This window comes from Coptis chinensis, chromosome 1 (genome assembly GCF_015680905.1).
Source record: "Coptis chinensis isolate HL-2020 chromosome 1, ASM1568090v1, whole genome shotgun sequence".
NCBI classification, from domain to species: domain Eukaryota; kingdom Viridiplantae; phylum Streptophyta; class Magnoliopsida; order Ranunculales; family Ranunculaceae; genus Coptis; species Coptis chinensis.
Genome location: NC_141456.1, coordinates 57,605,957 through 57,678,045, shown reverse-complemented (window position 1 = coordinate 57,678,045; position 72,089 = coordinate 57,605,957). Strand labels below are relative to the sequence as shown.

At 37.3% G+C, this 72,089-nt stretch overlaps 1 protein-coding gene and 2 long non-coding RNA genes across 3 annotated transcripts; 1 reads left to right on the top strand and 2 right to left on the bottom strand.

Moving 5' to 3' along the window:
- Positions 1–31,089: 31,089 nt before the first annotated feature.
- On the bottom strand, positions 31,090–32,009 carry LOC147524673 (uncharacterized). The gene is made up of 2 exons (XR_015197071.1): positions 31,833–32,009; positions 31,090–31,748 (listed from the first exon to the last, which is right to left on the bottom strand). It is a non-coding gene; the product is annotated as an uncharacterized LOC147524673 (long non-coding RNA).
- Positions 32,010–41,246: 9,237 nt separating this feature from the next.
- LOC147524672 (uncharacterized) lies at positions 41,247–41,786 on the top strand. The gene has a single exon (XM_086575869.1). The coding sequence runs from the start codon at positions 41,247–41,249 to the stop codon at positions 41,784–41,786; it is 540 nt and encodes a 179-aa protein (XP_086431995.1).
- A 6,253-nt stretch (positions 41,787–48,039) lies between these two features.
- LOC147524671 (uncharacterized) lies at positions 48,040–49,328 on the bottom strand. Its single transcript, XR_015197070.1, has 2 exons — positions 48,717–49,328; positions 48,040–48,547 (listed from the first exon to the last, which is right to left on the bottom strand). It is a non-coding gene; the product is annotated as an uncharacterized LOC147524671 (long non-coding RNA).
- Between the last annotated feature and the right edge of the window lie 22,761 nt (positions 49,329–72,089).

Sequence of the window (72,089 nt, the reverse complement as noted above, 5' to 3'; positions counted from 1 at the left end):
TAAATAATTTACAATGTCAGCATACCATGGTGCTGAAAAAATCGCATACAGATGCTCATCAGGAAAAGAGTCCGGTATGGACTCAGAATCACTCTGATCGTCATTTATGAGTCTAGATAAGTGGTCGGCAACCACGTTTTCGACCCTCTTTTCCTTCCTTTATTTCTAATGTGAACTCTTGCGGGAGAAAGGATCCAACGGATTAATCTCGCTTAGCATCCTTCTTTGCAAGAAGGTACTTAAAATTGCATGGTCCGTGTAAACTAAAGTTTTAGAACCAACCAAATAAGGACAAAACTTATCTAAAGCATAAATGACAGCTAAGAATTCTTTTTCTGTAGTTGAATAATTCCGTTGAGCATCGTTTAAGGTTTTACTAGCATAATAAATAACAGTGGACTTATTATCTAGGTTTTGTCCCAAGACTGCACCAATTGCATAGTCACTAGCATCACACATGAGTTCGAAAGGTTTAGACCAATCGGGAGGCTGTATAATTGGTGTAGAGGTTAGGGCGGCTTTTAAAGTTTCAAAAGCCTGCGTACAGTTAAAATTAAAATCAAAGATTACATCTTTCAAAAGAAGATTAGTTAAAGGCCTAGCTATTTTCGAGAAGTCTTTAATAAACTACCTATAAAACCTACATGGCCTAGAAAGGCTCTAATATCACGGACAAAGTGGGTTTTAGGGTAGGGTTAAGCTATCTTATCTAGTTTGGCCTTATCTACTTGATGCCATCACTAGATACAATGTGACCTAGTACTATGCCTTTTTTTCACCATGAAATGACACTTTTCCCAAAGTTTAAAAACGAGGCTCTTTTCTTCACACCATGTCAAAACCTTAGGCGGGTTAGACAAAACAAATGCGTGAAGGAGTCTCCATAGATAGAAAAATCATCCATGAAAACTTCCATAAAGTACTCTACCATGTCACTAAATATATGAAGCATACACCGCTGGAAGGTTCTAGGAGCATTACAAAGGCCAAAAGGCATTCGTTTATAGGCATACGTTCCAAAGGGACATGTGAAGGTAGTCTTTTCTTGGTCATCAATATCAATAATAATCTGAAAATAGCCTGAGTAGCCATCCATAAAATATTAAAAAGCATGACCAGCTAGGCGTTCGAACATTTGATCTATAAAAGGTAAATGAAAGTGATCCTTTCGTGTCATAGCATTTAAACGTCTGTAATCAATACAGATCCTCCATTTCATAGGACCTTGTGTGACAACATAGTCACCCTTTCCGTTACGTACCATAGTAACTCCCGATTTCTTAGGAACTACATGAATGGGGCTTACCCATTCACTATCAGAGATTGGGTATATGATACCCGCATCGAGTAATCGTAAGACTTCTTCCCTAACCACCTCTTTCATGGCTGGGTTCAAGCGATCTTTGAGGTTTCGCGAAGTCTTCACGCTATTATCCTCCAAATGGATACGATGAGTGCAAATATTAGGGTCAATTCCCTTAATGTCGGCTAGGGACCAACCAATCGCAGACCGATGTTCCCCAATCCCCCGGATTAAATGTGTCTCTTCATTCTTAGATAACAGAGAAGATATAATTACCGGATGACTACCATCCGGATCAAGTTGAATATATTTTAACTCTGGGGGAAGAGGTTTAAGCACTGGGGTGGAAGGAAAATCAATAGATGTTTCGTCGGGGTCCTCATTTTGCATAATGAATACTTGCTTAGGTAGCAAGTCTTCATACTCAATATGTGGAGCAACCGAAGGGTCTATAATTGGTGTGGACACAAGGATGGTGTTGACTTCCTCTAAGTAGGAGTCATTTACAAAATCTGAAATTCCAAAAGAAAGGAATTTGTATATATTATTTTCGGGAAACGTGTTGTTAAAATAATCTTGAGCTAAACTCTCGATCATGCTAACCTCCCTATCTATAGACAAATCTGGTAATTGTTTCATCATTTTAAAAACATTTACCTCAACTGTAAGATGGCCAAAAGATAAGGACATCTTACCATCGCGGCAATTTATTAAAGTCGTTGGCGGTTACGCAAGAAGGGGACGCCCTAAGATAATCGGTACAGAGTCGTTGGCTACTTCTGTATCGAGGATAACAAAATCAGCAGGATAGTAAAAATCCTGAACCTTGACAAGCACGTTTTCCTCTACACCCTTGACACTGCCTCTTTTTGTGTGTGTAGATGTGGTATATGAATGATGTAGATAGATGATGGTCGTTAAACAAAAAGAAGCATATCAAAACCTAATTATCCCTCAATAAGTAAAGGATGAGTAGGGTATCGTTCCACTTTTAAGTGTATGTTTATATGAAAGACAAGATTGGAAAGGGGGTTTGAAGGATTAAAACTATTATTATAGATATTGTAGATTCTAATGTTAAACTAAACTAAACTAAACTAACTAACTAAACTTATACTAAAACTAAGAATTGGAAATAGGGAGAGAATATGAGAGAGATAGATTCAAGAGATTCAAATCCACCAATGCTTTTGATTCAATGACCTTTTGCTTCATGTTGTTCTCCAAGTAGACTACAATCGGGCAATCGAGCGAGTTCCAATGCCTTTTTGGGTGAAACATCGTTAAACAATTAACTCTACTTAAGGTTGTTCCTATATTCATGTTACTAGTATCTTCTTTCCTTTTATGTGAGCTTGGGCAGCTATTCAATGAATCACCATCTAAGGCAAACACAAGGAATACTTCCCTTACTCTAAAACACTACACAATTAGAAGAAAAGTAGAGAATAATAGTATAATATTCAATTACAATAAATAAAACTCTATTCTAGTATTATATTCAATTGCAATAAATAAAAGCATATTACTAGCAAATATTCAATTGCAATAAATAAAACCCTAAACTAGCATGATATTCAATTGTAATAAATAAAAACCTTAATCTATACTTCCATCCCCTGGTGTGGGCAATGGAACTAATAACTAAAAACATAAAGAACTAACCTGATTGAAGAACACCATAAACCAGAAGAATCATTAAACCTTAATCACTGGCTTCATCTCCTCCCTTGAAGGAGAAAATTAGCCTTCCATAAAGAAGGAAGAACACGAAGAACGAGAAGAAGAAGAGTTGAAGAACATAAGACTAGAAAGACTAATTTATTAAGACTTAGCTAGTTAAAACCGATCTTTTATTATTAATCTCTCTCTGCCTCAAGTTCTGGAGACAAGAATATAAGTGAATTGGCCAATTACATGAGGCACTTAGGTCCTCTATTTATAGGGGTTACAATGAGTTCTAGAAGCATTCCAAACCGTCATTTGTTTCCTAATACAAATAGGTTTCTTTCGAGTCCGACTTAGCCTTCAAAACTGAGAAGGAATTGGCTATGAAATAATTCGATTCATGCGTGCGGGCCGCATTATCCATGCGTCCCGGACTTAATCAATGCATCACGGGCCTCGATCTATCGTCCCGGATGCAATCAATCGTCTGGGCGCTTCGATCCATCGTCCCCGGCATTTAAGCCGATTTTCTCTCTTCTGCTCTATCCTTCTATCCTCTTTTGCGGGCTTTGGTCCAAGCAACGAATCCTTTGGCCTTGGGCTTCCAAATAGACTTTAAAATAGGTCCAAGTCGCATATTTAATAGCTCCAATTCCTTGGCCTTCTCCATGATTGTCCACGGACCTCCCATGTGATCATTGATGCTCCGAATTGTTTCGTTTTACCCCATTTTCTCTAATATTCTACAAAACTCTCTTTTTCACCTGTAGAATCTTAAAACACAACTTATAAACACTATTAGTCCACTAAGATGGCTAAACAAGAGGCATAATCGAGGGTTAAATAGCACTTTTTGAGCACTTATCACAACTCCCAACTAGCCTTTTGCTAGTCTCTTAGCAAATAAGATAAAAATAGATAAGTGATCAAAATCACATCCTAATAACAAAAATAAAATCCTAACTCATTTTTAGCGGGCATCGCGATTGCATTTTACCATATGCAACAAGGCTTTAAACCTTTAAGTTCCCCAAAAAGGACGAGTTATAGTCTCGTGAGGGTTTTCAGGTGATATACCCACAAAATCAATCAATAGCATGTTCAAGAATGATAGTATTTTTCAGAGAGAGAAATTCCTTACCTACTTAGTGCTTACCCCAATAGACAGTCTCCATTGCTAACTACATTTCTGCAAAGACTCATAGATTATGATGGGAGATAGTAAAAATTGACAAAATTCTCAATCAAGGCTTATGTGTGTACTTAGTCAATCTCCTATACTCTCCTATCCAAGAAACGGAATCCCTAGTTTACCATAGGTAGATAATCTCGACTTTCAATCCTCACCGGTCATACTCTCATAAAAGAATCTCTCAGAAGATGGTCTACTATTTTACCTCATGTATGTGGGGAAAAGAATAATGCATACGAACATCCCACATACTACCTTGAAAAACAGACTTCTGAATAAAATTAGTCTCATGGAAAGAATGTCAATCACATATGAAGTGTCGGGTCCTTCACTTTAGCATCCTCTCACCTATTCTAGACTTTGGTACATACCATACTGTAATGATAAGTCATGGGTTGTAACTTGGCTTGGGTATTGGTTTATGAAGGAAAGGTAAAAAGGATTCTAAGGTTGTTTCTGAAAACACTAAGGGTTTTGCTTCTTTCTTTGGAAGATTTCTTCAAATTCTGTATTGCATAGAAAATTCTTCCTTTATCTTAGCTTTTCCATCCATTATGTTCAACTTTTTTTTTTTTTTTTTTTTTTTTTTTTCGGTGGTATATCCTTGATTAGTCTTTGGATATGCTTGTTTTCCACTAGCTTCTTTCACTTTGAAACGGAATGATGGGATTCATTGTATCTCTCCGGTATTTCCTTGTAATCTTCCTTTTTTGTCTTTCTTCCTCCTTGTGCCCCTCGTATTCTCAAAACATATGGGTATGGTGATAAAGATTTTGGCTATACTTCTTTGTGCGGAGTTGGGTGAAGGGGTGAATGGTAGAGGGTTTTATGAAAGAAAATGGCTTATTGTAAGGCTCAATAGGGTTTAACATGATGGTCCTACTAGGTGGGATAAAAGGCTGAATGGGTTCACTACTTGACTTATCGATTATGATACTCCGTTTTTTGAATAGACTACAAGACCTAATGGCTATCTCTCCCGGTTGATGTCACTTAAGTGATTAACCAAATTAAATAATAATGAGACTATATTACAACGACATAAAGAACTGAAAGATGATGAGTCACTAAGATTCGGATTTTTCGTAAGAACTCTCCAAAAAATGAGTATAAAGCTCAAGTCTCACGGGCTAAGTCTAAAAATTCTACTTTCAGTTTACTAGGGGTTTAAATCTCTCTTCTAGCAAAAGTACACAAAGCCCGACCAAGTATTATGGTGGTGCCTTGATAAAGAATTCTATCAATAAGAACTATGTCCGAGCATAATAAATAGTCTAAGGTAATGAAATCAATAATATCAACTATCTATCAAACTCAACACTAAAGCGATTATAGAATATATATCCCGGACTCATCATTAAAATTCATTTTTTCTCATGCTACTGATATAGAAACAAAAATATTTTTGTTTTTGAAAACTAATTTTCGAAATTCATTTCTCAAGTACACCCTCCCCCTACTTATGCATGCATTGACCTCAATGTATAAAGAAGTTAATGAAATGAATGAGAAAAAGGGGGATATTACCATTGATGCGAATATCGAATTAGTTCAAGAAACAAATTTTTAGTTATTTTTTCACGTCGGATCCCCAAGGCGTAATGTGAGTCTTTAAAAGTCAGATTCTCAAGACTTTTGAGTCCTTTATAGTCAGATCCTCAAGACTAGTATATCATGCATTATCAATTTGGAGTGAGGAGATCAGATTTTCTTACCCAAATCTGACGAATGTTTGGAGGACAAGGAGGTCTCACCTTGTGGGTCATCAAAAATACTCCTTGATATGCTGGAAAGATTGTTGGGGAAGTTGCTTCTCTACCTTGAATTATTTTAGGTCTGACGATTGTGTGATAGGCCTTGTGGTTCCTCTGTGTAGAAGATTGATGAAAATATTTCTTTCTAACAGGATAATAGTATCTGATGTGTCCTTTACCACCACAGTAATGATAATGGATGTCTGGCTGACTACGCTCAAGGTGGGCGGTAGACTGGTTCACATACTTCTCTCGTTCCGACAATAATGGTGTTAGAAGAGGCTTCAACAGTGCAATTCTTCTTATCAATATGGTCCACTTTCTGCTTCAGAAGACTCATTTCAGTTTCTAGATTACGTTGTTTTTCCAAAACTTCTTTAAAAGGCGATTCTCTAGTAACTGATTTTTCTGGGTAGAAGTCTGTTGTTCATCTTGAAATGTAGAGTTCATCTTCTCAAGATATGATACTCTCTCTGCCAATTTTCCATTCTGCTCACTTAAATTCTGAATTTTCTGCATAGATTCTAAGAACATGGCTAGCAACGCCTCTGTTGTGGGTTTCTCAGGTTCATCATAGTTTTCTGTAGATTGAGCACTTTCAATTGTATCTTCGAATGGGACGAATTCTTGTATCATACTATCAAGGAAGTACACCTCTCCACCTTCGGCTTCATCACAATCCTTATCTGTGGGTGAAAGATATTTATGTCCATGGACATCTTACCAAAGTTGATCTTCATTTCACTGTTGTGACAATTTATCAAAGCTTTTGCGGTAGCGAGAAAAGGTCGGCCTAGAATAATTGGTATTTTATCAAAGGCTTCCTGGGTGTCTATCACAATGAAATCCACTGGATAGTAGAAATCGGCTACTTGAACAAGAACATCCTCAACTATGCCTCTTGGAATCTTGGTAGAGCGGTCATTAACTTCAATTTGACTTGTGTAGGCTTTAGGTTCTCCAGCCCAAACGCTTGGTACAAATGATATGGCAAGAGATTAACACTAGCACCAAGGTCTAAGAGAGCATTACCCGTGAATTTTTCTCCTATCTTGCATGATATTATAGGACTTCACGGATCTTTGAGCTTGACCGAGCTTGTTGATGGATAATAGATGTTGTTTGTCCAAATTAGAAATGCTCGCTTTGGAACATGAGTACTTCTCTTTATGTTGCATGCATCCTTCAAGAATTTGGCATATGATGGCAACCTGCTTGATCGCTTTGAAAGGGGATATTGATGTTATCTTTCTCAAATGCCTCCTTCATCTCTGAAAATTGCTTGTCCTTTTTGCTTTGAGCAAAAATATAGGAAAAGGTGCCTTCGGTACAAACACATCGTGTAATGCGCTCTTCTTTCTCTTTGGCATTCTTGCATATCTTGTCTTGGTTGTCTTGACAAATGGGAGTGGAAAGGATTTCCCCCACTTCCTTTTGAACTTCATTTGAAATCTTGACCAATTGCTTTGTAGCAATGTCATCATGAGAAGGTAAGTCAACCTTGTTGTCTATCTTCAATCCTAATCTAAGAGTAGTAACTGAGCTAACATGATTATGGAGGTGATCAGTACTAGAAGTTGTCCCAATGTGGCATACATCTTCACTCTTCAATATTGGTTCCAATAAGCTAGGTTGAGTGGCTTGTGTCTTTACAGACAAAGCAGTGGTGAGTTAGTCGACCTTAGCCTCTAGAGACTCCATTCTAGAACATTGACTTGCCTGAGATTGCTGGAGATTGAGCTGAGACTGTGCAAGAAGCTCTAGAACACTTTCAAACTTCTGATTTTTCTGTGATAGCAAAGTAATTGCATTCTCCAGGTTGGCAGGTGCGGCATAATTTCTCCTAGGATCAGGCACTAACTCTCCACTTGTATTGGAATTTTGCTGAGAGTATAACTGTTGTTGAGGAACCAACTGTGAAGCTTGACTTGTCTGTGGAATATAACTTTGATCTTGAGAACCTGGGGGTCCAGCGTTCTGTCTCCAATAATTACCTTGAAAGTTATTACCACCTTGGTTGGGCCTCTGAAATGAGTTCACATTGTACTCTCTAACTGATGCATGTTGATAGTAATCAGGACATTCTAGAGTTGCATGAGAAGTGTCACGAAACGAGACTTCGCAGATTGGCTAGCTTGCATGACTGGAAAAGATTTAGCTTGAGACTTGTTGATCTTGGAGGATTCATGGAGAACCGATTGAATTTCTTACTCAAAGTTTCAATCTTTGGTGGCCATCTTTGGCCAATGTAGACTTCAATTCTTGATCCGCTTGTTCATGTGCTTGGTAACCAAATTGCTTTGGCTCCCCCTCCATGCTAGCGACATCCACGTTGCTAGTAGTCCATTGTTGTGTTTCTTCTTGACTAAATTCTCTAGAAAGTTGTAAGCTTCCTCTCCATCTATTGATGTAAACTTGCCTTTGTGCATTGACTGTATCATCTGCTTGTTCATCATCGAGAGTCCTCGATAGAAAAAATGAGCAAGTGTGCTCTTATCATAACCATGATGTGGACATGAGACTAGCAGATTATTAAATTTCTCCCAAATTTTGATGATATTCTTCAGTCACTTTTCCTTTGAAATTGCTAATGGCTTGCTGCATGGCATCTGTCTTCTGGGGTGGGTAGAACTTGTTCATAAACTTTGTTCTCAACTTCTCCCAATTATCTATTGAATTGATCGGCTGTGCAGTTAACCATTCGGAGGCTTTACCCGAGTGAGAAGCGGAAAAAGAATCAACTTGATACTCTCATCTTTGATATTCGGTTCTTGAAAGTTCGAGGGATAGAAATCTGTTCATGTGAACATATGGTCAACATTATCCGAACCATTGAACTTTGGAAGCATTGAGATTACTGATGCTCTAAGCTCAAACTGGTTAGCTTCTGTTTCTGGAAAAACAATACTGCTGGGTGGGTCTCCAATGATTGGCGAATAAAAATCGCTCAGCTTCTTCCTCTGCTGTGCTTGCATGGGTGTGATAGCTTCAGGATTATTGGTGTCCATAACACCTCCATCATTGCGTGCGGCCATTATATCAATCCTGTCTAGTATTCTTGCTATGCGAAGATGATGAAAACTATCCTACTATGCTTGAATGCAATTAAACTAATATGCAACTATTCTAAATTATACTAATATGCAAAACTACTTTCCTTCAATTGGGTTGGGCTTTATAGCTAGTATCTACTTTGTTGTCTAAAAGTTTGTCTCTTCTAGGGTTATGGTGAATCACTTGGATTGCTTAAGTACCACGTCCCACGATCGATAGTCCGTTTGTCAAGATTCGGACAAAGAAACACTAGAGTTTGATGTTTATTTGTGTTGGCTTACAACTTCAATTGTTGAAAAGGTCCTAAATGCAATTATACTAGAAAGCAATAAAACTATGATGCAACTATACTAAGAAAGCAATAAAACTAAACTACGATGCAACTATACTAAGAAAAATAAATAGAATGAAGATTCGACTAACCTAGATGGTAGATCTTGTCATCGAGATGTCCTTCAAGCTTCTTTCTTTTTCAAAAGGATGGATGATGTGGCTAAAATTACCTCAAGATCCAAAATTCTAATCTTGAAAGAAAACGTTAAGCATAAACAACTTAAAAACAATTAATTATATCCCGGCGCATGTTTGACACTTCCCTTTTTGTGTGTGTGTAGATGTGGTATATGAATGATGTAGATAGATGATGGTCGATTGAACAAAAGAAGTATCAAAACCTAATTATCCCTCAATAAATAAAAAAGGATGAGTAGGGGTATCGTTCCACTTTTAAGTGTATGTTTATATGAAGGACGAGGATTGGAAAGGGGTTTGAGGGATTAAAACTATTATTATAGATATTGTAGATTCTAATGTTAAACTAAACTAAACTAAACTAACTAACTAAACTTATACTAAAACTAAGAATTGGAAATAGGGAGAGAATATGAGAGAGATAGATTCAAGAGATTCAAATCCACCAATGCTTTTGATTCAATGACATTTTGCTTCATGTTGTTCTCCAAGTAGACTACAATCGGGCAATCGAGCGAGTGCCAATGCCTTTTTGGGTGAAACATCGTTAAACAATTAACTCTACTTAAGGTTGTTCCTATATTCATGTTACTAGTATCTTCTTTCCTTTTATGTGAGCTTGGGCAGCTATTCAATGAATCACCATCTAAGGCAAACACAAGGAATACTTCCCTTACTCTAAAACACTACACAATTAGAAGAAAAGTAGAGAATAATAGTATAATATTCAATTACAATAAATAAAACTCTATTCTAGTATTATATTCAATTGCAATAAATAAAAGCATATTACTAGCAAATATTCAATTGCAATAAATAAAACCCTAAACTAGCATGATATTCAATTGTAATAAATAAAAACCTTAATCTATACTTCCATCCCCCTCGGTGTGGGCAATGGAACTAATAACTAAAAACATAAAGAACTAACTTTGATTGAAGAACACCATAAACCAGAAGAATCATTAAACCTTAAGCACCGGCTTCATCTCCTCCCTTGAAGGAGAAGATTAGCCTTCCATAAAGAAGGAAGAACACGAAGAACGAGAAGAAGAAGAGTTGAAGAACATAAGACTAGAAAGACTAATTTATTAAGACTCAGCTAGTTAAAACCGATCTTTTATTATTAATCTCTCTCTACCTCAAGTTCTGGAGACAAGAATATAAGTGAATTGGCCAATTACATGAGGCACTTAGGTCCTCTATTTATAGGGGCTATAATGAGTTCTAGAAGCATTCCAAACCATCATTTGTTTCCTAATACAAATAGGTTTCTTTCAGAGTCCGACTTCGTCTTCAAAACTGAGAAGGAATTGGCTACAATGTCGATTCATGCGTCTGGACGCATTATCCATGCGTCCGGACTTAATCAATGCATCACGGGCGCTTTCGATCTATCGTCCCGGATGCAATCAATGCGTCTGACGGGCCGATCCATCGTCCCCAGCGTAAGCCGATTTTCTCTCTCCGCTTCTATCCTTCTATCCTCTTTTGGGGCTTTGGTCCAAGCAACGAATCCTTTATCCTTGGGCTTCCAAATAGTCTTTAAAATAGGTCCAAGTCGCATATTTAATAGCTCCAATTCCTTGGCCTTTTCCATGATTGTCCACGGACCTCCCATGTGATCATTGATGCTCCGAATTGCTTCGTTTTACCCCATTTTCTCTAATATTCTACAAAACTCTCTTTTTCACCTGTAGAATCTTAAAACACAACTTATAAACACTATTAGTCCACTAAGATGGCTAAACAAGAGGCATAATCGAGGGTTAAATAGCACTTTTTGAGCACTTATCAACCCTTAGGATACTTAATTGACCTATCCGCTAATTGCAACGTTATTTTTGTTGGTTGCATTTCCTGTAGACCTATTTTTTTATACAAATAATATGGGAGTAAGTTAACACTCGCCCCCAGGTCTAATAACGCGGTCGTCGTGTGGGAATCTCCTAAGGTGCATTTTACAGTAGGACGACCAGGGTCCTTGTACTTAACAATTCCATTATTTTCGGATAAAGTTGGGAATTGTTCAGTTAGAAAGGCGTCTTTAGGTATGTTGGTCTTACGCCTAGTAGTGCACAACTCTTTAAGAAACTTAGCGTGGTTAGGGAGCTTTTTAATAGCTTCGAGAAAAGGAAGGTTTATCGTTAGATTCTTGAAAACGTTCCTAATCTCCTCAAAGTTTGTATTCTTGGTTAGCATGGCTAACCGAGGGAATGGTGGTTTTAAGCTCTATATTGGTATGGCTCGACTTGATGTGTTACCTTGGCTTTCTGTTTTCTTAGTTTGTTGTTTAACCGGGTACCTCTACGATGGTAGGCTCTTCAGTTTCTACTTCGGTATATAGTTCGATATCCTGTATAGGGAGTACTGATGGGGTAACTATAGGCATAGTTACTTTGTTATCAACCACTCTTCCAAAACGGAGAGTGGTGATGGCATTTAGGTCACCTACTATTGTCGTTTCCGTACTAGTATTACCGTTTACCTCAAAGGCTGTGTTTGTTGTTTTAGGGTTTGGTATAGCTTGTCCTGGAAACACGCCTTTTGGTTGGGCTTTCTCTTGGGCTAACTGTTGTATGCCCTGATTTATGGATTGTAAGATCTGTTGGTTTGATTGAGTCATTGATTGGAAAAGTTGTTGGGTAACCTGCATAAAGGCGTTTATACGATCCGGATGTGATTGTGTAGTAGTCACAGGTGGTGCGACTGGAACTATCTCACGTTGATTATTTATGGGTGGGTTGTGATAGTTACTATTGTTAACCGGAACGATACCTCTATTGGTATTATAACTATTATAATTACCCTGACCTTGTGCTAAACCTTGTCGTGGTTTTAGCTTGGTTGTTATAATTATTATAATTTCCCTGACTTAGTCCCCCGGCCTTGCCTAGGTGGAGCTTGATTATAGTTGTTAAACGCTTGCCTAACATTTTGGTTATTAGACCACGGAGGTGAAACTTGTTGATTGTTTAAGCCAACTAAAGTTGGGATGTTGTCTCAATGGGGCATTAGGAATAGGATAGTTATTAATGGAGTACACATTATCTTGCTCTAATTGTTGTTGTTCATAGGCTTAAAGGACAATAGGAGTCAGGGTGCTCAGGACTCAAACAGACATTACATGGGTTGGAGTTAACATTCATGATGGGGGTAGGCTTTTGTTGCACAGAAATAGCCTCAACCTTTTTAGTTAGAGATTTGATTAAATTTTTAAGTTCTAGATCGGGTTTCATCTCAAACATACCGGCGGCCTTTAATCTGTTGAAGAAGAACTAACGGTAGCGGGGGATATCATCACTACCCCCAATTGTTATTACGTTTAGTTTGATCTTCTAAAAATTTGTAAGCCTCAGGGGCTCCTTTACTTAGGAAACTACCCCATTCATTATGTCAAGGACTTCTTTATGGTGATGTTGAAGTCCTTTGAAAAAGGCACGAACTAACGTGTCTTTTGCTAGGTTATGGTGTGAACACTCAATAAGCGGTCGGTGAAAGCGATTCCAAGCCTCGAAAACGATTCATGAGGATTTTGTCGGAAAAAAATGAATCTTGGAAAGCATCTCATCCGTCTTTAGGGGTGGGTAAAAATGTTCCATAAACAGTTGAACAAGTTTAGCCCACGAGTCCACAAAGTTAAAGCTTGGGCGTTAACCAAGACGCCGCCTTATCGGGCTAAGGTGAAGGGAAATACCCTCGGTTTAATTTGTTCCGCACCAACCGTAGGATGATGGAATGTTGTAAGGACTTGTTCAATCCCTACGCGTGTGTTGGTAAGGTTTTTCATGGTCTAAACCATGGAAAATGGGTAACAAATTAAATATGTTTGGGGAATTCGAAAATCCCCACCGGGTCACTAGAACGATGCAAGATTTAGGGCTATCGCTCAAGGCTTTGTAAAAGTCGGAGAGAGGAGTCTCTTTTCTTCACCCATTATGTCCGGCATGGTTGGTGGAATAGTAGCTAGAGGTGTAGTGATTGGTATACTCGATAGATTTGTTTGTTGGCGTTGGCCGGTTAATTACGTTCGGTGTTTTTTCTCCACCGGACCTTAATCTCATGCAAGTCTAAGTCTAAACACGACGACAACAATCCAAACAATCTTGATATATTAGTATGAACCTCTAACGGAGATCGCGAGGTATGGAAGAAAGGAATACCTGATAAGCGTCCTTGCTTCGCTTATGAATAGCGTCTTGTTTACGTGTTCATGTAAATAACAAGTTAGAACACTGAAAAATTAAAAAATCGGGTTCAAAAACAAACTGTAGAAATCCGGAAAATTTGGCTTAGAGCGCTGGGCTTTCGCCAGCGATAGCGCTTGATCACGCTCCGTGTAACTTGAAATTCCAGTGTTTTAGGGGTCGGTCGCGGCTCCACATGGGGCGGGTTGCTTTCGAAGTTCCAGATAACTTAGGGCGGTCAGCTCCAGTATGGGGCGGTCGGCTCGTGTTCCAGTATAGAGGCGAGCGCTCCTTATAAAACACGATCGCTTCGGTGTAATTTTGTCGCGGAATTTTTCAACGCTAAAACGGATAACCACAATATGAATCAAACGAGGGTGGGTGGGTTTAATGGGACTATTTCTACTAAGATAACAATGCTAAAGTGCAACTAAGATGGCAGCGGCGCCATTTGATAAAACTAATGATTGAATAATTTACCTACGAAATGAACGATGAACTCAAAACGTAAGTAAACTAAAACTATCTTATGATCCTATATGTTTATCAAAGTTTCTACTCTCAATTCTATCGAAATAGAATGGAGTAACAAATTCGTTCCACTCCTAGTGCTCTAGCATGGAATGTTTTCGGTCTTAAGTCTAATGAGAGCTTTACGAAGGGTGTTATACTACGATACCTATATGAAATTGATTATGTTGAATTTAACTACGAATGCTATGGAAATATGATTGTTTTTGAATCTAGATAAAGGATTAGAGGGGGATTGAATCCACCTCGAATCCAACTTAATAACCTAGCATAGATTCTTGTATCTCGATTCTTACGTTCTTACGGCAAGAAATTCGAGTTCTAATCCCTAGTGTTCATGGCATTTCTACCGAATACTAACTAGGATGTGAGGTCGTCCACCTATTCTCATGGCGAATCACGACCTTCTAGAGTGGAATAGATTCTACAATGCTTCTACACTATACCACTAAGTTTTCATCAAGGCTTCATCAACCCCTCTAATGGAGGTTTTAGACTTGAGTCATCAAACCATCATTTCCCATTGAATTCTAACTACTCATCATATTAAAATTCTAACTTAACTAAATTAACTAACAATGTTTCAATCTACTTAAACTACGAAATGATAATCAACAAGAATTAAAACTAGATCTATAAATTGAGATGACAAAAGTTGAAATTGACAAAATAACTATTTTATTTATCTAATCAATCAAGAACAATGATTCAAAGACTTAATCTAAAACAAGAATTGAAAATGGAACTAAAACTTAATTAATCTACTGAAAAATAGATCTAGATTATCTATATGGTTTAGGTCTAACTAGCTACCATTAACAAAGAGCTAAGCTTTGGTTTTTATACTTTCAGATCCAAAAATCGTGCATGGGCTTGGAGCCATGTTTTGGGCCAGAGAATCAGGCCCAAAACCCAATGCTTTCAGTCCAAAAAGGCCTCTCCAACTGCAGTTGGCTTCAACAGACTTTTCGTCTACTTTTGCTCCTCTGATTGGATCAAGGCTTAGACCATTGGAAATATCTTTCCGAGCTGGTCGTTTTGACATAAGGTAGGCCCAATTCCGAGGTCTGAGTCCAAAGATATGGTCTTCGGAAGTTCTGTTGACTTTGTGCACTATTTCTGCCCGCGTGGACTTTGACTCTTCATCTTTTGACCGGGCTTTATAGAGGCTTTGTCTTCTTGAATCTTGGTCTTTAATCACAGAACTCCTTAGCAACCGACCTTTGCTCCTTTATCTCACTAAAGTGGCACATTTCTGCACATAATGGACTTTTTCGCCTGAAATACATAAAAACACGTAATTAGTATTAACTCTTAATTATTACTCACATAATTGGTCTAAAAGTATGACTGTTACAGGGTTAAAACTACAGTTTTGGGCTCTTATCAATGGTCTAAACCATGAAAAACGGGTAACACATTAAATATATTTGGGGGGATGCGGAAATCCCCCACTGGGTCTGCTAGAACGATGCATGATTTGGGGCTATCGCTCAAGGGTTTATAAAAGTCAGAGAGAGGAGTCTCTCTTTCTTCAGCCATAATATCAGGTGGTGTGTGTGAAATAGTAGCTAGAGGTGTAGTGGGTGGGAAACTAGATAGACTTGTTTGTTGACGTTGCCGTGTAATTACGTTAGTTGTTTTTCTTCGACCAGACCTTAATTTCATGCAAGACTAAGTCTAACTTAACTAAACATGCAACACTCCAAACAATTCTGATATACTAGTAGAAACCTCTAACTGGAGATACGAGGTGTGGAAGAAAGGAATACTTGATTGCGTCCTTGCTTCGCTTATGAATAGCGTCTTGTTTACGCGTGTTCAGTGTATATAACAAGTTAGAACACTGAAAAACTTAAAAAATCGAAGTTCAAAACAAACCTGTAGAAATCCGGAAAAATTTAGCTTAGAGGCGGGTCTCTCTCTTTGAAGCTGTCGCGCTCCGTGTAACTTCAAGTTACAGTGTTTTTTAGGGCGGTCGCTCAAGGTTCCGCGTTTGTAGTGCGCCGCTTTGAAGCGCTTGATCGGCGCTCCGGTGTAATTTTTCGCGGAACTTTTCAATGTTGAAACGGACAACCACAGTATGAATCAAACAAGGGTGGGTGGGTTTAATGGGACTTAAAAATGACTAATTATACTATGAAAACAATGCTAAAGTGAAACTAAGATGGCAGCGGCGCCATTTGATAAAAGATAAAAGATAAATTTACCTACGAAATGAACGATGAAACTCAAAATGTAAGTAAACTAAAACTTATACGAGTCTATATTTATCAAAGTTTCTACTCTCTTTCTATTGAACAAATATAGTGGAGTAGGAAGTTCGTTCCACTCCTAGTTCTTTAGCATGTGATGTTTTCTAGTTAATCAATCGGTCTTAAGTCTAATGAGAGTTTTACGAGGGAGAATTATACTACGATGCAACTACCCACAAGATACAAACTATAATTGATTCAACTACGAAAATACTACGTTGATTCTATAATAAGGAATTAGGGGGGATTGATTCCACCTTAACTCAACTTAACTCACTAACGACGAATCATCGTAATCCGAATTGAACTGCTATGCAGAACAATTGGTTCTTCCTAATCCCTAATTACACATGACATTTCTACCAATTCATAACTAGCATGTGAACGATTAAACCCATTCTCATGGCGAATTAATCGTTTCTAGAGTGGAATAGAAATTACGACGACTCTATGATAATCGGAATCAAGCTTTCATCAAGGTTTCCCAACCCCCTCTAATGGAGGTTTAGCCGAGAATCATTCCACAATCATTTCCATATGAATCTAAACTAAACATAATATCAAGATTCGAAATTTACTAATCTAAATTAACAATAATTAAAATCTAATTAACAACTAAGAAATGGTAACCAACAATAATTAAAACTAGATCTAATAGATTGAAATAACAAAAATCGAAATGACAAGAATAATAACTATTTTATTTAACAAATGAATGATATTCAATGATTCAAGAAATTAATCTAAAACAAGAAATGAAATTCTAAAACTAAGTTCTAAAACTCATTAATGGAGGCTAACTAATCTAATTCTAATCTAGGTCTAACTATCTACCATTAACAAAGAGCTAAGCTTTTGTTTTTATACTTTCAGATCCAAAAATCATGCATGGGCTTGGAGCCATATTTTGGGCCAGAGAATCAGGCCCAAAACCCAATTTCTTTAGTCCAAAATGGGCTCTTCAGCTGCAGTTTTCTTAGACAGACGTTTCGTCCACTTCTGCTCCTCTGATTAGGTCAAGGCTTAGACCATTGGAAAGCTCTTTCCGATCCGGTCGTTTTGACATAAGGTAGGCCCAATTCCGAGATCTGAGTCCAAAGATATGGTGTTCGAAAGTTCTGCTGACTTTGTGTGTTGTTTCTGCCCGCGTTGACTTTGACTTTTCCGCTTTGACCGGGCTTTAGAAAAGCTTTGTCTTCTTGAATCTTGGCCTTTAATCACAGAACTCCTTAGCAAGCAACCATTGCTCCTTTATCTAGCTAAAGTGGCACATTTCTGCACATAATGGACTTTGAAGCCTGAAATGCATAAAAACACGTAATCAGTATTAACTCTTACTTATTATTAACATAATTGGTCTAAAAATATGATTATTAAGGGGTTAAAACTACAGTTTTGGGCTCTTATCAATAGATGTATTTTATTAGGAGTTACGGGGTTACGGTGATGGTTTAGAAAGAAAAAGGAAGGGAAAAAAAAACTCTGACAATATTAGAAACTGGGTCTTCAAGATACTTGTAACGAGAGAAGAACCTTGTTTTGTTCTTTTTTTTCAGAATTGTGATACATTCTTTTAGCCCTTTGGCTTTGTGACTCCATATGATTTTGAATGTTGGGAGTTCTAACTTTGCTTTTGATTCTTTTTGTTTTTGATATCGTCTCCATTTGATTTTGAACTTTTGAGAGATTCGATTTTTGACTCCTTTGGATTTTTAGATTTTTGGTTTTGCATGGGTCTTTCTTTTCTTTTTTTTTTTTTTTTCTTTTTGAAGAAAATAATTATTCTATTTTTGTACAAGGTCTTCTCTTATCTTTTTCTGATATCCATCCAGTTTTCAACTCATTAGCTGGGTTTTTTTATTGTGTATTATGATTGGTTAAGAATTATTGGTGAAGAATAAAAAGGCTTTTAGAAAGGGTGAATGCTTAAGAGGGGTAATTAGAAGAAAACTATATTTTTGGGTTTTTAACGTTTATTTGGCTATATCGATCTAAAAATGGCCTAAATTCCGTTATAAGATATGGCGTGGTGATCAAGCAAGTGGACGTGTGGTCTTTCTATCTAGACATCCTTTGTGTCATCACTCAATAATCATTCCGATGAGGCTTTTTGGCTAGATTCTCACAGGATATGAAACTTAATTGTTCTAACCTTGGCTTCGAAAACTCACTACTATATACAAACAAATATTGATGCATGCAATTCATGAAAAGATGTAGAAACTATTGTACGTATATTAGTCTAAGTACGAAGAACAAGTCCTTACTCTATTGCTATAATGAGACTTCTAAACTTTTTATTCATCATAGAAAAAGGAAACAAGACTTTTTAATACTAAATGGAAAAATATTTTTGGTCTTTTTCAAAAAAAAATTTAGAAAGGAAAAAAATATACTATACTATATAATATAACATTGCAATGCAACTTTTAGCATTGCAATGCAACTTTTAGCTCACAATCATTAACAATGGGGACAGCTATAGGTGAGATAGGTAGTGAGATAACGTAAGTAGCTCCCTGATCCGGTACCTTGTTTCTTACTAAGTTTAGTAAACAAAACCCTTCTCCAAGTTTTCTTATCTGGTTCTAGCGCCCTTTTTTCCACTTTTTGGTAAATCCTCCGCTGTCTACAGTGAGAGTTCAAAGGTGGAAGATATTTTCTTTCTCTTCCTTTCTTTCAACTACTGGTAAAATCCTCCTCTGGATACAGAGAGAGTTTGTAGCTGGTCAAAACAAGTTTCCTTTGGAATCGGTTATCTTTGAGGTCGATGGCTTCGGTTCCAGTTGGATTCAATAGTGGCCGACACCAAGTAAGGTTCACAAGGTCTTCAGAGGTGGATGGAGCGGAAACATCTCGACAGGGCGAGCTCAGAAACAATCTTGCATCCACCAGAGATTTGTATGCTGATATAGCTCGAGGTAGGATGAAGCAAACAGTGAACATCTATAACCTCCCACTTCCAACACGCAAAGGAGATAAGCCGGCAATTAAAATCTCCAGAGCTGCGGTGGAAAAAGGCATAGAAGCTTGTAAGTTTGCTTTAATCACTAGGCTGGAGGCTAAATCCCTGAACATGGACACCATCAGATCGGCAGTTACCGCTGCGTGGGGATTGTCTGCAACATTCAAGCTTTCACCCCTGGGGAAAGGATATGTTTTGTTCAGATTCTCTAATGAGGAAGACTAAAATCGTATTTTCTTTGGTGGTCCTTGGTTTTTGCAGGGCCAATTGGTTAGATTCACTAAATGGACACCAAACTTTAATATCGATACCCATAGACAAACATCTGCATATGTGTGGGTTAAGTTTCCAGGTCTGCCTTTTGAATATTGGGAAGTAGAAATACTCATGAGTATGGGACGAGGTCTTGGTTGCCCGATTCGTGTTGATCTGAACTCGCTGGAAAGAACGAATGGATATTATGCCAGCGTCCTGGTTGATATAGACTTAGCCTCTCCAATCCCGGATCAAATATTTGTGGAAGTACCTGAACTAGGGGTTGAGTTCTAGCAGAGAATCCAATTTGGATCGATCCCTAAGTTTTGCAACAACTGCAAGTGTGTGGGACACCTAGTCGCTGAATGTAGGAAGACATCAAAGGAAAAAGACTCAATGCCGCAATCTACCACAGAGAATGCAAACAAGGAACAAGGAGGCAATGAACCAGTAGAACAGGAACCTCAGCTGGATAGGAATAGAATGTCCAGGAGTCAGAAAAGGAGACTACAAAGAAGCAAGAGAGGACAAGAGTGGAGGCCAAGAACGACAAAGATCACTAGTAACTTCGATGCAAAACAAGCCTTATGCAACCACAAGAGGTGGAAACTTCAGGAAGAGCAAGTGGAGTCTGGGCAGAATGCTCTGGAGAGTGATGATATTCTGGGGAATGACAACATAGATTCCTTGATGATTGTGTACATTGGACAACAGGAAGAAAGTAGGGATAGGGAAGCCCAAAGACAGGAAGCAAATCATGACGAACCTTGTTATTCGGTCATGGAATTAGAAGAGAGTCATATGTACAACCCGGAAGCAAGTAGATACCATCTCTTGACAAATTTATACAGGACTCGAGGAATCGAAATCTTGGAAGTGGAGATCGAGCATTTCCACGATCGTGTTCAAGTAGATAATAGGACAGATGCTGGAACTGTTACACCGACTGTTGAAATACTAACTGGGGTTACAACTAGATATGGGAAACAAGGTGGAAAGAGCAGAGCTGAGGTCGGTAAGCAGAAGGAATCGAATTCAAGAAGTAACAATAGTGGCAAGAAGAGTAGGGGCATACCTAAAGGCTCCAAGAACCGGAATCATAGATGATGACACCCATGTGCTTCGAACGCGTTAGAGGTGCAAATGATGTTCTTGGCGAAGCGAGAAAATAAACAAGGTCGAGTAGAGAAGAAACTTACTTAGCGTTTTTGCTTGCTAGAAACCAAAGTCCGGCAAGACAGATATGATTTCATCAGAAACACATGCTGCCCTTTATGGGAGCACATGAATAACTACAGTAAGGATCCTTCTGGCCGTATTTGGATTTGTTGGGATCCGTACTTGATGAAAATCAATAAGATAGCAGAATCTGATCAGTATATCCACTGTAAGGGGAGATACAAACCCAATAACGAAGAGTTCCTTTTAACTGCAGTGTATGCCAGAAACACCAAAAATCTCAGGCAGCTTTTATGGAGAGATTTAATTGCCATAAAGAGTTCATCGAACTTGCCTTGGTGCACGGTGGTGATTTCAACAACATCACCACAAATGAGGAACGAAAGGGGTGGGAGACCAATGCACCCAAGAGAAGCGGAGGAATTTGTGGATCCCGCTCAAAGCTGAACCGGTTGACCTGAGATTCGGTGGCTTTTTCTACACATGGCACAACAAGGTGAAGGGCAAAGGCGAATTATGAGCAAAATTGACGGATGTATGGTTAACGACCTCGGGTAAATGGGTTTCCCAATTCCAAAGCAGAATTTCTGCCTCACGGTGTTTCGACCACTTTCGCCTATTCTCCTATCTTGGGATGACACGGAGAGGAAGGCGCGCCATTTAGATTCAAGAACTCTTGGTCGAACAACCGCGACTTCCACTCCATCTTTGAAAGAAGTGTGCGAAACCCTTTTTCTCCAACCCTATGTATGTTCTAATGCAAAAACTTAAGCTTCGAAGGAGAGGATAAAGCCGTGGGCTAGGAATAACTTCTCCAACATCCATGAAAGAGTTCAGCAGGCGCCGAGGGACCTATATGACATCCGAGACACTTCAATCAAAGCCATGGGACCCTTATCCGGGACGAAAAGAACATGTAGCATTGCAGAGGTAATGGAGAACCGGCGGTATTGAAATCTCGAGATCAAAAGCAAGCAAGATAGTGAATGGATGTTAGAAGGAGATAAATGCACGATTTCTTCTTTAAATCCTTAGAAGAAAAGAAGGCCGAGGCGGGGATATGGTCTCTCCGAATGCCCAAGGGAATGCTATCCGCGGACAAAAGAGGTGAACAAAACCATCATCGATTACTACACTTCTATTCCGGGCACCGAGGCACCGGAGATAAGCGGAGAGAATTTCTTCAATCGCCACAAGTCCCAAATACCATCTCCGAACATATGAAGACTATCCCGGAAGAGGAGGTTACAAATGGCTGAAGTAAAAAGGCACTCTTTGAGATGAAGGAAAATACAGCTCCGGGGGATGGGTTCACCCCCACTTTCTTTAAGAAGTCTTTGGAATGTTGTTGGACATGATTTCTCTCTAGCTATCCTTAATGCTTTTCAAAAGCGTATATTTCCTAGATGAATAAACGCCACTTTCTTATGTCTTATTCCTAAAGTCAATAACCCCAACTCAGTAGAAGATTTTAGGCCTATAGCCTTGTGTAATACCGTGTATAAATGTATTTCTAAGGTTATTGCAAATAGGATTAAGCTAGTTATTGATGATCCGGTTCACCCTAACCAAACAAACTTTCATTCCTGGCAGATCCATTCAAGACAACATTCTGCTTTCTCATGAGCTCCTCCGAGGATATGACAGGAAGCATAGCACACCTAGATGTACCATTAAATTGGACATTTGGGAAGCTTTTGATATGGTCAGTTGGGAGTTTATCAAGGCAATGATCAGGACCTTCGGATTTCCAGATAATATGTGTCAATGGATTGAAATGTGCATTTCATCCCCTTCCTATTCTGTCATGCTTAATGGTGCCCCGGAAGGTTTTTTTAAAGGGGGCAGAGGTGTCAGACAAGGAGATCCATTATCTCCATATTTATTTGTCCTAGTTATGGAGATCATGAGTTGTGTGATTCAAGAAAGGCTCAACAACCGACTTATCCAGTATCATTCCAAATGCAAAAAGGTGAAGCTGTCGCACTTGGCTTTCGCAGATGATGTTCTGTTGTTCTGTAAAGGTGAGAGTGCATCCATACAAGCCATGAAAGAATGTCTAAATATTTTTGGAAATGCTACTGGGCTACAGATCAACAAGCACAAGACAACTCTGCTTGTGGGAGGACTAGATGACCAAGAGGCGAGTGCTCTGGCTAACATTTTAGAGGTTGACTTGATCAAACCTCTAGTGAAATATCTAGGGCTCCCCCTCATCTCCGCTCGATTGGGTATCAAGGAATGCCAACCTCTGGTAGAGAAGATCACTCGCAAGATTACCAACTGGAAATCAAGAGTATTATCTCATGCGGGTAGATTACAGGTTATAAAGTCCATCCTGCTGGCTTTTAACACATATTGGGCAAGAACTGTCATTCTGCCCAAGACAGTTCTCGAGCAAGTGGAAAGTATTTGTGCAAAATTCCTTTGGACTGGCACAAATAATAGAAAAGGGCTACACCAGGCGAGTTGGAGCACAGTTTGTCAAACAAGGGAAGAAGGTGGACTGGGAGTTATGAATGTTCACCGATGGAATGTGGGTGCACATTGTGGGCTGATTTTCAAAATAATATCTAAAGAAGACACCATCTGGGTAGATTGGATCTGGAAACAACACATCAAGTCCAACTTCTTTTGGACTATGAAAGTGCCAAGAGACTGTTCATGGACGTGGCGAAGTATTTTGAACAATAGAACTGCAGCCAAGAAACTCATCAAATACTCCATTGCAAAAGGGGAAGAAACACTGCTGTGGCATGACATTTGGTGCTCAAGATCACCGCTACTCGAAGACTCTGAAGCAAAGGCAGAATGGGATTTTCCGCTAGATGCTAAGGTCAGTGTTATCATTTCTAATGGGGAATGGACTGATGCAGTCAATCAGATACAGTCTCAAACCTTAAAGGCGGTGATTCAAGAGGTGGACATCAACAAACATCTCGCACAAGACCAGATAGTGTGGACACCGCATTCGAGTGGGTAGTTCACCTCAAACAGTGCGTACCAGGCGCTGTCACCAGAGAAGGAAAAGAAGAAATGGCATAAGCTAGTTTGGGGTAAGTGGGTGTTGCCTAGACACTCTTTCTCTACATGGCAGCTGTTCTCTCAAAGCCTTCCCACCCAGGAAAGACTCGTACACAGGAAAATTCTCCAAAATTCAGCTTACTGCCTATGCAACAATAGCCGGGAATTCTCAGGGCATTTGTTCTTTGAATGTGTATACTCCAAGGAAGTCCTAGCTCGAGTCAAGCGACTGCTCGGCATCAGCACTGATAACCGCATAGCAAATAGGGAGTGGTTGTCTATCCTTCGCATATGCAAAGTGGAAGACCTGGGGGAGATCTACAAGGTTTTTTTCTGTGCAGCAGTGGCATATCTATGGAAGGAAAGGAACGACCGAAGATTTCAGCATGTTGCCAAGACAGCGCAAAACCTTTATGAGAAGATGGTGCGAGACACAAGGAATTACTTGCAAGTTTTAAAACCAGCAGTCAAGGATACGGCAAGAGTTAGGAATCTGTTTCAGAGACTTAACATCGACGCCAAATATATGACGCAAAGGCAAGTAGAATGTGTATGGAGGGTTCCAAATGACAGGCGAGTGAAGGCCAATACCGATGGAGCAGTGAGCAGTAAGGGGGCAGGACATGGTGGAGTTATCAGAGACAAAGAGGGTCAGGTGTTAGCGGGGTTCAGTGGCAGTGGTGGCTTGGCGTCTGTGCTGTTTCAGGAAATCAAAGCTATCAACATATGCCTGCAGAGATGTATAGCAGAAGGCTATAAGGAAGTGGAGGTCGAGTCGGACTCTCTGCGAGCTGTGAATGCAATCAACAAGTTGGAGAAACCTCCTTGGTTCTGCATGGACATGATTAAAGCTATAGATATGAAACGGTCGGAGTTCACTTTTATATCCTTCTCCCATGTTTATAGAGAAGTGAACCGAGCAGCGGACTATTTAGCTTCACATCATGATGCATCTAAATTTGTTGTACAGTTTGTCCCTCCACTAGGTCATAGACTGCAATGTATTGTAAATGATTATGTAAGTGGACAAATATATGTACGGAATAGTTGAATCAATACAGGTGGGGGTCTGCCTAACCCTAGCTTAATTTAAAAAAATAATAATAATACTATATAGAAGATGCCTAGTTTTTGCAATGTGTTACTATACCAACTCTATGATAGAACTATGCTTGTTCTTAAAGTATGAAGATATAAGGAAAGAGATTACAATAGAAACATGAGCAAAAACGGCGATACACCTGTATTATGTTCTTCATGATGAAAATACGCCACCCCCAAATAAGTTTGGGGCGTGGGTTGTTTGATATAGAACGAGAAATACATGGTTTATTATATTAGGGATATTTATTATACTATAAAATCTTTTTGGGTTTTTGTATTTTTGAAAACATATATGATGCAGAAAATCTAACATGCATGCATGAATATTATAACGCTAACAAGTGAAGAAATAAAAAGTGCGAAATGTAAAGTATGTAAACAACTATCTATACATACACATATGAAATGTGTTTGTGTGTTATTTTTTTTAGAATAATTGTTTTTCTTAATTTAAAGGTATCTCTAACCATATAGAGGTTTTGACAAGAAGATAAAATTATACGTGGATCTGGTATCATTTTGGTTACTCCGGGGCGTACAATTTTCATTTTTGTATCCTCTAGTTTTGAAAGCTGTGGAGAGATATTTTAAGAAACTCGTACTCAAAAGCTGTGATTCTTAACGCTAAATTTTTAAAGCAAACTATAATAGGTGATCTTAGGCAACTTTCATGTCGGCTCTTTATTGAACCCAATCTAGTCAGACTGTGGTTTCAGTTATGTGAGTTGGGGATTTACTGTGCAAGACATGGAATGTTCTAACCTGGGCAAATAACTTGGTGATATAGGCTACGCTTAGTACCACATAATTGATCCTCAAAACACCCTTAGAAGAATGGGGATTGCGTACTTCTAAGGGTCGATCTATGTGTAATCCATTGCCCATTTTGAAAAATCACTTAACTATTGATGTATCGAGAATCATGTATTATAAGCGCGGTGAAAACAACAATTTTATTAAAGAAAGAAATAAACATTTGTTTTTGGCTTTTTGGTTTTTATGGTAGAAAATAAATAAACTCTAAAACTTCTAAGAAAAATCACTATGACGAAAGTGATCCTCCCAAAAGAAGATGCTTGAAATTAACTGATTCTAATTGAGAACCTTCCCATGGTTTGGCCTCACTAAATCTTCCACCTCTTGTTTTGTAAGTAGGAAAATCCAGTGAAGAGAACTAGCTCTATTTCTAGATAATCTAATCTCTCCTCTCTTACTATCTAGTTAGCCCTAGTTAAAGTCATTCCAACCAAAGAGAAAGGCGAAGCTGGAAACAATTAGAAATCACCCATAGAAGGAAAAAGTTTTCAGAATCAAGGGCTCCAGCTACTAACCATCCCACATTATATCATGCCTATGGAAGATGAGACATGCTAAACAACCATGAGAGACAACTGTAAGACACCTTCACTCAATCCCCTTCGCCATCTGCTTTGTTTCATATCTCTTCTTTATAGAGGAAAGACTACTTAGCGTCAAATGTGAGATTAAAAGAAAAATGCTTATGTAATAACAGAAAACATAAAAATAGAAAGCAAGGAAATTAAAATAAAGACAGGAATTGTAAATGATAGGAATAGAAAAGCTATTTTAAAAAGAAGTGTAAAATAAAGAAAAGAAAAATTGTATACTTGCTCCATAGGGGTACACTACTCAAATGACGAGTAAAAGTGCTAACATGGAATGTGCAAGATATACTTTGGACTTAAGGCTCCGATACTTACAACCACACCCTCCAAGTGGAGAGGTCCGGTTACCTTAAGGATGCACTCTTATGGACTATATCGAGAAAACATGATGTGTCTTTTATAGTCAAGACTATATGTGGGGTCGTTTTAAGTTAGATTCCCCAAGACTATATGCATATGATGGATGATTTGTTATTAGCTATATACTAATAATCTAAACAGTTGGGGATCTTTATAAAAAAACATGTAAAATCATACACCCCCAAACAGAATGAAATGATGCATTTGGAGTGTAAGATGTAGAATGATAAGGGAAAGTTTATGCAACCCATCATGGAAACTTATGCAATAACCCGTCATATTTAAATTGTCCAGAAGAGTGTGAGGTTGGTAGTGGATGTTCTTCAGAAAGCTCAGATGATGCGGAATATGATATACTAGGCTTTTGAACCACTTGAATGATGGGTTCATCATTGCATGCTTTCAAGAACTCCAAGAACTTTTCATTTAGCTTGGGTGTATCTAAAAAATCGGGGTCAGTGTCGGCATCTTTAAGAAAATCATCGATTTCGTCCATTGTTAAGTTCACAATGACCAAGCTAGATTAGGATTCGCATAACCCCATAGATTTTGTTTCCTATTTTTCTGTCACTTCAATCAAAGCGGGGTTCTCATCAACTGGAATGATAAGCTCGTGAGTATGTATGTTGGGCAAAATCTCTTTAATGGGAAGGTTTTGAAAGTTATAAAGGATCTCAAAGGTAATTGGCTTAAGTGCGAATTTGAGGTTTCTTTGAAATGATTTAGTGGTGCAGTCCTCAGAAATGGGTGGATTTTTGATGAATGGAGGTTGGATTTCAAGAGGTGTTAAATTAGGATGGTGATGGTTGGGTGGTGGTTCTTCACATGATCTCGAGGACTCAGAGAATTCTTCATCTAGTTTTGGCGTTTCCACAAGATTGTGGTTTATATCTGCAATAGTAAGGATGTCACAAATTTGTTCCATCGATTAGTCTTTAAAGGCCAAACTAAATTGAAATCCACTTTTCACCATAGTATTTACTCCCTCTTTTCCAAGCACTTCATTTTCTTTATCCTCTCTGCCTAGATCTTCATAAATTTTCTCAATGCTATTTTCCAAATGTGTCGAGTCTAATACATGCTCTTGAGTTTCTTCCGCTAGAGTTTTCTCATTTATGGGTGATGATGCGATAAGGCATGTGAGGGAAACTGTGACATTAGATAGATAGTCATCGTCATAAGATCTAGAATTCACACGATAGTAAGGTGGATGGTGATGGGATTTTAATTGGTCATTAATATCAGGATGGGCTTTAGGAATGGGTGTTGTTATAGTAACACCTTATTTCTTTTGTTGGATGGGTTTTGGACTGGGTGGAAGGATATTAGTCTCAGATGTGGACTATTTTGAATTGGATTAGAGAAAACATAAGGTAGTTGATACTTGCTGAGTTAGTATTGTTTGCTTGACCATTTCCTGGTAGAGTTGGTCTGTGATGGATGGTGGAGTGGAATATGAATTTGATATGGATGGTGATGTGAATGGTAATGGGTTTTGGGTGAAACCGCACTCTGACTGACCATATGGATATATGAATGGTGGTTGACTATTTGTGGTGGACCTCCCTGAACTGTCGGCATGACTAGAAAACTCTTGAGTGTATGGGGTGCTAGGGAAGTTTGAAAATTAAGGTTCGTAAACGTAAGGATTTCCCCTAGTAGACTTGAATTTGGTATATGATGGACAATGGGATAACCAGTGATAAGGACTACCCCAAAAAGAACAAGGTTCTGAGTTTGCATTATAATTCAATGTCGGTTGCGATGCATATTGATAAGACATGAATGCTCAATCAATGATGATGCACAAATAGTAGAAATTCATTTTTTTGGATTTTTGAAAATATTTGCTTTGGTTTATAATTTTACTATGCCCTGTTCAAGAGAACAGTTGGGCGCGAGACTAGGATGGCTCTACTACATGTCTCAGAAAAGTAGGCAGTCACATTACCAAGTGATGTGCTACCAAGAATCTCACTCATGATGAATCTTGGGGAGGGGAGTGAGGAAGGTAGTTGGTCTATCGGAATTTGGTAACTGATTACTCTAAATCCTCGTGGCTATATTTTTGTCCTTTTTCTGGAGGAGCGTGACTACTTTGGGCTCTAGTTTATTGATTTTAATTATTTTTTTTGGTCTAGGACTTTCAAGAATCAAGCAACGTCCTAATTTACCTACATTGGGTAATGACTTCCCAATGGTTGTTATGGCTTGGGTTTAGCCTTATGCTCAAATGTAAATTGCAGTGCGGAAAGTAAATTTCAAACAATCACGTAAGCATGCTTGAACACACAAGTATCCTCTTACTTTGGCTTTGAGGAGGTTTAGATGTTACCTCTCAAGTCGTGCTTACACGCTGCTTGAGGAGAAGACAACGTCGGTTGGCGCTTGATCTGAGAATCAGACCCAACCTTTCGAGCTTTACCCTGTTTTAAGTTACAAATAATGGCCCACTTAAAAAGCCCACAAGTTGGGTGTTTACAATTTATACAACTTTGCCTTCAAGGGCTCAAACTTAAAACTAAACTAAGATTATACTAATCTAATTAACTAGTTATAGATTAATCACCTAGATTAAGTAGAGTTAATTAAACTTAGAGTGTTGATTACCAAGTTGATTCAAAGTGTGTGAGCTATGATCCACAACTTGCCTCACACACTTGAACTTCCCAAGGCAATTGAAACTCTAATCCCCTCGTAAGTATTAAACTTAAACCAAGTTTAACTCAAGTTCATCATAAGAAATCAATAAAAACCAAGGTCTGTTTTGTTTTGTTTTTTGTTTTTTTTTAAATCACTAACTATTACAAATAAGTTCCACTGTTTTCTCCTACTCTATTATAAAATCCAGGCTCGGAGTACAACTATGTGTCGCAAATGAACTAGACCTCAAAAAAATCGCACACACTTATGTTGAGGTGACCCGGTGGTGTGTCGTGTCGCCAGCCCGCCGTGGATGGCGGTTGTTTTTTTTTTTTTTTTTTTTTTTTTTTGAAAGTCTAGGGGTTTAGGGGACCCAACCTTTATTAATGGCAACTTCTCAAGTACACCTTTGTTTGATTAGCTCCTTTCCACCTTTGTTGTCCCGCAACCTGTTTTGCAAAAAAGTATCTCATTATAGAGAAACAATAAAAATAAAATGACAAAAATAAAAAAAAATATAAATGGAAAGGTGAGAGTGATGCTCCCTTCTTAGATTCTTAACTAATCATTCTCACTCCTTCAATCCTTGGCAGTGGCGCCATTTGAAGTTTTAGTAGTGGTGGAAGTATACTTCAAAAGAGTTTAGAAGTTGAGGTTCATCCTAAATTGTTTAGAGTTTGAGTGAGGGAGATAGAAGAAGAAAGGTAGACTCTTGAATATTAGAATGGTTCTAAGCTAATGAACTTGAAAGCTTTGATTGTTGATTAAAATGAGTTGAAAACATGAAATGAAGATTGATTAAAACATTGAAATGAAACAAGCAAACAAGATGAAGATTGAAACAAAGAACAAATAACAAGTTGATTGAAATAAAGGAAATGAAATAACAAGTTGATTGAAATAAAGGAAATAAAATAACAAGAAATTAAACAAACTAAATGGTTTGGATCCTAAGACAATGGATGAGTTCTTTCTTCTTTGCTTTTTGATTATATACCCCTACTTTTTCCATTTACAAATTTGCCCTCATTCATTCTAAACTAGACACCTCACCCCTTTCACTTTTGCTTTTGCTTTATGGGTGCCTTCTTGACCAAGGTATATTTAGGGATAAGTCTTCATAATTTGAAATAAGGGCCTCCATCTTTAGTCTTCTGATTTGAGTCCTTTGACTGTTGACTTTGACTTTTTTAGCATTTTTCCACAGCAGCTACTGATCTCCATAATAAGTGTGATTAAGACTCCTTTTGGTGATAAGACACAACTTTTATGCAAGTGGTCTGAAATACTCCTTAACCTGAAAAAGACAGTAAAAGCTATGAGTTGTCTTTTCGTTAAGCGTAAGAGGACTGTAATGCAGCAATATACAGGTAATAAAATGCACATTTGGGAATTGATCAACCACTTACCTGCACTCAACATTCAGACAACACCATCCACCTGCACTAACCCACTCAGCCTTCACATGCCCACAAGTATTCACCCACCCACTTGCACCCACCCACTAGTAGTCTCCCACCCACTTGCACCCACCCACCAGTAGTCTCCCACCCACTTGCCAACACAATTCAGATCATACCATCTACCTACATTCACCCACTCAACCTGCACACGCCCACCATTATTGACCCACCCACTCGCACGCCTACCAGCAATCTCCACCTAATATTGACACACAAAAAACAGCACAACCCCCACCCACTGCACTCAAACACGGAATAATACAAAATGCATTTCATGCATAACTAATAAATCTACAATATGCATTTCATGTATGTCTAATAAAACTACTTACATTCTTTTCATAAGTAAATAACAAAAATATTATCCAATTATTACCATATCATGAGCTAATCTAGCTGAACTCTTTTTACCAGATCTCTGACGTGCTTTTGCAGCCTCCCTAGAGATCTTGCCTTTAACACGGCGAAGCTTTGCTGCTTCCGTAGACTCATTATCAACAAACTTTTCCCAATTTTCTTGTCTCACACAACCAGGGAAATTTCTTTTCCTTTCTTCATCCATATTAAATTTGTCATATATCTTCCTTAGTTTACTGCTCTTGTACTTTCTCCAATATTCATTAGCTTTTTTAAGGACTTGTGCTCGTCTTGTACCAGTCATTTTGAATTCTTTCTACAATGAATCTTAGTAAAAAATAATGAAGTAAACTATAATGTTTTTTTAAGCTTAAATGAAATAATCTAACTGTCAAACTCACTGAGATTGCTTCCCAGATGAGGTCTTTCTTTTGGTCGGGTACCTCTTTCGACATTTGGAATACAATTGGAGCATGGGCACAACTGATTTCACCAAGGGAACTAGAGAATTCTGAGGATTTGCCTCCAACAGGTCTTCCATCTTCATCGAAGAGAACAAACTTCTTTTCAACAATTGCTAAAACAAAGAAGAATATACTTTAGAAAAAATTATAACAAGTGTAATATATAATTTCCAATAAGTAAACAGTACATTAATTACCATCATCACCATGCTCACTTTGTCCAGATCCAACCCCACCCTCAGAATGTTGAGATTCGGAAGACATTATGTTGAAATCTTACCCAAAACATCAATAACTAACTTGAAAAAAAAACAGTTGATAAAAAAATGCAAAAATTATGTGATGGGCAGCCAAACATAGTACTTATAACATATACACTTCCAACCATTACATACAAACATGAAGATGCACCCAGCAAAGCAAGTTCACATAAAAAGAACAAGTACAAACTAGTATATGCAAACAGGAGTTGCATTCAACCAAGGATTGTGACACATGAAGTACATACAAACCAGTACAAACAAACAAAAGTACCATAACAAAAGTGTTGTTGCTCTTTTAAAACTTAATCAACCCAAGATCCTTCATTTATCTCTTCATCTACCACCTCATCCACTAATGTGGATCTAAAAGCATCTGCATTCATTCTTGAGCGAAAACCAGAGGATCCTCATAGGAATCCACATCTTGGGTCAACTTCTTAAGAGCATCTAAAAGCAATATGCCAATCATCTCTTTTGGGATCTTTGCAATAAAAGACTTGGTGTGCTTGAGAGGCAAGGATAAAAGTCTCATCATCAACTTTTGAATTGTTCATGAACTTTCTAAAATTCACAAAAGTTAACTTTGTTCCCAGATCAATCGAACATACATTTACTCTATCTCCTGTTCGCACCCAATCATAATAGAAAACTGTTTGCTTGAAATCAGTATAATCCAGCACAAGAATCAAGTTAACAACACCATAATAGGTTGCATCCCCATCAACATAGTTCTTATCTTTAGCACTTGCTCTAAAGCTTGTCATAGCATTCATGGTAACCCCACTATTTTGTGTTGTCTTAGAAATTTGAGACTTCACTGTGCAAAATGTATACCCATTTACACTATATTGGTTATATGAGGTAGCTTTAAAAGACGGGCCTTTTCAAAGTGGCCTGGACATCTCCTCCTTTTCTAACTGTTGAGGTGAAAATGTATAATGTTAGAATTCTTGTAGAACCTAAATGTCAGAACATACTAGAGGGCTATATATGGCTCATACGGACCTGTTGCATGGAATAAAATTCAATAGTTTTTCAACTATTTTTCCCTTTCGCCCTCTCCTCCTTGCTCGGTGGTTTTGTTAGTAAGACTCGTATTTCCTATTTCAGAATAGGCCTAAGTACAGAATGTTATGTACTAGATTGGACAATAATGTTTATAGATTTTTAAGTAGAAGTTGTGCATACTCTCTCCATGGAACAACATCTTTAGAGCACTCTAAAACCCATCTTCTTGCTTGCTCATATTGCAAATTTGAAAGCTTGTACACTCTTCCCTTTCTACCTATAGGATGCTCACTTGAATATCCCTTCTCTTCATCCATGATTTTTTTCCTTCCGCGACTATGACTTCCATTCCCACCTTCTGGCATGTATTCATTACAGTATAATATCGACTCTTCAACAAGGTAGCGCTCCGCAAGACACCCTTCTGGATACCTTATATTCTTCACATATGTTTTGAATGTTCTCATCATCCTAAAACAAGAAACTAGTTAAGCATTTTCATTGATAATCAACATTGAAATCATGAATGAGCAATTAACTAATTCACTAACCTCTCAAAAGGATACATCCATCGAAACTTAACAAGACCACATATCCATGCTTCCTCTGCCAAGTGCACTACAAGGTGTGTCATCGAAACAAAAAATGAAGGTGGAAACTACTTCTTGAATACACATAAAAATTCAAAATTTTATTGACTTACAAGATCAAGGTCCTTTCAGCAAATAACCTTGGCACAAAGGACATTGAAAAATATAGACAGTTGTCTAATAGTAGCAGCTAACGACTTTTGAGTCTTGTAGGCGTACACCAACAATACCGGCAATAATTGTTATATAACAATGTGATAATCATGTGATTTAGGACACCTGATTTGAAGGTCCTCCATGTTCACATTATACTTCCAATTAGAACTGTACCCGATCGAAACTTTCAATGATTGAAGGGTTTGACAAAATAGCTGCCTCTCTTCCTTTGAAAGTAAAAAGGGAGCATTTGGCAAAAATGTTCTATTCCCATTTTGGATAGGCCACAATTTTTTTCCGGATATTTAAATCCTTAAGGTTCAAACGAGCTTGAAGGCCATCCTTAGTCTTACTCTTCATGCCCATTATTGTAGCTAAGAGATTTTCAACCACATTTTTTTCCTCATGGATGACATCAATGTTGTTACGGACATCCAAACTCTGGGTATACATTCAAATTTAAATGTATAAGTAAATGTTAATACAAAAATGGAATTGACATATATTAAGATTGTACCTTCCAATATGGCAACCTATATAGGATTGATTCACCAGACCACACAATCAAATAGTCATCCTCAAGCCTTTTTTTTTTCCAAGTTGCTACTTTTCCATACACATATTGAAGGTTTTTAACTTTTTCAAGTACCTTGTTGCCAATCAATAGCTTAGGAGCCTTTCCATGTTCTCCTTTTCTATTAAACTGAGATTTTTGTTTTCTAAATGGATGTTCATCAGGCAGAAAGCATCTATGACACATGTAAGCTTGTTGCATTCCATGTTTAAGCCTAATTGATGATATATCTTCACCGCAGATTGGACACGCATACTTCCCAATAGTTTTGCAACTCGAAAGGTAGCCATAGGCTGGGAAATCTTGTATGGTCCACAAAAGCATAGCTTTCATTGTAAAATACTTTTTACTGTGAGAGTCGTAAACTTGCAATCCAATATTCCACAAATCAATCAGCTCATCCACTAGCGGTTCCAAGTACACATCAATGTTTCTTCCTAGACTATTTTTTCCGGGAATTAACAATGATAGCATCGTAAATTCTTTAAGCATGCAAAAAGGAGGAAGGTTGTAAGGAACAACCATTAATGGCCAAAAACTATAAGAAAGGCTTTTGTTTCCAAATGGATTGAATCTATCAGTTGAAAGCCCTAACCGAATATTACGAGGCTCAGCAACAAATTCAGGATATGCGGTATCAATTCCTTTCTAACAAGAAGAATCTGAAGGGTGATGCATGTATCCAATTGGGGAAGCTGATTTGAAATGCCATGTCATCATCTCAGCAATCCAAGGAATGCTAGAAAGTAGAGACAATTAGAAAACTTACACAAAATAATTTCGTGTGAGATGAACATATAGTAAAAAATTATTACTAGAGTACAAGTAGCTAACCTGTATAGCCTACGCAGCCATGGTGTTAAAGGAAAGTATCTTAACACTTTCTTTGGGACAAGTGTCGCCTTATTATGGAACTCAACCTTATACCTGCCCTCTCCATATGTAGGACACTATTTCAAAGCTTTATTATCTTTCCAATACAGAATACAATCATTTGGGCATGCATCGATAGACTTGTAATCCATACCCAATGATTTGATAATTTCCAAAGCTTTTATTGTACTATCAGGTAAGGTGTTACTACTAGGAAGGACCCGTTTGAGTGTTTTTAGCAATGCATTACAGCTGTTGTGAGACGAATTATGCGTCGATTTCAAACCCGCTAACTCAACTAAGACAGATAACTTCGTGTCTTTAATGCTACATGATGGATATAAAGGTTGAGTAGCATCATCCCTTAGCAGAAAGATTTTCATGTGAATTTAATTCATTCATGCAAGCATCAAGGTCCTCAGGATGAACATTCCTCAAAGTGTCATTCACCAAATCAGGCATTCTAGGCTGCTCTCCCCGAGTTTAGCCACTAACAGATCCCTGAGTCTCACCATTAGCAGATGCCTTATACCTCTTATGGTTAGCCTCAATCGGTTTAAGGGGTTCACCGTGACAATACCATGTAGTGTATGATGGCATTATACCCTCACAAATTAAATGTTCCCTCATCACTTTATAAGTTTTTCCATCACCAACATTATGACAATTTACACATGGGCAAAGATACCAATCAACACCCCTGAGTTGCCTTTGGCAAATTTCATAAAAGACTCAACACCTGCCAAATACTTGGTCTGCGGCCATATTTCTTTCATCCAAGCCTTGCTTGGAGAAGTAGAAGACATCTAGCACACAAGTTTAGATCTTTCCTTCACATAAACGAAGCAAAAAGGTTTATAAGTAGTTTATTGCGACCCCAAATGGAGCGCAAGACAAGTATAAAATATACTTTTACATATATAATAGAAAATAACATAATCAATTAGCAACAGTCCACTATGAAGTTGGCATGCTCTATAACCCAAATGATTTTCACTATTATAAGATATAACATTTCAATTAAAACTATAGCTTGGGAACAAATATACTAAAGACCAAAAACCAGCATAACAACAAATGATCTGGAAAAAGCAAGCAAAAGAAAGACAAGAAAAAACATTATTCTTATAGATAATTGATCAATAAATACTACAAACAAGTAGTGAGCCAAGCCCCAAGTCACTAATTGTTACAAAAGCCCTAAGTCACTAATTGTTACAAAAGCCCTAAGTCACTAATTGTTACAAAAGAATGTCATAAAAAATAGTAGATAAACTAATATGCATACCTCGTCTAATTTAATCGATCTATGGATCAAATAAAAATACTTGCAGCAAATGTTCACGAAAGATACTAAAAAGAAGAAGTGTTGGTGAGGAAGCTAAACTTTAATTTCAATCAATACGCTTTTCTTCTTCAAGGGCACTACTAAGTGTTAAGGTCAAGACCACTAGTATCAAGCGTTCCAAGGAGAAAACTATGGTCCGTATGATAGCAATTTCATCGACATATTATGTATATACAAAGAATTTGTGGGTGCAAACAAAAAAAAAAATCAAGAACAACCCCATCAACATTTTTTTTCACCACCCAAAGTGATCTGACACTCATATACGTATTTAACCTCTTCATCTAAAACCCCAACCAATAAAATCAAATGAATTGAAATGGAAAGTAAAGACCACTTCATGTATGTTTTAACATATACAAAAGTTTTGAATTCTAAATGGGGACCAATTCTTGGGAATATGGGTGTGAGTTAACTTAAGTTGAGCTACGATCCAGTACTCAATTTTTTTGCCGCTTCTAGTTAAAAAAAAAAAAGGTGGTGCTTCTTCTTATCTTCTTAACCATTAAGAACCTTCCTTTCCGGGTAAAATCCTACACTGCTTAACAGTGTGAGTTTCGGAAAGCTTGAGTCTTTCTCCTCTCAACCCTCATGTTTCCTTTGTCTCGAATAAAAGAATAGGAAACATACAAAAGGAAGCCACTCTTTAAGAATTTTCTCTGAAACTCTTGCTTATCATTATGGCTCTTCCACCTTTTGGATTGGGAGTAGGACATCACCAAGCCTTCCCCTAATAACACCCCCAATGTTGAATAATAAGTAAGAAACTTTATGCCGGGCTTCAAAGATTAAGGAATGAGGCATAAAGGAGGAAAGTCAGCTTCATGGCATTTATCAGACCTCGGATTGACAAAGCCAAGTCAAAGGATGGTCAAGCCTTGACCCAATCAGAGGAGCAGAAGTGGATGTTTCCACCTTGCCTATGCCGTCAAAATGAGGAGACCATCCATCCATAAAGATACCAAAAGCTTAGTTCATTGTTAGATGAAAAGGGCATAAAAGCTTGCAAAACTCTCTCTAGTTTTTATATTAAAGGCCCGAAATAGACATGAACCGGCTAAACATTGAGCAAATCAATTGTTAGATCTAATTTCATTTACTACTTGTTATTCAATGCTTACCGTTAATTAGGGTTTAATGGGAAAAGTAAAGGTGACACCTTTGGGTAAAGGGTAGATCCTTTTCAGATTTGAAGCTGAAGCAGAGTACAACAAAGTTTTCCATGGAAGACCATGGATTATTGCAGGACATCTATTGCGATTCACAAAATGGACCCCAAATTTCAATATCGAAAACCATTGACAAACAACATTCCTTGTGTGGGTAAAGTTTCCAGGCCTTCCCCATGAATATTGGGAAGTTAAAACGTTGATGTCTATGGGGCGGGGACTGGGTTGCCCTATCAGAGTAGATACAAATTTTTTTGCAATGGAGAACATATATTATGCAAGGGTCCTAGTCGATGTAGATTTAACGAAATCAATCCCAGACAAAATATTAGTGGAAGTGGAGGAACTGAGAATTGAATGTTTCCACCTTGCCTATGCCGGAAAATGTAAGATTGGGAAAAATCCAAAAAGTGGCCCGAATAATCACTAAACATAAAATGGTTGGCCATTTAACTGATAAATGTAGACGTCTAAGAGCTGAAAAGGGGAAAGAGCAAGTGCCTAACCAAGAGGCAGAAGCAACTCAAAATGACCCTGCACCATTTCTCTCCAAAAGCCAGACAAATTTTTTGCAATGAAGGCTAAAGCAAGGGTCCTAGTCGGAACAAACAAGCAAAATAATGGAGACCAATAGAGGGAAAAATCAGAACACAAAGAGAAGAGGTCTTACCATCTTTTGGGACACCAGAGGATTTGGAAGAAGTGCCACTTACTACTGAAATTGTAAGTGCAGATGAAGTAAGGCAAGACCCAAATCAGGGTGAACAGGATAGAGGGGATGCTAACACTAGGCTAGGAAGCATCCCTAGCTCAGTCACTGACCTGGTTCCTTTCCTTCCACCCACAGAGGAGGACTGCCTCCAAATGGTCATGGAAGTGGCAACTCTGGTAGAATCTCAAGCAGCTCTGGCAGAATCTCAGGCAGCTCTAGCAGAATCTCAGACAGATTTCTTGGAAGCAGCAGAGGATGAAGCATAGATTGATGGACATCTATCAGAGGAAGAGACTGAGTACTTTGAAGCATAGTACAAAATATATATCGCGATATTTGGGGATATCTATCCAGATTTCAAAGAAAGATATATAAATATCATGATATGCACAGAGATATATACGACTGCAAATATCGGTGATATTTCGATGATATTTGTGATATTTGAGGATATTTTGTGATATTTTGTGATATTTTGTGATATTTTATGTATATAACAATTTTATTTAATATTTACCATTATATTTCAAATAAATATAAATAATGTATCATGATATATCCAGAAATATCCACAATATCCACGATATTTGTCGATATTTTGAATATATCCACGATATTTGCATGTGGAACAATGTCAAATATCCCCAAAGAAGGGGATATATCCACGATACATATCCAGAAATTGAATATCGATAAATACCTATATCATGATATTTTGTACTATGCTTTGAAGAACACTTGTACCCAGAACCAAAAACTCATAACCCAACCATTGAAGAGGAAACTCTGGTTACACCTATGCGGTAGATCACTACTTCCACAGTCACTACAAGATCGAAGAAGTATGCTTAGCAGCAATCTACCCAGAGGCAAGCTAGTACTTCGAAGAAAAAAGGACGAGGAAGGCCCAAGGGGTTAGGTAGGAAAAGAAACCACAAAAACTCAAGATGAGTGGTCCTATAAGTGTTTGGAATGTGAGAGGAATAAATGACTCTCACAAAATGCAAGAAGTAAATAAGATGAGGATAGAGAATTCCTTGACGATTCTTGGTCTCATAGAAACAAAGGTGAAAAATGAAAAGTTTGATTCCACCAGTCAAGCCTGCTGCCCTGACTGGGAAGTTATAAACAACTATGAGCAAGACCCAAATGGCAGAATATGGGTTGCTTGGAATCCTTTTGAAGTTCAAGTTCAGAAACTAAAAGCAAGTGAACAGTACATTCATGTCAAGGTAACTTTACATTCAAATGTTTCCTTTTACTTTACTATTATCTATGCAAGAAATGATAGTAATCGCAGGAAGGAGCTTTGGAACGATATAAATTGCCTAAACCCAAATGCCCAGCCCTAGTGCTTGATAGGTGATTTTAACAACGTCACAAAATTTGAGGAGAGAATAGGGGGAGCCCCAGTACATCCTCGAGAGATTGAGAATATCACTGATTGTTTCCAAGCAAATGGCCTCTCCGATCTCAAGTTTGTTGGTCACTTCTACACCTGGTCCAATAAGCAAGAAGGAAAGAAAAGAATCATGACTAAGATAGACAGATGCATGGTGAACTCTTATTAGCTTGGAACTCATGCAGACACTGAAGCAAACTTCATCTCCCATACAACCTCTGATCACACTCCAGCCTTAGTTAGATGGCATAACTTTGTAAAACGACCAAGCCCTTTTCGATTCTTTAGTGGCTGGGCCTATCATCCTGAATTCATGGAGATTTTAAAAGTAACATAGGATATAAGAGCTGATGCAAACCCAATGTACATTCTTCTTCAAAAGCTCAAAGTTCTTAAACTTAGGCTCAAAAGCTGGACCAAGCTTCACTTCTCCAGCCTGCATACTAAAGTAGAAGCTGCAAAGGAAGAGATTCACCGTATATAGATGCTACTACAGTTGAATCCACTAGACCACAATCTTGCAAGAAAAGAGAAAGAAGCCATGGAACTCTATGGGGAACTTGCAAGGGCACCGGAACTGGAAATAAAACTTAAATCATCACATGATTGGTTCATTCAGGGTGACAAGGGGACCTCTTACTTTCATAACTGCTTGAAGGAAAAGAAACACAAGAGACCTATTTGGTCCATAAATGACAAGGAAGGCAACTCTATCAACACCCAGACGCAAATCATAAATGTTTTCACTGATTTCTACAAAGACATGATAGGCACCACTGCCAACATAGATGTACACCCTGACTTCTTCCACAATCTTCTAGTCAAGGATTCACTCACCGAGGATCACAACCTAGATGCAAACATCAGTCCTGAAGAAATAAAGCAAGCACTATTCTCAATGGATGACACAAAGGCTCCTGGGCTTGATGGCTTCAATTCCTTCTTCTACAAATTTTGCTAGAGTATTGTTGGGCATGACTTCACAAATGCGATAATAAATGTCTTCAATGCAGGGAAGATGCCAAGAGGAGTAAACTCAACACTCCTTTGTCTCATTCCAAAGCAACCGCATCCTTCCTCTATGACACATTTCAGGCCCATAGCATGTTGCACTATTCTTTATAGATGCATCACAAAAGTCATTACCAATAGACTGAAGCCTCTCATCTCTGATCTAGTCTCATCCAATCAAACTTCCTTTATCCCAGGAAGGAGTATTCAGGATAACTTATTAATCACTCATGAGCTTATCAGAAGTTATGAAAGGAAAAGGTTATCACCTAGATGCACCATCAAACTTGACATTCAAAAAGCTTTCGACATGGTGAGTTGGGAGACTATTCATCACATGCAGGTAAAACTTAATTTTCCTCCAAGAATGATAAGTTGGATAGAGCTATGCATCATGAACCCCCACTTCTCTCTTCTCATAAATGGCTCTATTGAAGGTTTCTTTCAAGGAAAGAGGGGCTTAAGGCAGGGGGATCTGCTCTTGCCTTACTTATTTGTAATTGTCATGGAGATTTTGGGCTGTTTACTCACTCAAGGCATGATTTTGAACTCCTTTAAGCTGCATCCTAAGTGTAAAAGGATCAAGCTAACCCACTTATGTTTTACTGATGATGTCATGATCTTTTACAAAGGAGAATCTCTATCAGTCATTGCTATCAGGGACATTTTGAACTTTTTTGTAGCAGCTACAGGCCTATCTATGAACACTTCAAAAACTACAATGCTAGTTGGGGGACTAAATGATGAAGAGGCCTCAAGCCTTGCAAATCTTCTAGAAGTTCAAGTGATTAAACCTCCCATCACTTATCTTGGGGTCCCACTAGTATTATCTCGATTGAGCATTAAAGACTGTCAGCCTTTGATTGAAAAGGTCACATCCAGAATAACAGACTGGAAAGCGAGCCTACTCTCTCATGCAGGTAGAGTTAAGCTCATAAGGTCTGTCTTCACCTCATTTCATGTCTACTGGTCCAAAACTTTTATCATGCCTCAGGCTATTCTTAATCAGATTACTAGCATCTGTGCTAAATTTCTATGGACTTGACCTTCAATGGCAAGGAAAATGCATCAAGCAAGTTGGCACACTGTATGTTTGGCAAAGGAGGAAGGAAGCTTTAATATCATGGGCCTACAAAGATGGAATAAAGCTACAAATTATGAACTAGTCTATAAAATTGCATCAAAGCAAGAATCTGTGTGGGTTCAATGGACATATGAACAGCATATCAAGAACAAGCACTTCTGGATAATGCCAATTCCACAAGACTGTTCATGGGCATGGCGACATATTCTGCATACAAGGAAACTAGCTAGAAACTTTATCAGAACTAGGATAGCAGATGGTACCACTACGCACCTTTGGCATGACTTGTGGTGTACAAGTGAACCTCTCCTAAAGAACCAGCAAGCTCTCACAACATGGGTAACTATTTTTCCTCTTGATACTAAAGTGCAAGCTCTAATCTCTAATGGCATCTAGAACTCCTCTGTTAATCTCATCCAAGACCTAGAGCTGCAATCTAAGATTCTCTCCACTGACATTAACACGACATTGCATCAGGATCTTGTTGTCTGGACTCCTTCTCACACAAGTGCCTTCACCACAAAATTGGCATATGATGAAATCAGGAAGAGAGCCACATAGGTAAGATGGTCCAACTTGGTTTGGGGGAAGCTTGTGCATCCAAGAAACTCCTTCTGTTTATGGTATCTCTTCTCGGGCTCAATCCAAACTCAGGACCGACTAATGCATAAGAAGGTGCTCACTTCTTCACAATGCATATTCTGTGCAGACAGCAGGGAAAACTCTAAGCACCTCTTCTTTGAATGCCCATATTCAAAACAAGTCTGGAATGATGTTAAAAACTTCATGGGATTGTTAACAGATGCAAGGAACATGAATAGAAAATGGTCCAGTATCTTCAGGGTAGTTCACGCAAACTCCACAAAAGTTGAAATTATGAAAGCCTTTATCTGCGCAACAGTAGGTGGAATCTGAACTGAGCGAAATTCTAGAAGATTTGAACATATTCAGACACGAGCTCATGAAGTTGCAAGCTGAGCTCAAGGATGTGGTCGATATAGTGCAAACTCAAGAATTCTTGCAATGAATTGGAATGACAGCAAGTATGAAAGGGAGAGTCCTCATCAACTGCACCTGGACAAAACCTGATTGTGATGTTCTAAAGCTAAACTCAGATGGGTCAGTAACTAATGACAATATTGGATTTGGAGGAATGCTACGAGATAGTAATGGAGAAGTAAGACTGGCATATTCAGGATGCAATGGGTCTCGCTCGGTCCTATACCAAGAACTTCAGGGAATAAAATATGGACTCATAGGGAGTCTACATCTCTCCAATACCAAGGTCATGGTAGCATCCCATTCACTCAATGCCATCCAGATATTGAACCAGGAAGTACAACCACCATGGAACTGCCTCAACATTACTATGGAGATAAGGGATCTAAAGACAAAGTTTCAGCGGATAACTTTCCATCACGTCTATCGAGAGACAAACAACGGCAGCAGATCACCTAGCCTCACTAGGACACTCCTTCCCTAGCACTGCACTAGGGAGTTACAAGTATTTTTTCTCACCCTTTGATGATTGTCTGTCCAAGATTATAGAAGAGGACAAAAATGGAAAAATGTACTCAAGGTTATCTTAAGTAATACAGGTTAGGGTCTGCCATAACCCACGCTTATTTTTTTAAAAAAAACATATACAAAAACATTAACTACACAAGAATCACAAAAACATAGCTTTTTTAGGAAATAAAAAAACCAAATTTGGAAAAATGAAATTAATTTCTACAACAAAAATAGTTTACAACTGAAAACTAAACAAGATTAAGAATATATCAATATAGCGAACATAATTCGACTGCCAATCCCTTTTGGTAGTTATAAAGAAAATCTTTTGCTACTGCTTGAATTCGGTACGTACGTTGTCACAATACATGTGTATACTAAATTCATTAACATGTGAAATTACATATCAATCACGATTATTTAGATGTTGGAACTTGGAAGTTCTGTTTCATATATGGATAGGCATTAGTTAAAAAAGGGTTAATGGAAGGAAAAAACTAATACTTTACTTTTGAATTTAAATTTTCAAATAAATATTTGTTTGCCACTTACTTGATTGTAACCTTCATTTCAAGTATTTTGTCACCGAACTAGTTTATCATTAGCTTTCTCTACCATTCAAGGAACACTAATCTTATGGCATTGGATATATGGGACCTAAGATCTAATAAATCAAACATGCTTTGATTATAGGAAATAAGATAGAAATGACCACTACAAATATTTTGATATGCCTGATGGTATCTAGATTGATTGAGTCTCATATATATGGGTTTAATATGAATGGTTTTCCAAAATTTGAAGAAACTCTTATGCTGTATCACTATAAGCACAAAAACTCCTGAAACTACAAGGCTTCGCCCATTCAATAGTATTTGAAATAATGTTCTAGTGCTGTTCTAGTGTTTTACCTTAGGTAGATTCCTGCTCCGTCCATGTATTTTGTCCGAAGTTGCATATGCTTTAATTCTTAGTAATTTTGGTGTGGAACAACGTTCCCCAGCAGCTAGCTAGAATAACCAACACATTGTTTGATCTTGTTAAAAACTATTTAAATAGGAGAATGTTCAAATTTGCAGGTAACCCCACTACTTTACTCGAGTGTCATATTCATACTAATGTATATATATTAGCTGAAAGGAAATCCACATTCTAGCTAGCAACTCTAAAACAACCATCACCAAACAAGTCAATATCAATCAAATTAACATAACTTAGATACCAAAAAATAGATGAACATTTCATACCCATCAAAGAAAAAATGAAATAACAAATACCCATGATAGATCCAGCGAATCCCATTGAATCCGTAATAATAAAACAATAAGAAATGCAAAAGAATTAAAAAAGGAATGAACTTTACCTCAATTTTGAGAAGGAACTTTGATTTGATTCCAGTTTCAAATACCCATTTTGGTTTAGTGAACCATACATCAATTTAACAAACAAAAATCAGTCAAAAAAGCAAAAATTTGAAGCTTTAAAATCATTAACTAAATATTATGTTTTGAGAGGGAGGGAGAGAGGGAGAGGGAGTTTATAATTTCACAGAAGATCTGAACTTGCTTTGTTGTTCCTTGGCTCTGAACGACTTCTTAGTAGTGACCGCCTTTTTTTTTTTCTCTCTTTCCACTAGTATTTCTGGCTATGTCAGTTAAAAAAATGAGCTCCAGAGGAAAAAAAAATGTGAGAATGAAAAAGGCAATGAGCCCGTGAATGAAAAACTATCCCCCACCACCTAAGCGACGGTTCCATAACTACCTCTACCTTTAGTACACTAAAACCCATTCTCTATTTTAGCTTAGGCCAGTTTTAGGTCAGTCTACGACAACCTTATGCCATAGACGACGGGTTTTGCAGTCCTAAATTAAGGACGGTCATGATAGTCCTAATAGGGTGTCGTTTTTAAGCAATTCTGGTGTAGTGAACGGTCTGCATGATCAAACTGACCACCTTGTAGCTTTTGGTTCTCTGTACTGAACGGTGGGAGACGAAGAAGATAGAAGAGTACGATTCCAGCACTAGAATAATGTGAACCATAGTGAAATTTTGGAACATCTAGATTATCCCAGCTCTCGTATCTTTTCTTGAATTGTTCCTCTCTCTCTGCTGTTTGGCATCCCATTGGTTTTTCAAGCTTGCAAAACGTGTTGGGATCTGCCAAATCCAGAGACTCTTATAATCAGCAAGGACCCATGGAAATACAGGATACTGAGTGAGATCACTATATAGAGAATTGAGGTGCATGAGGTACTGAAAATTGCTTATTTCACCATTTTTCCATCTCTTGGAGAATGACTTGGCCATAATCTTGAAAAGACGGCTTCCCACATTGCTTACTTGTTTTGTTGATCCTGAAATAGTTGTGTCCGACATGCTGTTCCTTGGGAGATTATATTCATTGCGACCAAGTTTTTGAACACTTCCTCTCTCTCCTTTTTGTGGAAAACCAGAAGATCATTACATCCATCCATGCTAAAGATTTCCACAACGATAAGACGTAGCTGGTGACCGCGTTTTAGAATCTCATGGATGGTATCAAGCTTCCACATTCGCTATAGATGCGGAAGATTCTACTCTATTCTTGTACTTGTGTATTTTGGAGCACTGATATAGACATGTTTTCTCTTCTCTTAACAAGAAATTGGTCCTAGGGCCAATTTTCGGGTGAAAATCACTCTCAAAACCAACATTGTTTTTTAATCTCTAAGGACAATTTTCAAGTGAAAATAACTCGGAAAACCAATTTTTTAGTGAAAATAACCCGTAAGGACAAATGGCCCATATTTGAAATAAATATTTTCTGATTTTACCCTTTTAGTCATTTTAGTATGAACAATCATTGTTCATACTTTCATACCCAAATAGATGAACATACTCCATACACTACGTTGATGTATGAAAATGCAATGATTGTTCATAGTTCATGTTGAGGTATAAACAATGATTGTTCATACCTCAAATATGTATGAACAACGATTGTTCATACTCCAATATAATATGTGTTCTTACTGATCATACATTATGTTGAGGTATGAACTTATGAACATTGATTTTTCATAACTCATGTTAAGGTATAAACAGTGTGATTGTTCATACCCCAAATAGGGATGAACAATGATTGTTCATACTCCAATAGGTGTTCTAACTAACCATACATTATGTTGAGGTATGAATAATGATTGTTCATATCCTAAATAGGTGTGAACAATGAGTGTTCATATGAACAATGATTGTTCATACTCATGTTGAGATATGAACAATAATTGTTCATAGTGCCCCCCCCCCTAAAAAAAAATAGGTATGAACAATGATTGTTCGTATCATACGCACAATGATTGTTCGTAGCTCATGTTGATGTATGAAAAATGATTGTTCGAGGTATGAACAATGATTGTTCATACTCCAATAGGTGTGAACAATAATAGTTCATACCTTAAATACCTTAAATTTTAGAGCATGAATAATCATTGTTCATACTATATTCACTGGGTTGTTTCACTACTAAAAAAATGACATATTATGACGCTTGTTTTTTTATCTATCTTGACGGCTTTGTTAAAAATTGTCAAGATAGGTGTTTTAGTAATATTTTTATGACGACTATTGCAACATTATGTCGTGTATGACACAAACGTCACGAAATTATAATAAATTTATGTCGGCTATTGCAACATTATGTCGCGTATGACACAAGCGTCAAGAAAATATAATAAATTTATGTTGGCTATTGCAACATTATGTCGTGTATGACACAAGCGTCAAGAAAATATAATAATTTTATGACGGCTGTTGCAATATTATGTCATGTATGCCACAAGTGTCAAGAAAAATATGATGGTGTTTCCTAAAATAGTCAAATTAGCAATAGAATAAACCGTCAACCTTCTCACAATTTTTTGGGCACTAGCTAGGTTGTTGGACCATTTTGGCTTTCAATTAAACCGTCAACAACTTAACCGAAAAAAAGAATACCAAAATCAATAGACTCCTGACTAAGAATTGAACCGTCAATAGACTCTTCACTTATGGAAACAACTTTATAAAAAAAAAAAAAAAAACTTATTAAAACAGTAATAATGAGAAATCTAAGTTCCCCTTGCGATGAAAATTCTCCCGCTCACCCCAATTATTTATCCCTCTCGCCGGATATTAAGGGATTGATGTTAGGGTTACGCCTATATATCTTTCTTCCCCTTCCATTGCAAACCCTAACAGTTGCACCTTTTTTTTTCTTCGTCTCATTGGTTTCTTGCACACGCACTTCTTCACTTCTTAGCTGCGCTTAAACTTGTTTGAGAAGGGATCAGTCTGATTACTACTACAACAAAGGTTTCTGAAATCTAAAAGTAAGTAATTTTTTTGTTTCTCTCTTTTTTCTTGTTTAAATTGTTTGTAGAAATATTTGTTATTGCATTCAAATTTTTTGTTTTCAGTATGAGGTTCAAATCATTTGAAAAAATGCAACAATATTATGTTTTTTTGGTTTCTGGTTGTTCATTGTAATATAGATCCTGAACAGTGAACACATACTGTTCTAGTTTGCTTGTTATTACTAGGTCCCCAACTACTTATCAATTTCATCAACATTCCGGGTCTTGTGAACTATTGCTAAGAATGAAGATTGAATATGTTTAGACATACATATGGAAAGGTAGTGTGCTTGTCATCCATTTGATATGTTTCATGGTTGACTACATACTTTTTGTAATAATTTGTTTTATTGTTAAGAGACTAGTACTAACAGTAACAAGTAAATTCACCCTAGCAAAGTCAAGATTTATCAGGGATTTATTTTAAGGGAAAGTCAATTGTGACGACTTATATTTTCACTAGCACACCCCCTTATAACCTCCCAATTTGAATTAAAGTAACAACGCCGAGTACATGAAATCCATTTACCATACCTCAATTGCTGAATACCCCACCACAGACAGTAGAAGTATTTCTCAAGGAACTTTGAGGAGAAAGCGTTGTTAGACACATCATTGCCAAATAAGCCATAATTGAAATTTCCAATGCTAGCTAGGATCACAGTAATTAAATACAGCTATATTGGCTGCCCAGACTGTCTGGTCATTATGGTTGGAACTCTCACAGTCTAAATAAGTAAAGCTGCATTTTATAGCACCAGTTTCCTTTCTGCATTCTGATTTCTAGCAATATGTATATCGTTCAATCGATAGCAGATACCATGCAGTCCCAAAGACCTACCAATATATGAAACATACCATTAAGTGAAACATCCTACCATCATATATCAGAACCTGTGTCCTCAAGACCAAGGAAAAAACATATACCAATAGCCAAAAAGAAGGAAAGTATAAAAATTTAAAATTTTTAACGATTTCAAAGAGAGACAGAGAGTTGAGTACACACGTGACTAGCTAACATGTACAGTGAAAGATTGTATGCAGCGCCAGCCCAAGCAGTTTTAGTAACAACCCCAGTTGCTTTGATAATTTGGGAACTTAATGGAAATATTAGATATAATCTGGGAACATATTGTATCAGAACAATCAGAGCCAGGGTGTTGTTGTTCTATACAGCATATGAGTTTCTAGCTGCTGGTATTATAAACCAGATAACCATCTGCATAGGAAAAAAATGAGGGGGAGGAAACATCAGTCAAATTTCAATCCAAACAAACAACTATGTTTTAGGATCGTATCCCAAGGGAAAGTGGGTACAATAATTTGAGGAATCATTCTTCAGTACATGTAATTTATCAAAATGAGCACCACGTGTACATGGTAGACATTATTACTGAAGATCCCTTTTGGTCTCCAAAGCATGTCCATAGAGTGAGACGGTATGGACGCGGACATGACTTATATAGTTATGTGAGAATTGAGATGTCACTATTGCTCTTTTTATTCTTCCTATGTTTATGAATATGAATATTGAATTATTATGATATGACTTAAAATCTGATGTTAGATCAATATTAAGTAAATTGTAAAATATTACTTAATATCCGCGTCATTTCCGTATCCGCATCCTACTTTTTAAGGATATGCTCGTGTTGTGGCGTATGCGTCAGTGTCAGTGTCTGTATTTGTGCTTCACGTCTGTTGTATAATACACTTTACTATGTGCCACGTCCTCTAGTTATTCTCAGGCCATTATTATATCTAATATGTGTGTAACAGAAAAATTTTGGTATTGAAAAAGGAAATGAATCCAAACAATAAAAACAAATGGAATTCACCTGAAGCAAATACATGATAGTTTATTCTTTTATGTAGATTATTAAAAACCTAACAAACTAGTAAATGAAATTATACAGGAAGTGAAAATAATTGCACAATTCTTCAAAAGTTTTTAAAAAATTGTCTTAGGTAAAGGATGGTATAGTCGTGTCTCATGTCTCACATTGGTGCAGGAGGTTAAAATGCACACTTCTTCAAAAGCTTTTTAAAAATGATATAGTCGTGTATTCGTGTCTTGTACTCTTATGTCTCTTGTAAATTGAGAATGTGCACATTGGTGTAGCATGGCATGTAGTATCTATTTAGGACCATATAATAACAAGTAAACAATAACAATAATACTATGAAAGATAGACGACGTACCTTAATGGACGACAGAACCTTATTATCAACAAGTGGGTCAGACTTTGTAGAAAAATAAGTAGATGGGACCTTGGTTTAATGTTGTAGTTCTTGATGGTACCCTAGCTTTCTGATAAGCAAGGCTATCTTCATTTGCATTGCAACTTTAGTCCTTTGGCTATATGTATTCTCATGACACTATGTATTCTCCCATACATCATATTAAATTCTAAGGTATGGGTAAAATTTGCCTTTAGGTCTATGTGTGCAACAATGGCCCAACTAAAAGACTCTAATTCGCATCATTGTATGAGCTTCTCGTACTGAATTATGGATAAAGTTTGTGTTCCATGCCGGGCGCTTGTTTATGTATATGTCATGACATTCTCCTCAATGATCTAATAGAGTAATAAATGTACTGTCCATCATTGTGATCATGTATAAAGTGTATAATCTGGGTTTGTTATAACTGTTGATTAATGATCATAAAATTTTAGTTGTTTCCATAGCTGCTCTCTTTGCTGTAATTTTTATGAAATTTATTTACGATCAATCTAAGTTACCTAATTAACTAATATTTGTATTGATTTCTACCATACAAATCTTAGTTGTGTTGTTAAGTGCATAGCTTAAACGGTTTTTGTTAATATATTTTGAAGTCATTGTGCCATAACCAACCTTTTTAGTAATAGAAGCAGTCAGACTACATATATATGCCCATTTTCCCGTCTCCTGTTAGTAGGGTACCCAACCTTAACAACAAATATGTGGATCATGCTCCTTATATTATATGGAACTAGTGTATGCAATTTCCTCGCCCATTGTGGTTTCTTACTATATAAAATATTTTTTTGACTTTTGAACTCATTTGCTTGTTCATTGATTTTTCTTTTTGGGGTGGGGGTACACTGAATGCATTTTTTTTCTTAAACTTAATAACCATTGGTTTTTTTTTGAAACATTTTTATTTACCCTTGATTTTGAAGTCTTAAAATAATTGTTGTTGCTCAGTCAGTATATAATGGTACACTTTGCAGGTTCGAATTTGTGAATTTTGTACGAGGAATTTTGACTAATTAATGAATTGTGAACTTTTTGTACGTGGAATTTTGACTAATTGATAACCTGTATTGTATACTAGACCACACACGTGGAAAGATATTGTTGATGCTGCGGTTGTATATCTTACTTGAGGTTGATTTTACTAACCTTTTAGTTCTTAGTGTGGGTTTCATATTTAAGCTAATATGGTTAGTTAAAACTGTAGATGAAACTATCCTAAAACATTTAAAGGTCATAATTCATCCAAGGTATTTCCTTGAAATACTTTTGCATTTTTTATTTATTTATATTTTTAGCAAAATTGAGTGCTCTGTTTGGATGTCTTCAGGAACTTCTTGCCACACACATACTTATTAGATACTAAATGGACAAATCGTGGATGTCCAAGGATATGTTGTTAGATGAATATATTCAAGGGGTTGTAAATTTTCTTTTATTTGCAAACCCCACAGAGAATCAGGAGACTTGTATGAGATGTCCATGTGAGCACCGTGTCAATCTTTGCGAGTTAAGTCAAAAGGTGGTTAGAAATCACCTTTTCCATCATGGTATTGCTAAGCAATACACAAGATGGGTATTTCATGGGGAGAAAATTCTTAGTGCAACTCCTTGTTTTGATAGATAGGATGACTTCCTTCACGGGATGGAAACTCTAGACAATGTAGCGAGCACAAAAAACTTGCTACAAGCCGGACTTGAACAATATCCAGGGGATCCTGGAGAGTTTGGAAAACTTGCCAAAGATGCTGAGAAACCATTGTATGAAGGGTGTTCCAAGTATACCAAGTTATCAATGGTTGTGAAATTATACAATCTAAAAGTGAAGGGTGGGTGGTCTGACAAGTTTTTTTCTGAGTTATTGAGATTGTTTGGAGACGGGCTTCCTGAAGGTAATTTACTACCCTCTTCAATGAGGAAGGTGAAAAAGATGTTGTCCGTTTATGGAATGAAGTATGAAAACATACATGCATGTCCTAACGATTGCATACTATATAGAGGTGATGCTAATAAGGACCGCATTGCATGTCCTACTTGCAGAGTGTCAAGGTTTAAAGAGAATAAGAATATTGATAAACGATAAAATTGAATAGTTTTACCTACGAAATAAAGCGATGAAATTCTAAACGTAAGTAATACTAAACGATAAATTATGTGTCTATATTTATCAAAGTTTCTACTCTCAATTCTATCGAAATAGAGTGGAGTAACAAGTTCGTTCCACTCCTAGTTCTCTAGCATGGAATGTTTCCTAATCTAATTAGTCGGTCTTAAATCTAATGAGAGTTTTACGAGGGGGAATTAGACTACGATGCAATATGAAATTGATTATTTTAATTTGAACTACAAATGCTATGGAAATATGATTGTTTTTGAATCTAGATAAAGGATTAGAGGGGAATTGAATCCACCTCGAATCCAACTTAATAACCTAGCATAGATTGTTGTATCTCGATTAAATGCGTTCTTACGGCAAGAATTTCTCGAGTTCTAATCCCTAGTGTTAAGTGGCATTTCTACCAAATACTAACTAGCATGTGAGGTCGTCCACCCATTCTCATGGCGAAACACGACCTTCTAGAGTGTAATAGAATCTACAAACAATTCTACACTAACAACTAAGTTTTCATCAAGGCTTCATCAACCCCTCTAATGGAGGTTTTAGCCTTGATTCATCAAACTAACATTTCCCATTGAATCTAAACTAAACGTAATGTAAAGAATTGAAATTTACTTAATCAAACAATAATGACATCTACTTTAATGACTAAAATGAAATAAGAACAAGAATTGAAATTAGATCTAGAAATTGAAATGACAAAAATCGAAATTGATAAAAATACTACTTTATTGATCTAATCAAATGAAGAACAAGATTTAAAGGTTTAATCTAATACAATGAATTGAAACTAATTAAACTAAGTTCTAAAACTAATTAATGGATGCTAACTAATCTAGGTCTATCTATCTACCATTAACAAAGAGTGAAGCTTTGGTTTTTATACTCTCAGATCCAAAAATCGTGAATGGGCTTGGAGCCATGTTTTGGGACAGAGAATTAGGCCCAAAACCCAATTCTTTCAGTCCAAAAAGGCCTCTTCAGCTGCAGTTCGCTTCAATAGCCTTTTCGTCCACTTCTGCTCCCCTGATTGGGTCAAAGCTTGGACCATTGGAAATCTCTTTCCGAGCCGGTCGTTTTGACATAAGGTAGGCCCAATTCCGAGGTCTGAGTCCAAAGATATGGTCTTCTGAAGTTCTGTTGACTTTGTGCACTATTTCTGCCAGCGTGGACTTTGACTTTTCATCTTTGACCGGGCTTTAGAAAGGCTTTGTCTTCTTGAATCTTGGCCTTTAATCACGGAACTCCTTAGTAACCGACCTTTGCTCCTTTATCTCGCTAAAGTGGCACATTTACGCATATAATGGACTTTGAAGCCCGAAATGCATAAAACACATAATCGGTGTTTTCTCTTAATTATTACTCACATAATTGGTCCAAAAGTATGATTATTAAAGGGGGTTAAAACTACAGTTTTGGGCTCTTATCAAACCACCCCAAACAGCATTTTGCTTGTCCTCAAGCAAAGATGAGAAATTAGAATAAGTGGCCAAAAATGGAGTTCTATCTACTCGTTTTATTGAGTGCGATTGCATTGACCATATGCAACAAGGCCTTTAAACCACTAGGAATTCCCTAGTGGACGAAGTTATAGTCTCGTGAGAGTTTTCCAATGAAGGTACTCACAAACTTCATCTATACTACAACGACTAAGAAATAAAACTATTGTTTCCTTATTCATGCTCTAAATTAACTATACCTCTCACTAGCAATGCATATAGAGTAATCAAGTCGAAACCTAAGCTAATATATGCATAATAATCAATCATCTACTTAATAAACATATATACAATGAGTACTACTATGAAATGCAAGATGCCGTCCGTTTATGAAACTTTGGAATAACGCCCTTAAAGTAGGTTCTCACATAAAAGTGAAGACAAAAATCACTCTCGATTTTTCCACTCAAGTTTTGCTACTCCAACCATGCCATGTTCGGCATACTTTACCTTACAATCTCAATGACACACAAGGAAGCCGAAGTTGATCAAACACATCGCCACTTACTATCCCACTAACCTATTCCTAATTGAAATTTAGAGGTCTTTATTAGGTGTTCAAGGGGATTAGGAGATGGTTTAAGAAGGAAGGAAATGGATATTCAAAGGGACAAGTCTGAGATAATAGAGTCTTCATATTATGTAACTTGAGAAAACCTTGTTATTTACTTTTTGCTTCTACACTTTGTTTCCATCCTTAGCCATATTTTTTTTTCCTTTTTCTTTGGCTTTTGACTCCTTTTATTCTATTTTTTTTTGGAGTTTTTATTTTATTTCTATTTTTATTTTTCTTTTCTTTGGATGGAAACTTCTTTTTTTATTTTCCTCAAGCAATTAACTAACTTTTTGTTTACCACGGTTTTCTCTTCTTCTTTCTTCCTTATTCTATTATCGGACTTATCTAAATTGGGTAGGTTGATTTTTTTTTTTTTTTTTATTTTTTTATTTTTTTATTTTGTTTTGTTTTGTAACAGGGGTAAAGGATTTGTGGTTTATGAAAGGGCTAATAAAAGGCTCGATTAGGCTTTCTAGCGGAAAATATATTAGGGTCGAATTTCTAGCTATATCGATCCAAAAAGGGCCTAAATTCACTCTTAGGACATGGTATAGTGGTCAAGCAAGTGGACGTGTGATTTCTCTATTCGGAATATACTTCTCCCTTGTGTCATTTCTCAAATGTTTCACTCATATAAGGCTTTATGCTATATTCTCACAGGATTTGTAGAATAAATACTCTAGCCTAGATTTGAAAAACTTATCTTAAACAATCACAGATACTCATGTAATATATTTATAGATAGATGCAACGATTATTACCTATATATTAACCTAAGTTTCTAAAAACTATTCTAATGCAAAAGCTACATTGAGACTTCTAGATTATTAAGAGCATAGAGAAAAAACAATACCAATATTCCTAAGTGTATTGCATAACTTTTTATTTTTTTTTTTATTTATTTTTTAAGACAAATAATACGTAATATACAACCTAATATGTGCTTAACATTTACATCGTGTTTCTATAGCACCCCCAAACAATTTGGGAGAAAGGGGTTCATGAAACAATTCAATAGCACAATTAAATTATGTAACTAACTAATTTTTATAATTTTTAACATTTTATAAATAAAGTGCATAATTTACATCCTAAAAGTGTCTAATTTTTGCAAATGTTTCTATCCCACCCCCAAACAATCAACGCTTTGTCCTCAAAGTGTAAAGAGATAAGGAAAGAATTTACCATAGAAACGTGGCAAAAATTGGCGCATTACTGTAATAGGAATATTGTAAAGATGATATGATAATATGAAGCACAATTAAACTGCTATTGCGTACTAACTAACACAAACTCTACCTGGAGTAAACATGACAGGGCTTAGGGTGGCAACAAGATTTGAAATGAATACCAAAATCACCACCCCAAACAAAATTGGAAAACTCTTTTTAAGTTTGAAATTTTTGTTTGGCCTATACTCGAGAAAGTTGGTATTGTCTGAAAACTTGGGTCTTTTTAAGGTCGATTCGAGACTTGCTAGATTACTATTTTTATAGCATTAAACTTTTTACTTTTTATGAATTAGGTTTAATATAAAGGAAAACAATAAGCAATAAAGACATAATTCACACCATAGAAAACATGACTCAAAAACCAAGAAAACATGCAAGAGTGGAAAACGTGAATTATGTGAACCGTGGACTTAGGATTCGGTACTTACAACCACACACTCCATAGGGAGGGGCCGGTTACTGAATGGTGCATTCACCAATATATGGAAATGAAAGGAAATGCACCAAACACAAAAATTGAGTCGTTTATAGTCAGATACTCGAGACTTTATCTAAATATATATATGAATATGCAGTTTATCATATATCAACAACCGAAATAGTTGTGGATCGTTCCATAAATAAATATCACAGAAAACATATCCAAACACAATCAAGCACCAAGATTTCCCTCTGACGCAGCCCTAGTGGAATGAAAGCGAAGTCGGATAGACCTATAACATAACCGAGCATGCACCTTATGTTTCATCTTTGAACGAGAGGGTGTCCTAGTGAATAAGTGTGGAAAAGTGAATGGTTGTGGAAGATATGGTGGATTGGGATAAGTTTTAGAGAAAAAGCATGGAAAAAATGAGGATGTGGGTTAATTAGCACAAAACTCATTCATGGTGTAGTTAGGGACTGTCTGAAGTCTGAAAATGACGGTGTCAAGTGGTTTATCCTTGGGAAGTATTTGTTTACTAAGTAGATTTAAAAATCATGAAGCACAGGGGAGAAACTAAAGGATCGAAAAACTTCGAGATTCCTTTGAAAAGGTGGAGGGTGGGGAATATTGGTGATGGAAGGTGAATGATTCTCGCCTAGAGCTCTCAAGTCCATATCATCGAAATCTTGATATATGCAAGACATTCCTCAATAGGTGGGTCAAAAGGATCACCGGGATAGAGATTGAAAAATTCATCTTCCGTCATAGCATCAAGGGATGAATGGTTGTTGGCAAGGGGGACTCGCTGGAAGTGGTAAAGAAGCGTGCAAAAGAGTTGCGAGAATTTCTTCTTCGATTTAAATCTACCACCGAGGAGTCATTGTTAAAGTCGGAATTTCGAATGAAAGGAATTTGTTAATCTGTTTCTCCTAAAACATGTTTTGAAGTAATCTTGAGCTAAGCTCGATCATGCTAACCTCGCCATTTGTAGATGAATCGGATCTTGTGTCCTCGTTTTGAAAACATTTACCCCAACGAAAAGATGGCCAAAGGACAAGGACATCGAACCATCGCGGGCAGTTTATGGCTAGCGTTGGCGTGCCAAGAAGGGGCGCCTAAAATGATAGGTACAGAGTCGTTAGTGACTTACGTGGTCGAGGATAACAAAGTCGGCCGGGTAATAAAAATTTTGGACTTTAACCAAAGACGTTTTCAACCACACCCTTAGGATACTTAATAGACCGATCGGCTAATTGTAATGTCATTTTAGTAGGTTGCATCTCCTCTAGACCTATTTGTTTATACAAATAAAAGCGGAGAAAAAGTTAACACTAGCCCCCGTGTCTAGTAAATACGGTCGTCGTGTGAGAATCTCCTAAGGTGCATTATGCAATGGGACAACCGGGGTCCTTGTACTTAACAATTCCATTATTTTCGGATAAAGTTGGGAACCGCTCCAGTTAGAAAGGCGTCTTTAGGTATGTTGGTCTTACGCCTAGTAGTGCCACAACTCCTTAAGAAACTTAAGCGTGGTTAGGTAGCTTTTTATAGCTTCGAGAAAAGGAAGGTTTATCGTTAGATTCTTGAAAACGCGTTCCTAATCTCCTCAAAGTTTGTATCCCCGGTTAGCATGGCTAACTTCCGAGGGAATGGTGGTTTCGCTCTCTATATTTAGCGTATGGCTTCGACTTGATGTCTAACCTTGGCTTTAATTAGGTTGTGGTTTTAACCGGTACCTCTACAGTGGTAGGTTCTTCAGTTTCTATTTCGATATCTAGTTCGATATCCGGTGTAGGGAATCTTGATGGGGTAACTATAGGCATAGTTACTTTGTTATCAATCACTCTTCCGAATCGGAGAGTGGTGATGGCATTTAGCTCACCTACATTTGTAGTTTCGCACTAGTATTACCGTTTAATTCAAAGGCTGTGTTTGCTATTCTAGGGTTGGGTATCGCTTGGCACGGAAACACGCCTTTTGGTTAAACTTTCTCTTGGGCTAACCGTTGGTTTAAATTATTAACGGATTGTAGAATGTGTTGGTTAGATTGAGCCATGGTTTAGAAAAGTTGTTGGCTCACTTGTATGAAGGTGTCAAGACGATCCGGTTGTGTGGGTGTAGTAGTCACGGGTGGTGTGACTGGAACTATTTCGCGTTGATTATTTATGGGCTGATTGTGATAGTTATTATTTACCTAACGATACCTCTATTAGCATTATAATTATTATAACTACATTGACCTTGTGCTTGACCTTGTCGAGGTTGAGCTTGGTTGTTATAATTATTATAATTACTATTGACCCCCGCCCTTGTTGTGGTGGAGCTTGGTTATAAACTGTCGTTGGCCTAACATATTGATTATTGTACCATCAGTAGGTGTGACTTGTTGGTTATTTCTCCAACCGAAGTTGGGATTTTGTCTCTAAGGGCGTTAGGTTCACTATTAATGGAACAAGAATGTTCATAGGCTATAGAGATTAAGAATTCGGGATGCTTTCGGGACTCAATGATAAAACTACATGGATTTGAATTTACATTCATGACGGGATATGCTTTTGTTACTGAAATGGCCTCTACCTTTTTAGTGAGGGATTCAATTAGAGTTTTAAGCTCGGGGATCCGATTTAACCTCAAACATATCTTGGTAGCCTTAATCGTTGAAGAAGAACGGAGGCCGGGAGTAATCGTCACTACCCCCAATTATTATTACGCTTTTAGTCCGATCTTCCAAAATTTATATGCCTCGAGGCTCCTTTACTTAGGAAACTACCCCATTCATTATGTCTAGGACTTCTTTATGGTGGTGTAGAAGTCCTTTGAAAAAAACGAACTAACGTGTCTTTGCTAGGTGATGGTGTGGACACTCTATAAGGAGATCGGTGAAAACGATTCCAAGCCTCCTGAAAATGATTCATGAGGATTCTAAATGAAAAGAAGTGAATCTTGGAAAGCATTTCATCCGCCTTTAGGGGGGGTAAAAATGTTCCATAAACAAATTTGAACAAGTTTGGCCCACGAGTCCACAATTAGCGCTTTGGCGCTTAACCAAGACGCCTTTATTATCAACTAAGGTGAAAGGGAATACCCTCAATTTAATTTGTTCCGCACCAACCGTAGGATGGTGGAATGTTATAAGGACTTGTTCAATCCTACGCACGTGGCGATAAGGTTTTTCACGGGTAACAAATTAAATATATTTGGGGATCACGGAAATCCCCAATCGGTTCCGCTAGAACGATGCAAGATTTAGGGCTATCGCTCAAGGCTTTATAAAATTCAGAGAGAGGAGTCTCTTTTCTTGACCATAATATCGGTGGTGTGTGTGAAATAGCAGCTAGAGGTGTAGTGGGTGGGAAACTAGATAGACTTATTTGTTGGCGTTGCCGTGTAATTATGTTAGTTGTTTTTTCTTGACCCGGACTTTAATCTCATGCAAGACTAAGTCGAACTTAACTAAACATGCAACACTCTAAACAATTCGATATACTAGTAGAAACCTCTAACCGGAGATCACGAGGTGTGGAAGAAAGGAATACCTGATTAAGGCCCCCTGCTTCGCTTATGAATAGCGTCTTGTTTACGCGTGTTCAGTGTATATAACAAGTTATAACACTGAAAAACTTGAAAAATCAAAATTCGAAACAAACCTGTGGAAATCCGGCAAATTTCAGCTTAGGGCGCGGGTGCACTCGCATAGCGCGGTCGCGCTCCGTGTCCAGTAAGTGAGCGCGGGTCGCGCTTGGTATGAGGGCAGGTCGCACTGGGTATGAGGGCGGGTCACGATCGGGGTCCAGACTATTAGGCGTAGGCGAGCTCCTTATAGGCGCGGTCGTGCTCAGTGTATATTTTTGCGGAACTTTTTCAACGTTGAAATAGACAACCACAGTATGAATCAAACAAGGGTGGGTGGGTTTAATGGGACTTAAAAATGACTAATTCTACTATGAAAACAATGCTAAAGTGCAACTAAGATGGCAGCGGCGCCATTTGATAACTGATAAAATGAATAGTTTTACCTTCGAAATAAAGCGATGAAACTCTAAACGTAAGTAAAACTAAACGATAAATTATGTGTCTATATTTATCAAAGTTTCTACTCTCAATTCTATCGAAATAGAGTGGAGTAACAAGTTCGTTCCACTCCTAGTTCTCTAGCATGGAATGTTTCCTTATAGGCTATTAAGTTGGATTCGAGGTGGATTCAATTCCCCTCTAATCCTTTATCTAGATTCAAGCACAATCATATTTCCATAGCATTCGTAGTTAAATTCAAGTAATCAAATTCAGTAAGTATCGTAGTATAATTCCCCCTCGTAAAACTCTCATTGAGTTAAGACTGATTAATTAGATTAGAAAACAATTCCATGCTAGAGCACTAGGAGTGGAACGAATTTGTTACTCCACGCTATTTCGATAGAATTGAGAGTAGAAACTTTGATAAGCAATCTAGCATCGTAAGATAGTTTGTAGTTTTACTTTCGTATAGAGTTTCATCGCTTTATTTCGTAGGTAAAACTATTTCATTTTTATGTTTTATCAAATGGCGCCGTTGCCATCTTAGTTGCACTTTAGCATTGTTTTCATAGTATAATTAGTCATTTTTAAGTCCCATTAAACCGACCCACCCTTGTTTGATTCATACTGTGGTTGTTCATTTCAGCGTTGAAAAAGTTCCGCAAAATATACACCGAAATGACCGCCTTTATAAGGAGCGCCGCTATGCCTCTAGCCCCTTACTAGACCACGAGTACGCCCCCCGCTAAGTCATCGAACAAGGTCTTGTGACCACGCTTCCCCTTTGAGCCGACCGCCCTATGCAAAATTTTGCGGATTTCTACAGGTTTGTTTCGAACTTCGATTTTTAAGTTTTTTCAGTGTTCTAACTTGTTATTTACACCGAACACGCCGTAAACAAGACGCTATTCATAAGCGTAAGCAAGGACCCTATCGTATTCCTTTCTTCCATACCTCGTGATCTCGCTTAGAGGTTCATACTAATATATTAAGATTGTTTGGATTGTTTTCGTTTTAGACTTAGACTTGCATAAGATTAAGGTCTGGTCGAAGAAAAACAACTAACGTAATTACACGGCAACGTCAACAAACAAGTCTATCTAGTTTCCCACCCACTACACCTCTAGCTACTATTTCACACACACCACCTGATATTATGGGTGAAGAAAGAGAGACTCCTCTCTCGACTTTTATAAAGCCTTGAAGCGATAGCCCTAAATCTTGCATCGTTCTAGCGGACCCATTGGGGATTTCCGCATCCCCCAAATATATTTAATTTGTTACCCGTTTTCATGGTTTAGACCATAAAAACCATATCGGCACATCGTAGGATTGAACAAGTCCTTATAACATTCCACCATCCTACGGTTGGTGCGGAACAAATTAAATTGAGGGTATTCCCTTTCACCTTAGGCTGATAAAGCGGCATCTTGGTTAACTACCCAAGCGCTAATTCTGTGGACTCATGGGCCAAACTTGTTCACCGTTTATGGAACATTTTTACCCACCCTAAAGGCGGATGAAATGCTTTCCAAGATTCACTTCTTTTCATCCTCATGAACCATTTTCGAGGCTTGGAATCATTTCACCGATCCGCTTATAGAGTGTCCACACCATAATCTAGCAAAAGACACGTTAGTCGTGCCTTTTCAAAGGACTTCAACATCACCATAAAGAAGTCCTTGACATAATGAATGGGGTAGTTTCCTAAGTAAAGGAGCCCTGGAGGCTTACAAATTTTTAGAAGAACAAACTATAATGCTAATAATTAATTGTTGGGAGTGATGATATCCCCGCTCGCTAGTTCTTCTTCAACAGATTAAGGTCCGGGGTATGTTTGAGATGAAACCCGATCCAAACTTAAAAATTTAATCGAATCTCTAACTAAAAAGGTAGAGGCTATTTCTATTCAACAAAAGCCTATCCCCGGCATGAATGTAAATTCAAATCCATGTAGTTTCTATTGAGTCCCGAGCATCCCGACTCAATCGGCCCTATAGCCTATGAACATTCTTGTTCCATTAATAGTGAACCTAACGCACCTTTGAGACAAAATCCCAACTTCGGTTGGAGAAATAACCAACAAGTCACACCTACGGTACAATAATCAATATGTTAGGCCAAACGCACAGTTATAACCAAGCTCCACCACAACAAGGCGAGGGTCAAGGTAATTATAATAATTATAACAACCAAAGCGCCTTGACCTCAACAAGGTCAAGCACAAGGTCAATGTAGTTATAATAATTATAATGCTAATAGAGGTATCGTTCCGGTAAATAATAACTATCACAATCCGCCCATAAATAATCAACACGAGATAGTTCCAGTCACACCACCCGTGACTACTACACCCACACAACCGGATCCTCTTGACACCTTCATACAAGTGAGCCAACAACTTTTCCAAACCATGGCTCAATCTAACCAACACATTCTACAATCCGTTAATAATTTAAACCAACAGTTAGCCCAAGAGAAAGCCCAACCAAAAGGCGTGTTTCCAGGCCAAGCGATACCCAACCCTAGAACAAAGAACCACGAAATTTGAGGTAAAACGGTAATACTAGTACAGGGAACTATAACCGTAGGTGAGCTAAATGTCATCACCACTCTCCGTTCTGGAAGAGTGGTTGATAACAAAGTAACTATTCCTATAGTTACCCCATCAATACTCCCTACACCGGATATTGAACTAGATACCGAAATAGAAACTGAAGAACCTACCACTGTAGAGGTACCAGTTAAACCACAACCTAAGAAACAGAAAGCCAAGGTTACACATCAAGTCGAGCCATACGCTAAATATAGAAGCTTAAACCACCGTTCCTCGAGAAATTAGCCATGCTAACCCGGGATACTAACTTTGAGCGATTAGGAACGTTTTCAAAAATCTAACGATAAACCTTCCTTTTCGAGCTATAAAAAGCTACCTAACCATGCTATGTTTCTTAAGGAGTTGTGCACTACTAGGCGTAAGACCAACATACCTAAAGACGCCTTTCTAACCGAAAGTTCCCAACTTTATCCGAAAATAATGGAATTGTTAAGTACAAGGACCACCGGTCAGCCCCATCGCATAAATGCACCTTAGGAGATTCTCACACGACGACCGTGCTACTAGACACGGGGGCTAGTGTTAACTTACTCCCCGCTTTTATTTGTATAAACAAATAGGTCTAGAGGAGATGCAACCTACTAAAATGACATTTGCAATTAGTTGATCGGCCTATTAAGTATCCTAAGGGTGTGGTTGAAAACGTCTTTGGTTAAAGTCCAAAATTTTTACTACCCGGCCCCACCGTTATCCTCAACACAGAAGTCACTAACGACTCTGTACCTATCATTTTAGGGCGTCCCTTCTTGGCTACTGCCAACGCGCTTATAAACTGCCGCGATGGTTCGATGTCCTTCTCCTTTGGCCATCTTTCTGTTGAGGTATATGTTTTCAAAACGAGGACACAGTATCCCGATTCCTCTACAAATGGCGAGGTTAGCATGATCGAGAGCTTAGCTCAAGATTACTTCAAAAACATGTTTCTGTAGAAACATATTAACAAATTCCTTTCCTTCGGAAATTCCGACTTTAACAATGACTCCCTGGTAGTAGACGAAATCGAAGAAGAATTCCTGCAACTCTTTTGCACCGCTTATTTACCACTTCACGAGTCCCCCCTTGCCAACAACCATTCATCCCTTGATGCTATGACGGAAGATGAATTTTTCAATATCTATCCCAGTGATCCTTTTGACCCACCTATTGAGGAATGTCTTGCATATATCAAGATTTTTGATGATATGGACTTGAGAGCTCTAGCTGAGAATCATTCACCTTTCATCACCAATATTCCCCACCCTCCACCTTTTCAAAGGAACCTCGAGTTTGCACTCGATCCTTTTTTTCTCTCCAGTGCTTCATGATTTTTAAATCCACCTAGTAAACAAATACTTCCCAAGGATAAACCACTTGACACCTTCATTTTCGGACTTGAGACAGGTCCCCTAACTACACCATGAATGAGTTTTGTGCTAAACCCACATCCTCATTTTTTCCATGCTTTCCCTCTAAAACTTATCCCAATCCACCATATTTTCCACAACCATTCACTTTTCCACACTTATTCACTAGGACACCCTCTCGCTCAAAGATGAAACATAAGGTGCATGCTCGGTTATGTTATAGGTCTATCCGACTTCGCTTTCATTCCACTAGGTCACGTCGTAGGAAATCTTGGTGCTTGATTGCGTTTGGATATGTTTTCTGTGATATTTATTTATGGAACGATCCACAACTATTTCGGTTGTTGATATATGATAAACTGCATATTCATACATATGTTTAGATAAGTCTAGGGAATCTGACTTTAAAAGACCCAAGTTTTCGTACAATACCAACTTTCTGGAGTATAGGCCAAACAAAAATTTCAAATTTAAAAAGAGTTTTCCAATTTTGTTTGGGGGTGGCGTATTTTGGTATTCATTTCAAATCTTGTTACCACCATAAGCCTATCATGTTTACTCCAGTAGAGTTTATGTTAGTTAGTACGTAACAGTTTAATTGTGCTTCATATTATCATATCATCTTTACAATATTTCACATTCACAGTGCGCCAATTTTTGCCACGCTCTATATGGTAAATTCTTTTCTTATCTCTTTACACTTTGAGGACAAAGCGTTGCCTGTTTGTTCAAAGGGGATAGAAACATTTGCAAAAATTAGACACTTTTAGGATGTAAATTATGCACTTTTATTTATAAAATGTTAAAAATTATAAAAATTAGTTAGTTACATAATTTAATTGTGCTATTGAATTGTTTCATGAACCCCTTCTCCCAAATTGTTTGGGGGTGGTATAGAAACACGATGTAAATGTTAAGCACATATTAGGTTGTATATTACGATTATTTGTCTTAAAAAAATAAAAAAATAATAATAAAAAGTTTATGCTATACACTTAGGAATATTGGTATTGTTTCTTTCTCTCAGGTGCTCTTAATAATCTAGAAGTCTCATGTAGCTTTTGCATTAGAATAGTTTTAGAAACTTAGGTTAATATGTAGGTAATAATCGCGTGCATCTATCTATAAATATATTACATGAGTATCTATGATTGTTTGGCAAGAATTTTCTCAAATCTAGGCTAGAGTACTTATTCTACAAATCCTGTGAGAATATAGCCTAAAGCCTTATATGAGTGAAACATTTGAGAAATGACACAAGGGAGAAGTATATTCCGAATAGAGAAATCACACGTCCACTTGGTTGACCACTATACCATGTCCTAAGAGAGAATTTAGGCCCTTTTTGGATCGATATAGCTAGAAATTCCGACCTATGTATATTTTCCGCAAGTCGCCCCACTAAGCCTTTCATTAGCCCTTTCATAAACCACAAATCCTTTACCCTGTTACAAAATAAAACAAAATAAAAAAATTTAACCTACCCAATTTAGATAAGTCTGAGAATAGAATGAGGAAGAAAGAAGAAGAGAAAAACCTGTGTAAACAAAAGTTAGTTAATTGTTTCAGAAAATAAAGAAAAGAAGTTTCCATCCAAAGGAAAGAAAAATAAAAATAGAAATAAAATAAAAACTCCAAAAAAATAGAATAAAAGGAGTCAAAAGCCAAAGAAAAAGAAAAAAAATATGGCTAAGGATGGAAACAAAGTGTAGAAGCAAAAGTAAATAACAAGGTCATAATATGAAGACTCTATTATCTCAGACTTGTCCCTTTTGAATATCCATTTCCTTCCTTCTTAAACCATCTCCTAATCCCCGCAACACCTAATAAAGACCTCTAGCTCAATTAGGAAAAGGTTAGTGGGATAGTAAGTGGCAGATGTGTTTGATCAACTTCGGCTTCCTTGTGTGTCATTGAGATTGTAAAGTAAAGTATGCCCACTACACACTGGAGTAGCAAAACTTGAGTGGAAAAATCAGAGTGATTTTTGTCTTGACTTTTATGTGAGAACCTACTTAAGGACGCTATTCCAAAGTTTCAGAAACGGACCTGTTATTGCATTTCATAGTATTACTCATTGTATATATGTTTATTCATAGATGATTGATTATTATGCATATATTAGCTTAAGTTTCGACTTGATTACTCTATATGCATTGCTAGTGAGAGGTATAGTTAATTTAGAGCATGAATAAGGAAACAATAGTTTTATTTCTTAGTCGTTGTAGTATAGATGAAGTTTGTGAGTACCTTCACTGGAAAACTCTCACGAGACTATAACTCGTCCACTAGGGAATTCCTAGTGGTTTAAGGCCTTGTTGCATATGGTTAATGCAATCGCACTCAAAAAACGAGATTAGATAGAACTCCATTTTTGTCACTTATTCTAATTTCTCATCTTTGCTTGAGGACAAGCAAAATGCTGTTTGGGGTGGTTTGATAAGAGCCCAAAACTGTAGTTTTAACCCCTTAATAATCATACTTTTAAACCAATTATGTGAGTAATAATTAAGAGTTAACACGACATGTGTTTTTATGCATTTCAGGGCTTCAAAGTCCATTATGTGCAGAAATGTGTCACTTTAGCGAGATAAAGGAGCAAAGGTCGGTTACTAAGGAGTTCCGTGATTAAAGGCCAAGATTCAAGAAGACAAAGCCTTTCTAAAGCCCGGTCAAAGCTGAAAAGTCAAAGTCCACGCAGGCAGAAACAGTGCACAAAGTCAACAGAACTTCCGAAGACCATATCTTTGGACTCAGACCTCAGAATTGGGCCTACCTTATGTCAAAACGACCAGCTCGGAAAGAGCTTTCCAATGATTCAAGCCTTGACCCAATCAGAGGAGCAGAAGTGGACGAAAAGTCTGTTGAAGTGAACTGCAGCTGAAGAGACCTTTTTGGACTGAAATAATTGGGTTTTGGGCCTGATTCTCTAGCCCAAAGCATGGCTCCAAGCCCATGCACGATTTTTGGATCTGAGAGTATAAAAACCAAAGCTTCACTCATTGTTAATAGTTGATAGTTAGACCTAGATTAGTTAGCCTCCATTAATTAGTTTTAGAACTTAGTTTAATTAGTTTCAATTCATTGTATTAGATTAAACCTTTGAATCTTGTTCTTCATTTGATTAGATCAATAAAGTAGTATTTTTATCAATTTTGATTTTTGTCATTTCCATTTCTAGATCTAATTTCAATTCTTGTTCTTATTTCATTTTAGTCATTAAATTAGATGTCATTATTGTTTGATTAAGTAAATTTCAATTCTTTACATTATGTTTAGTTTAGATTCAATGGGAAATGTTAGTTTGATGAATCAAGGCTAAAACCTCCATTAGAGGGGTTGATGAAGCCTTGATGAAAACTTAGTTGTTAGTGTAGATTGTTTGTAGATTCTATTCCACTCTAGAAGGTGTAGTGTTTAGCCATGAGAATGGGTGGGCGACCTCACATGATAGTTAGTACTTTCGGTAGAAAAATGCATGAACACTAGGGATTAGAACTTCGAATTTCTTTTTGAACGTAGGAGCGTAAGAATCGAGATACAAGAATTTATGTTAGGCTATTAAGTTGGATTGAGGTGGATTCAATTCCCCTCAATCCTTTATCTAGATTCAAGCACAATCATATTTCCATAGCATTCGTAGTTAAATTCAAGTAATCAAATTCAGTAAGTATCGTAGTATAATTCCCCCTCGTAAAACTCTCATTAGACTTAAGACCGACTAATTAGATTAGAAAACATTCCATGCTAGAGAACTAGGAGTGGAACGAACTTCCTACTCCACTATATCTCATTGGATTGAGAGTAGAAACTTTGATAACATAGCAACATAATAGTTTTAGTTTACTTACGTTTTGAGTTCATTGTTCATTTCGTAGGTAGACTATTTCATTTTATCATTTATCAGTGAATAGTCTACCTACGAAATGAACGATGAACTCAAAACGTAAGTAAACTAAAACTATTTACGAGTCTATATTTATCAAAGTTTCCTACTCTCAAGTCTATCGAATTAGAGTGGAGTAACAAATTCGTTCCACTCCTAGTGCTCTAGCATGGAATTGTTTTCTAATCTAATTAATCAGTCTTAAGTCAATGAGAGCTTTACGAAGGTGATATACTACGATACTTACTGAATTTGATTACTTGAATTTAACTACTTAATGCTATGGAAATATGATTGTGGTTTGAATCTTGATAAAGGATTGTAGGGAATTGAATCCACCTCGAATCCAACTTAATAGCCTAACATAGATTCTTGTATCTCGATTCTTACGCTTCTTCTGCAAGATATTCGAAGTTCTAATCCCTAGTGTTCATGGCATTTCTACCGAAAGTACTAACTAGCATGTGAGGTCGCCCACCCATTCTCATGGCTTAATCATGACCTTCTAGATTGTAATAGATTCTACAATGTTTCTACACTATACCACTAAGTTTTCATCAAGGCTTCATCAACCCCTCTAATTGAGGTTTTAGCCTTGAGTCATCAAACCATCATTTCCCATTTCATTATAACTACACATCATATTAAAATTCTAACTTAACTAAATTAACTAACAATGGTTCAATCTATTTAAACTACGGAATGAAAATCAACAAGAATTAAAATCAGATCTATAAATTGAAATAACACAATTCGAAATTAAGAAAACAACTATTTTATTTATCTAATCAATCAAGAACAATGATTCAAAGACTTAATCTAAAACAAGAATTTAAAATGGAACTAAAGCTTAATTTAATTAATGAAAACAGATCTAGAATTATCTATATTATTTTAGCTCTAGCATGGAAATTACCAGGTTCTTGCTAGCATTTGTTCTTGGACTTGCTATGCCCGCTGAAATACAAGACCCATGGTGCTATTGGGTAGACAATATGTATGTCTACACTTACGAGTTTTTGCATGAGTCGTATGGCGCATTTTTCCGTGATCGAGGACCAAGGGGAATATAACGTCGCCTTTGGTAGCCCTCGTCATGAACTTAGGAACTGTTATGTTTTGGATCATGCTAAACATTTTAGGGGAATGGCGTTTTTCTTCTGTGAATGATGCCACTTGCGCCGCCTTCCTTGCTTTAGCCACGGGACGATGTGTCATGACCTTCCCGAACCTTGATGTCTAGTTTAGCTCGATCCCATAGCATGAGGCATAAGTACCTTCTTATGCCCGCCTTAATTACACGTATTATGCTATGTTTCTTTCCTGTTTTTGTACACGCTTCACAGATTGGATTACGGTCGACAATCGCACGACCCACCAATAGTATTATTCGATCTTTCCGCGTAATGACTTGGCAAAGGGTGGAGGATACAACCTCATCGGGTTGCACCCTACACCCCGGCCGCACCAGTGGCTCTTACTAGGTTAGCAATCATAGATGATAAATGGCGGGAAGCCCGGCAAATTATCATGGCATGGCAGGGCCCTCTAAAGGAACCTCACTTCTTTATGGAAGAAGAGGATGAGTAAGATGATGAGTAATGTGGGGATAAGGTAAGTTTCATTCTAGTTAGTGTCCGCTTATGTCCCAAGCAATTTCATTCTTGTTAACCCCATAATGGGTAGAACTCGTGATAGAGTTGTGTCAGTTTTATTCCTATATTAGTACGTTCTAACCTTGTTTTACGATGTTCCCGAATTCACACTTCAATGGTAATTTTTTTCCTACCCTCTTTATTTAATTGCTTTGAGGACAAAGCATGTTTTTGTTTGGGGGATAGAAACACGTGTAATTAAGGCATCCGTTAGGATATAGATATGTATAATATGCATTTGTTTCTAGTTAAAATTTCAAAAATTCAAAAATATAAATAAATAAGTTATGTTATACACTTAGGAATATTGGTATTGTTTCTTTCTCCATGCTCTTAACAATCTAGAAGTCTCAATAGTCATTTTGCATCGAATAATTGTTAGAAACTTAGGTTAATATATAGGTAATAATCTTTGCATCTATCCGTAAATATATTACATGAATATCTATGATTGTTAGCAAGAAGTTTTTGAAATCTAGGCTAGAGTACTTATTCTACAAATCCTGTGAGAATATAGCCTAAAGCCTTATATGAAGCTAAACATTTGAGAAATGACACAAGGGAGAAGTAAAATCCGGATAGAGATATCACACGCCCACTTGCTTGATCACTATGCCATATCCTAAGCGAGAATTTAGGCCCTCTTTGGATCGATATAGCCAAAAATTCAAGCCTATGAATTATTTTTCGCTAGTCGCCCCTCTGAGCCTTTCTTTAGCCTTCCATAAACCACAAATCCTTTACCCTGTTACAAAAACAAAACAAAATAAAAAAAAAAAAAAAAAAAAAAAAAAAAAAAAAACCCACCCAATTTAGAATAAGTTTGAGAATAGAATGAGGAAAAAAGAAGAAGAGAAAAACCTGTGTAAATAAAAGTTAGTTAATTGCTTCAGAAAATAAAGAAAAGAAGTTTCCATCCAAGGAAAGAAAAATAAAAATAGAAATAAAATAAAAACTCCAAAAATAGAATAAAGCCAAAGGAGTCAAAAAAAAGAAAAAAAAAAAAAAGAAAAGAAAAAGAAAAATATGGCTAAGGATGGAAACAAAGTATAGAAGCAAAAGAAAATAACAAGGTTTTCTCTAAGTTACATAATATGAAAACTCTATTATCTCAGACTTGTCCTTTTTGAATATCCATTTCCTTCCTTCTTAAACCATCTCCTAATCCCCGACACCTAATAAAGAACTCTAGCTCAATTAGGAATAGGTTAGTGTGATAGTAAGTGGCAGATGTGTTTGATCGACTCGGCTTCCTTGTTGTCATTGAGATTGTAAGGTAAAGTGTGCCCATCACAAGACTAGAGTAAATAAAACTTGAGTGGAAAAATCAGAGTGTTGTATCTTGACTATTATTGTGAGAACCTACTTAAGGACGCTTATTCGAAGTTTCAAAATGGACCTGCTAGACATTTCATAGTATTACTCATTGTATATATGTTTATTATAGATGATTGATTATTATGGATATATTAGCTTAGGTTTTGACTTGGTTATTCTTGTTCATAGCTAATGAGATGTATAGATAGTTTGGAGCATGAATAAGGAAAAATAGTTTTATTTCTTAGTCGCTTGTTGTAGTATAGATGAAGTTTGTGAGTACCTTCACCGAAAACTCTCAAGAGGCTATAACTCGTCCCACTAGGGAATTCCTAGTGGTTTAAGGCCTTGTTGCATATGGTCAATGCAATCGCACTTCGGTACGAGTAGTAGATAGAACTCCATTTTGGTCACTTATATTAATTTCTCATCTTTGCTTGAGGACAAGCAAAATGCTGTTTGGGGTGGTTTGATAAGAGCCCAAAAATGTAGTTTTAACCCTTTAACAGATCATACTTTTAGACCAAATTATGTGAGTAATAATTAAGAGTTAACACGATTCGTGTTTTTATGCATTTCAGGCTTCAAAGTCCATTATGTGCAGAAATATGCCACTTTAGCGAGATAAAGGACCAAAGGTCGGTTACTAAGGAGTTCCATGATTAAAGGCCAAGTTTTGAGAAGACAAAGCCTTTCTAAAAGCCCGGTCAAAAGCTGAAAAGTCGACGCGGGCCGAAACAGCACACAAAGTCAGCAGAACTTCCGAAGGAAATATCTTTGGACTCAGACCTTGGAATGGGGCCTACCTTATGTCAAAACGACCGGCTCGGAAAGAGCTTTCCAATGGTCTAAGCCTTGAACCAATCAGAGGAGTAAAAGTGGACAGAAAGTCTATTGAATCCAACTGCAGCTGAAGAGGCCTTTTTGGACAGAAAGAATTGGGTTTTGGGCCTGATTCTCTGGCCCAAAACATGGCTCCAAGCCCATGCACGATTTTTGGATCTGAAAGTATAAAAAGAAAAGCTTAATTCTTTGTTAATGGTAGATTTTTTAGTAGAGAATAGTAAATTTTTAGGTTAGAAAATAAAGGTAGCTTAGAATAGAAAGTAGCCATTAAAATAGCTTCTAGATCTAGTTTTTCATGTAGATTAATTAAGTTTAGTTCCATTTCAATTATTGTATTTGATTAAACCTTTGAATCTTGTTCTTCATTTTGATTAGATCAATAAAGTAGTATTTTTATCAATTTCGATTTTGTCATTTCCATTTCTAGATCTAATTTCAATTCCTGTCCTTATTTCATTTGAGTCATTAAATTAGATTTCATTATTGTTTAATTAACTAAATTTCAATTCTTTATATCATGTTTAGTTTAAAAGTAATCGGAAATGATTGCATAATGATTCTCGGCTAAACCTCCATTAGAGGGAGTTGAGAAGCCTTGATGAAAGCTTGATTCCGATTAACGTAGATTCG

Excerpts from the sequence above, each read along its gene's own strand:
- LOC147524672 (XM_086575869.1), top strand. The coding sequence starts at position 41,247 with ATGGAGATTTTGGGCTGTTTACTCACTCAAGGCATGATTTTGAACTCC.